The sequence below is a fragment of the Somniosus microcephalus genome, chromosome 33 (assembly GCF_052327205.1).
Source record: "Somniosus microcephalus isolate GS21.2 chromosome 33, FLI_Smic_1.0, whole genome shotgun sequence".
NCBI lineage: Eukaryota > Metazoa > Chordata > Chondrichthyes > Squaliformes > Somniosidae > Somniosus > Somniosus microcephalus.
Genome location: NC_141019.1, coordinates 39,527,985 through 39,598,992, shown reverse-complemented (window position 1 = coordinate 39,598,992; position 71,008 = coordinate 39,527,985). Strand labels below are relative to the sequence as shown.

The 71,008-nt window shown below is 52.6% G+C and overlaps 1 protein-coding gene across 1 annotated transcript; it reads right to left on the bottom strand.

Annotated features, from left to right (window-relative positions):
- Positions 1-25,607: 25,607 nt before the first annotated feature.
- Positions 25,608-65,500, bottom strand: LOC147097216 (retinoic acid receptor gamma). Its single transcript, XM_085973105.1, has 7 exons — positions 65,334-65,500; positions 48,883-49,024; positions 44,864-45,021; positions 43,247-43,423; positions 40,287-40,491; positions 28,024-28,182; positions 25,608-26,305 (listed from the first exon to the last, which is right to left on the bottom strand). Exons 1-7 carry the CDS (start codon positions 65,448-65,450, stop codon positions 26,151-26,153), a joined length of 1,113 nt encoding a protein of 370 aa, XP_085829231.1. The 5' UTR covers positions 65,451-65,500; the 3' UTR covers positions 25,608-26,150.
- Between the last annotated feature and the right edge of the window lie 5,508 nt (positions 65,501-71,008).

Sequence of the window (71,008 nt, the reverse complement as noted above, 5' to 3'; positions counted from 1 at the left end):
CGGTCGCCTGAGGAAGAGAGTGTTTGAAGACCAGGACCTCAAACCCGGCACAAAGCTTATGGTCTACAGGGCAGCAGTGATACCCGCCCTGCTGTATGCCTCAGAGACATGGACCATGTACAGCAGGCACCTCAAAGCACTGGAGAGGTACCACCAACGCTGCCTCCGCAAGATCCTGCAAATCCATTGGTAGGATAGGTGCACCAACGTCAGTGTTCTCGCTCAGGCCAACATCCCCAGCATCGAAGCTTTGACCACGCTCAATCAGCTCTGATGGACGGGTCACATTGTCCGCATGCCCGATACGAGACTCCCCAAATAAGCGCTCTACTCGGAGCTCTGGCACAGCATGAGAGCCCCAGGTGGGCAGAGGAAACGCTTCAAGGACACCCTCAAAGCCTCCTTGGAAAAGTGTAACATCCCCACCGACACCTGGGAAGCCCTGGCCCAAGACCGCACAAAGTGGAGGAGAAGCACCCGGAAAGGCGCCGAACGCCTCGAGTCTCTTCGCCGGGAGCAAGCGGAAGCCAAGCGCAGGCAGCGCAAGGAGCGCACGTCAACCCAAGCACCCCACCCACCCGCCCCTTCAACCACCGTCTGCCCCACCTGTGACAGAGACTGTAGGTCCCACATTGGACTCATCAGTCACCTGAGAACTCATTTGTAATGTGGAAGCAAGTCATCCTCGGTTCCCGAGGGACTGCCTAAGAGAGAGAAGACACTACTCTATGTCGCGAGGGTCCCACCGAGGTGTGCGTGTCTGCGCTGGTGCTGGGTGCGCTGAATTCTGCTGATGCTGCGCCCTCAGAGGTTGCAGGTTCCTCTGAGGAGTCTTCATGGTCGCCTTCTTCCTCCGGGACACTGGTGAGGGGGGGGGATGTCAATGGTCCTGTGTTGGAGTGAAAGCATGAGTTAGACAACTGATATTAACGTAGCATGCACATGGAGTTGTGCAGATCATCATAAGTCAATCAGTATGAACGTCAACAGCCATTTCAGTCACTGGTTCAGTGTAAATGAGAGAGAGGCAAAACTATTCTGTCACTCCTCTGTGCCCGTCTGTCCGTCCCCCAATTCCAGGTCCAGGCTAGCACCAACGATCTCCGGGGCCGCCTCCTCGGCATTGGTGAGATGGGCTACTGAGGGTGGGGCCCTCCTCCAGTCCTCGCCCTTTCCCTATGTTGTGAGCTCTCTTTTCCTGCAGGGAGACAAGTGGAGTTTGATTGAGAACGATGGAGTGAGTGTAGAGACTCCAGAGCATAGGTGCTTGGAAGGAGACGGGGATGGAGTGAGGTGCAGATATCAAGGGCCCCCCCCCTGCCTTGTGTGCTGGTAGTTGTTGTCAGTGAATAACTGTGATAGGGAGTGTGAGGGCAGCACAGTCGAATAGTGAAGTGCTTGTGTACATAGAGAGAGAAGGAATGGATAGAAACAAAGAAGATAGGAGCAGGAGTAGGCCATTCGGCCCCTCGAGCCTGCTCCACCATTCAATGAGATCATGGCTGATCATCCAAATTCAGTACCCTGGCCCTGCCTTCTCCCCATATCCCTTGATCCCTTTAGCCTTAAGAAATATATCCAACTCCTTCTTGAATATATTTAATGAATTGGCCTCAGCTGCCTTGTGTGGTAGAGAATTCCACAGGTTCACCACTCTCTGGGTGAAGAAATTCCTCCTCATCTCTGTCCTAAATTGCTTACACCTTATCCTTAGACTGTGACCCCTGGTTCTGGACTCCCCCGCCATCGGGAACATCCTTCCTGCATCTAGCCTGTCTAGTCCTGTTAGAATTTTATAAGTTTCAATGAGATCCCCTCTCATTCTTCTAAACTCCAGCGAGTACAAGCCCAATCGTCCCAATCTCTCCTCATACGTCATTCCTGCCATCCCAGGTATCAGCCTGGTGAATCTTCGCTGAACTCCCTCCATGGCAAGAACATCCTTCCTCAGATAAGGCGACCAAAACTGCACACAATACTCAAGGTGTGGTCTCACCAAGGCCCTGTACAACTGCAGCAAGACATCCTTGTTCCTGTACTCGAATCCTCTCGCTACGAAGGCCAACATACCATTTGCCTTCTTAACCGCCTGCTGCACCTGCATGCTTACCTTCAGTGACTGGTGCACAAGGACACCCAGGTCTCGTTGCACTTCCCCTTCTCCCAATCTATTGCCATTCAGATAATAATCTGCCTTCCTGTTTTTGCCACCGAAGTGGATAACTTCGCATTTATCCACATTATACTGCATCTGCCATACATCTGCCCAATCACCCAACCTGTCCAAATCATACTGGAGTTTCTCGGCATCCTCCTCACAGCACACACGCCCACCCAGCTTTGTGTCGTCTGCAAACTTGGAGATATTACATCTAGTTCCCTCGTCTAGATCATTAATATATATTGTGAATAGCTGGGGTCTGAGCACCGATCCCTGTGGTACCCCAGTAGTCACCGCCTGCCACTTGGAAAAAGAGCCGTTTATTCCAACTCTTTGCTTCCTGTCTGCCAACCAGTTCTCTATCGAAGTCAGTACCTTACCCCCAATCCCATGTGCTTTAACTTTACACGGTAATCTCTTATGCGGGACCTTATCGAAAGCCTTCTGAAAGTCCAAATACACCACATCCACTGGTTCTCCCTTATCTATTCTACCAGTTACATCCTCAAAAAATTCCAGTAGATTAGTCGAGCACGATTTATCTTTTGTAAATCCATGTTGACTTTGTCCGATCCTGTCACTGTTTTCCAAGTGCTCTGCTATTACATCTTTTATAATGGACTCTAGCATTTTCCCTACTATCGATGTCAGGCTTACCGGTCTATAATATTGGTCTCCTTATTTAAGGAAGGGTGTAAATGCATTGGAAGCAGTTCAGAGAAGGTTTACTAGACTAATACCTGGAATGGGCGGGCTGACTTATGAGGAAAGGTTGGGCTAGGCTGGGCTTGTATCCGCTGGAGTTTAGAAGAGTAAGAGGTGACTTGATTGAAACATATAAGATCCTGAGGTTGTCTGGACAGGGTGGATGTGGAGAGGATGTTTCCTCTTGTGGGAGAATCTAGAACTAGGGGGGTCACTGTTTAAAAATAAGGGAGGAAAATTCAGTCGTTTGCGCCTCCCGTTGGTGTCTTAAGAGGGCGCTAATGGGGCGCAAAGCAACTTAGCGCCCGGGCGCGGCGATGTCTGCGCCGCTCGCGAAATTGACGAGACATTTTGCGGCGGCGCTAAACACTACCGCCACCATCTCCCGCGCCGGCAGATCGTGACGTCGGTCGAGTGTGCAACGCCCCCCGGTAGCGCCCCGGACCGGAAATTGAGTGGCGCCCCCCTGCCTTTACCGCCTGCCGCTAGCAACGACAGGTTGAGGGGAGCGTTTTGCAGTCGGGAAAGGGACTGTGGGGGAGCGCTATTTAAAGGCGGCCGCTTCCTGCCTTTTTTTGCTGGTGACATTTTTGCACCACGCATTCTGAGAGAGAGAGAGACTTCTGGAGAGATTCAACGCTGTGTGAAGGAGTTTTGGGTACTGAGCAGCACTTTGCAGGTTCATTTTGATCTGACCTTCCTTGTATCGATTTAGAAGAGACTGTGGGGGCTGCACTCTGAGCTCTTTCCCCGGGCCTCTCCATTGTTCTTTCCAGCAGATTTGATGTACAGGTCTCTCCAGGCCGAGATTCAAGGCTGCAATGAGCAGGATGTGGATGGAGAGCAAGATCGACCCTCCCCTTTAAGAACTGGCCGGCGCCAGTGTGTCTGTGTTCCATTGCTGACTGACATCACATGAGCTTCGCCAGCGCTCTGAGGTAGCGCCTCGCTCCTCGGCCTTTGCGCCTTAAGGCAGGTGTGAAGTGTAATGATATCAGCAAATAGAGATGGTATTTGCCTATTCGATTATGATGCCTTAATAGCATGTTTGCAGGTATTGATTGCTTGTGCCTGACCAGCAGAGGTCATGTGACCGAGACAAGCAAGGCAGTGCAGTTTAGTTTCAGTTTCGTTCTAGATGCATCACAGCATCGTGTCTCCTGTAAAAGCTGTATAAAAGAGTTGAACAGACTTTAGATTAAAAGACATTGGCCTAGATTTTCAGTATAGACAGTTTTGGGGCGCTAACCTTAGCGCCCGCCCGAAGTTAGCGCCCGCCCCAAAGTAGCGCCCCGTTGCCGGAAATTCAGTGGCTTCGCCCTAAGAGGTTGGTGGAGCGCTAAAAGAGGCGTTCCACTACTATCTTTAGGCGCTAAGCCGGCGGTGCAGAGCGCTGCACACGGCAGACACTCTGGTGCCAGTGAGCTCTTAAAGGGGAAGGGTGCATGTGTTTTTTGCAAAGGCAGAGTCTGGGGGGGAAAAGACGAAGGAGGAGGAGGAGGAGGAGGAGGAGGAGGAGGACATAAATACACCATTCACAACACACTGGTTCCTTCCATTATAGTGCAGGAGGAGGGCCCTTTAATTTGCGCTCCCCAGGGTGTGTTGCGTTCCATTTTACAAACGCACTGGACGCCAGCCGCACAATCGGGCGGTCCGACTGAAGTTTGGATTCGGGGCGGCCAAAGGGCGTTGCACGAGGATGTGACGTCATTTTCTGCGCGCGCATCCGGGCGGCCGCTAAACTTTGCGCCGGCGCTAACGGGCAACTTAATTTGGGGCGGGGCGCAAACTGCGCTGCGCCCGGGCGCTACACGCATAGCGCCCGAAAATCACTTCTCTTAAGGCGCTAACTGCTGGCGCAAGCAACTGAAAATCTAGCCCATTCTCTTTCATAAATGTCTCGTCATTGAACCCACAAAGAAATCAATACATGGTGTCAGAAGTGATTGAAAGAGATGAAGAGAAGAAATCAAAAGTTAAATCAGCTCTCCACAGATTAGCAAGCCAAAAGAGAAAATCGTTACTGTGATAAAAATAATAACTTCCGGGAAGTTATGTCATCACTTCCTGTGAACTGTGAACTGTGAACTATGAACTATGAACTGTGTACATACCTCACTTCCTGTCATGTGTCACTTCCTGTTGGACTGGTATAAATACTGGTCTGTTCAGTATTGTAAGAGGCTTCTACCAGAGGCATGGTAAAGACCTCTCTTGTATATAGTGTGTTTATAAGTTACTTAAAGCTTACTTTAAAGTTACTTGATGGTAAGCCTCCTTTTTCTTACATCAATTTAAGTAACTTAGTATTTACACTCACAAATACTAGACCTTCGGACAAACTCGGAATTAAGGATCCAGGGAACCACCCATCATGGAGAAAATCCTTAGACCTATTCGTCTGGACTTGGACCCGAATGCACCAGCAGCTGGCAGGGTATGGAAGCATTGGTACCGTACTTTTGAGAATTTTCTGGATGAATGTGAAGCGGATGCTCCTGCTAGATTGAAGATACTTATCAATTATGTGACCCCAAAAGTGTTCGAATATGTTGATGAATGGGATAATTACGATGAGGTGATTCGGGCACTTAAGAAACTGTATGCCAAGACCCCAAATGAGGTCTATGCTAGACATCTACTGGCCACAGCCCGACAAGGGCCAGGGGAATCAATTGACGAATTCCTGCAAGAACTTCGCAGGCTCAGCGTAGATTGTAACTTTCAGGCAGCCTCAGCTGAGCTGTACCGCCAAGAAATGATTCGTGATGGGGATTGCCTCTCCATTTATATGCCAGCGTCTACTAGAAAGTAAAACACTTGAGCTACAAAAAGCTTTTGACCTAGCTTGTTCACTGGATTTGGCAAAGAGAAATGCAGACCTCTATCAGCTGCCCAGATCTCGATCTGCTGCTGTAGCTGCAACCAGACAATTCAAGCGGTCTCAGGTGAACCCTATCATGGGGGAATCTAATTCTGATCATTCTGATGAAGAAGAGGAGGACGACCCCACTTTAGCAGCCTCTTGGCAATCTAGGAAGGAATGCTTCTTTTGTGGAGATGCTTTTCACCCTAGGAAAACCTGCCCAGCTCGCAATGCAATCTGCAGTTATTGCGGGAAAAAAGGACACTTTGCTAAAGTTTGCCTATCAAGGGCCTCTACGAGGGCCAATCCAGCTAAGGCCTACCGAACTGCCCCAATTAGGGCCTATCAAGATGCTCCAGCTAGGACCTATCAAGCTTCCTCTCGAGCTCTCTCCCGAAGAAGCACACCGAGAGTTTTAGCCACTCTCTGTGCAACGACACCAATTACAGCTGCTTGCCCACAGAACCTGTCTCATGCAGCCACAAAAATTTCAATTAAAGGGCATACCTTAGATGCCTTAATTGACTCAGGAAGTACTGATAGTTTCATTAAGGAACAGATTGTTGCGAAATTGAAACTACATGTCTTCCCATCGGACCAGGCAATTGCGATGGCCCAGTCATCACTTAATACCAGAATCTCTGGCTTTTGTGTTGTTGATATGACACTTCATGGTCGTATGTATCCCTCCACCCGACTTTCGGTGCTCAAAGACTTATGTAGTGATCTCCTCTTAGGGCTGGACTTCCAAAAACAGCATAAGAAACTCATAAGAAATTGCCTGGGGCCCTTACGCCGCGGTAGACCGGTAGCGCTGCGCCGGCACCGATGACGTCATCGGTGTGCGCAGCGTCCCGGTTGCCATGCCGACGGGCCCCAGCGCCGAAATTCAGTTGCGGCCGCCTCGCCCGTGACAGCCGCAACTAAGACTCTGGCAACAGAGTCTTACGAGTCTTTGCGCCGGCGCATTAAAGGCCCCGCGGCGGCCGGCCGCTTTCCCGCCGGCCGCCTGGCCGCAGCTCCCTCCCCGGACTTCCCCCCCCCCCCCCCCGGAACAGAAGCAAGCCCGGCACTTGTCCGAGGTGCCGGGCTCATTTTTTAAAAGATTTTCGCGGGCCGCGATCGGGTGCAGGCAGCTCCTCCTTAAGGGAAGGAGGAGGCCTGCACTTCCCGAGCCTGCCGCACCGCATCGGGTGCCGCAGCGCCGGAATTGCGGCGCGAAACGGCAGTTAGCGCCGATTTACCGCCGCAAAGATCTTCAGTAGCGCCGGCAGCCGTTTGGGCGCGGCCCTGCTGAATTTTTGGCGCGCGCAGGGGGACTTAGCGCCGGCACTAACTTCCGGCGCTAAAGCCCTGGCTAAGCCAAAACTCAATTTCTAGGCCATTGTGTATTCCCTTGCCTTGTTAGTCCCTCCAAAATGCATCACCTCACACTTTTCAGGGTTAAATTCCATTTGCCACTGTTCTGCCCATCTGACCAACCCATCTATATCGTCCTGCAGACTGAGGCTACCCTCCTCGCTATTTACCACCCCACCAATTTTCGTGTCATCTGCGAACTTACTGATCATACCTTTTACATTCACATCCAAATCATTAATGTAGACCACAAACAGCAAGGGACCCAGCACCGATCCCTGTGGTACCCCACTGGACACGGGCTTCCAGTCACAAAAACAACCTTCGACCATCACCCTCTGCCTTCTGCCACGAAGCCAGTTTTGGATCCAATGTGCCAAGGCACCCTGGATCCCATGGGCTCTTACCTTCTTGATCAGTCTCCTATGCGGGACTTTATCGAAAGCCTTACTGAAATCCATGTATACCACATCCACTGCACTACCCTCATCCACACACCTAGTCACCCCCTCGAAAAATTCAATCAAATTGGTCAGACATGATCTTCCCTTGACAAAGCCATGCTGACTATCCCTGATTTATCCCTGCCTCTCCAAGTGGAGACTAATTCTGTCCCTCAGAATTTTTTCCAATAATCCGCTCCACGGAGGTAGCCACCCTTTCCGTGGTGGTGCGTTCATGCGCCGATGACTCCAAAACGGCTCTGCTCATGTTAGCGATGGACTCCTCCATCAGCTCTACACTCGCAGCGACCCTGGAGACAAAACCTGCCAGAGACTCCTGCACCTGTTCCTGGAGTTCCAGCACCGCTCTCCTTCTGGATGGACCCGGAGGCACAGGGTCCACATGCAGCCGAGCCGAGCTGGGAGCACCCTGCGACCTCCGACGAGGACTCTCCGCTGTTGTCCCTGTCTCCACCGTCTGCTGATGCTCACCTGTGAGCGGTGATACACCAGGTGACAACACTACACTCTGGGCCTTACACTAAACATCCGTAAGACAAAGGTCCTCTACCAACCTGCCCCCGCCACACAGTACTGCCCCCCGATTATCAAAATCCACGACAAGGCCTTGGGCAACGTGGACCACTTTCCATACCTCGGGAGCCGACTGTCAACAAGGGCGGACGTCGACGACAAAGTCCAACACTGCCTTCAGTGTGCCAGTGCAGCCTTCGGTCGCCTGAGGAAGAGAGTGTTTGAAGACCAGGACCTCAAACCCGGCACAAAGCTCATGGTCTACAGAGCATCAGTGATACCCGCCCTGCTGTATGCCTCAGAGACATGGACCATGTACAGCAGGCACCTCAAAGCACTGGAGAGGTACCACCAACGCTGCCTCCGCAAGATCCTGCAAATCCATTGGTAGGATAGGTGCACCAACGTCAGTGTTCTCGCTCAGGCCAACATCCCCAGCATCGAAGCTTTGACCACGCTCAATCAGCTCTGATGGACGGGTCACATTGTCCGCATGCCCGATACGAGACTCCCCAAATAAGCGCTCTACTCGGAGCTCTGGCACAGCATGAGAGCCCCAGGTGGGCAGAGGAAACGCTTCAAGGACACCCTCAAAGCTTCCTTGAAAAAGTGTAACATCCCCCACCGACACCTGGGAAGCCCTGGCCCAAGACCGCACAAAGTGGAGGAGAAGCACCCGGAAAGGCGCCGAACACCTCGAGTCTCTTCGCCGGGAGCAAGCGGAAGCCAAGCGCAGGCAGCGCAAGGAGCGCACGTCAACCCAAGCACCCCACCCACCCGCCCCTTCAACCACCGTCTGCCCCACCTGTGACAGAGACTGTAGGTCCCGCATTGGACTCATCAGTCACCTGAGAACTCATTTGTAATGTGGAAGCAAGTCATCCTCGGTTCCCGAGGGACTGCCTAAGAGAGAGAAGACACTACTCTATGTCGCGAGGGTCCCACCGAGGTGTGCGTGTCTGCGCTGGTGCTGGGTGCGCTGAATTCTGCTGATGCTGCGCCCTCAGAGGTTGCAGGTTCCTCTGAGGAGTCTTCATGGTCGCCTTCTTCCTCCGGGACACTGGTGAGGGGGGGGGATGTCAATGGTCCTGTGTTGGAGTGAAAGCATGAGTTAGACAACTGATATTAACGTAGCATGCACATGGAGTTGTGCAGATCATCATAAGTCAATCAGTATGAACGTCAACAGCCATTTCAGTCACTGGTGCAGTGTAAATGAGAGAGAGGCAAAACTATTCTGTCACTCCTCTGTGCCCATCTGTCCGTCCCCCAATTCCAGGTCCAGGCTAGCACCAACGATCTCCGGGGCCGCCTCCTCGGCATTGGTGAGATGGGCTACTGAGGGTGGGGCCCTCCTCCAGTCCTCGCCCTTTCCCTATGTTGTGAGCTCTCTTTTCCTGCAGGGAGACAAGTGGAGTTTGATTGAGAACGATGGAGTGAGTGTAGAGACTCCAGAGCATAGGTGCTTGGAAGGAGACGGGGATGGAGTGAGGTGCAGATATCAAGGGCCCCCCCCCTGCCTTGTGTGCTGGTAGTTGTTGTCAGTGAATAACTGTGATAGGGAGTGTGAGGGCAGCACAGTCGAATAGTGAAGTGCTTGTGTACATAGAGAGAGAAGGAATGGATAGAAACAAAGAAGATAGGAGCAGGAGTAGGCCATTCGGCCCCTCGAGCCTGCTCCACCATTCAATGAGATCATGGCTGATCATCCAAATTCAGTACCCTGGCCCTGCCTTCTCCCCATATCCCTTGATCCCTTTAGCCTTAAGAAATATATCTAACTCCTTCTTGAATATATTTAATGAATTGGCCTCAGCTGCCTTGTGTGGTAGAGAATTCCACAGGTTCACCACTCTCTGGGTGAAGAAATTCCTCCTCATCTCTGTCCTAAATTGCTTACACCTTGTCCTTAGACTGTGACCCCTGGTTCTGGACTCCCCCGCCATCGGGAACATCCTTCCTGCATCTAGCCTGTCTAGTCCTGTTAGAATTTTATAAGTTTCAATGAGATCCCCTCTCATTCTTCTAAACTCCAGCGAGTACAAGCCCAATCGTCCCAATCTCTCCTCATACGTCATTCCTGCCATCCCAGGTATCAGCCTGGTGAATCTTCGCTGAACTCCCTCCATGGCAAGAACATCCTTCCTCAGATAAGGCGACCAAAACTGCACACAATACTCAAGGTGTGGTCTCACCAAGGCCCTGTACAACTGCAGCAAGACATCATTGTTCCTGTACTCGAATCCTCTCGCTACGAAGGCCAACATACCATTTGCCTTCTTAACCGCCTGCTGCACCTGCATGCTTACCTTCAGTGACTGGTGCACAAGGACACCCAGGTCTCGTTGCACTTCCCCTTCTCCCAATCTATTGCCATTCAGATAATAATCTGCCTTCCTGTTTTTGCCACCGAAGTGGATAACTTCGCATTTATCCACATTATACTGCATCTGCCATACATCTGCCCAATCACCCAACCTGTCCAAATCATACTGGAGTTTCTCGGCATCCTCCTCACAGCACACACGCCCACCCAGCTTTGTGTCGTCTGCAAACTTGGAGATATTACATCTAGTTCCCTCGTCTAGATCATTAATATATATTGTGAATAGCTGGGGTCTGAGCACCGATCCCTGCGGTACCCCAGTAGTCACTGCCTGCCACTTGGAAAAAGAGCCGTTTATTCCAACTCTTTGCTTCCTGTCTGCCAACCAGTTCTCTATCGAAGTCAGTACCTTACCCCCAATCCCATGTGCTTTAACTTTACACGGTAATCTCTTATGCGGGACCTTATCGAAAGCCTTCTGAAAGTCCAAATACACCACATCCACTGGTTCTCCCTTATCTATTCTACCAGTTACATCCTCAAAAAATTCCAGTAGATTAGTCGAGCACGATTTATCTTTTGTAAATCCATGTTGACTTTGTCCGATCCTGTCACTGTTTTCCAAGTGCTCTGCTATTACATCTTTTATAATGGACTCTAGCATTTTCCCTACTATCGATGTCAGGCTTACCGGTCTATAATATTGGTCTCCTTATTTAAGGAAGGGTGTAAATGCATTGGAAGCAGTTCAGAGAAGGTTTACTAGACTAATCCCTGGAATGGGCGGGCTGACTTATGAGGAAAGGTTGGGCTAGGCTGGGCTTGTATCCGCTGGAGTTTAGAAGAGTAAGAGGTGACTTGATTGAAACATATAAGATCCTGAGGTTGTCTGGACAGGGTGGATGTGGAGAGGATGTTTCCTCTTGTGGGAGAATCTAGAACTAGGGGGGTCACTGTTTAAAAATAAGGGAGGAAAATTCAGTCGTTTGCGCCTCCCGTTGGTGTCTTAAGAGGGCGCTAATGGGGCGCAAAGCAACTTAGCGCCCGGGCGCGGCGATGTCTGCGCCGCTCGCGAAATTGACGAGACATTTTGCGGCGGCGCTAAACACTACCGCCACCATCTCCCGCGCCGGCAGATCGTGACGTCGGTCGAGTGTGCAACGCCCCCCGGTAGCGCCCCGGACCGGAAATTGAGTGGCGCCCCCCTGCCTTTACCGCCTGCCGCTAGCAACGACAGGTTGAGGGGAGCGTTTTGCAGTCGGGAAAGGGACTGTGGGGGAGCGCTATTTAAAGGCGGCCGCTTCCTGCCTTTTTTTGCTGGTGACATTTTTGCACCACGCATTCTGAGAGAGAGAGAGACTTCTGGAGAGATTCAACGCTGTGTGAAGGAGTTTTGGGTACTGAGCAGCACTTTGCAGGTTCATTTTGATCTGACCTTCCTTGTATCGATTTAGAAGAGACTGTGGGGGCTGCACTCTGAGCTCTTTCCCCGGGCCTCTCCATTGTTCTTTCCAGCAGATTTGATGTACAGGTCTCTCCAGGCCGAGATTCAAGGCTGCAATGAGCAGGATGTGGATGGAGAGCAAGATCGACCCTCCCCTTTAAGAACTGGCCGGCGCCAGTGTGTCTGTGTTCCATTGCTGACTGACATCACATGAGCTTCGCCAGCGCTCTGAGGTAGCGCCTCGCTCCTCGGCCTTTGCGCCTTAAGGCAGGTGTGAAGTGTAATGATATCAGCAAATAGAGATGGTATTTGCCTATTCGATTATGATGCCTTAATAGCATGTTTGCAGGTATTGATTGCTTGTGCCTGACCAGCAGAGGTCATGTGACCGAGACAAGCAAGGCAGTGCAGTTTAGTTTCAGTTTCGTTCTAGATGCATCACAGCATCGTGTCTCCTGTAAAAGCTGTATAAAAGAGTTGAACAGACTTTAGATTAAAAGACATTGGCCTAGATTTTCAGTATAGACAGTTTTGGGGCGCTAACCTTAGCGCCCGCCCGAAGTTAGCGCCCGCCCCAAAGTAGCGCCCCGTTGCCGGAAATTCAGTGGCTTCGCCCTAAGAGGTTGGTGGAGCGCTAAAAGAGGCGTTCCACTACTATCTTTAGGCGCTAAGCCGGCGGTGCAGAGCGCTGCACACGGCAGACACTCTGGTGCCAGTGAGCTCTTAAAGGGGAAGGGTGCATGTGTTTTTTGCAAAGGCAGAGTCTGGGGGGGAAAAGACGAAGGAGGAGGAGGAGGAGGAGGAGGAGGAGGAGGACATAAATACACCATTCACAACACACTGGTTCCTTCCATTATAGTGCAGGAGGAGGGCCCTTTAATTTGCGCTCCCCAGGGTGTGTTGCGTTCCATTTTACAAACGCACTGGACGCCAGCCGCACAATCGGGCGGTCCGACTGAAGTTTGGATTCGGGGCGGCCAAAGGGCGTTGCACGAGGATGTGACGTCATTTTCTGCGCGCGCATCCGGGCGGCCGCTAAACTTTGCGCCGGCGCTAACGGGCAACTTAATTTGGGGCGGGGCGCAAACTGCGCTGCGCCCGGGCGCTACACGCATAGCGCCCGAAAATCACTTCTCTTAAGGCGCTAACTGCTGGCGCAAGCAACTGAAAATCTAGCCCATTCTCTTTCATAAATGTCTCGTCATTGAACCCACAAAGAAATCAATACATGGTGTCAGAAGTGATTGAAAGAGATGAAGAGAAGAAATCAAAAGTTAAATCAGCTCTCCACAGATTAGCAAGCCAAAAGAGAAAATCGTTACTGTGATAAAAATAATAACTTCCGGGAAGTTATGTCATCACTTCCTGTGAACTGTGAACTGTGAACTATGAACTATGAACTGTGTACATACCTCACTTCCTGTCATGTGTCACTTCCTGTTGGACTGGTATAAATACTGGTCTGTTCAGTATTGTAAGAGGCTTCTACCAGAGGCATGGTAAAGACCTCTCTTGTATATAGTGTGTTTATAAGTTACTTAAAGCTTACTTTAAAGTTACTTGATGGTAAGCCTCCTTTTTCTTACATCAATTTAAGTAACTTAGTATTTACACTCACAAATACTAGACCTTCGGACAAACTCGGAATTAAGGATCCAGGGAACCACCCATCATGGAGAAAATCCTTAGACCTATTCGTCTGGACTTGGACCCGAATGCACCAGCAGCTGGCAGGGTATGGAAGCATTGGTACCGTACTTTTGAGAATTTTCTGGATGAATGTGAAGCGGATGCTCCTGCTAGATTGAAGATACTTATCAATTATGTGACCCCAAAAGTGTTCGAATATGTTGATGAATGGGATAATTACGATGAGGTGATTCGGGCACTTAAGAAACTGTATGCCAAGACCCCAAATGAGGTCTATGCTAGACATCTACTGGCCACAGCCCGACAAGGGCCAGGGGAATCAATTGACGAATTCCTGCAAGAACTTCGCAGGCTCAGCGTAGATTGTAACTTTCAGGCAGCCTCAGCTGAGCTGTACCGCCAAGAAATGATTCGTGATGGGGATTGCCTCTCCATTTATATGCCAGCGTCTACTAGAAAGTAAAACACTTGAGCTACAAAAAGCTTTTGACCTAGCTTGTTCACTGGATTTGGCAAAGAGAAATGCAGACCTCTATCAGCTGCCCAGATCTCGATCTGCTGCTGTAGCTGCAACCAGACAATTCAAGCGGTCTCAGGTGAACCCTATCATGGGGGAATCTAATTCTGATCATTCTGATGAAGAAGAGGAGGACGACCCCACTTTAGCAGCCTCTTGGCAATCTAGGAAGGAATGCTTCTTTTGTGGAGATGCTTTTCACCCTAGGAAAACCTGCCCAGCTCGCAATGCAATCTGCAGTTATTGCGGGAAAAAAGGACACTTTGCTAAAGTTTGCCTATCAAGGGCCTCTACGAGGGCCAATCCAGCTAAGGCCTACCGAACTGCCCCAATTAGGGCCTATCAAGATGCTCCAGCTAGGACCTATCAAGCTTCCTCTCGAGCTCTCTCCCGAAGAAGCACACCGAGAGTTTTAGCCACTCTCTGTGCAACGACACCAATTACAGCTGCTTGCCCACAGAACCTGTCTCATGCAGCCACAAAAATTTCAATTAAAGGGCATACCTTAGATGCCTTAATTGACTCAGGAAGTACTGATAGTTTCATTAAGGAACAGATTGTTGCGAAATTGAAACTACATGTCTTCCCATCGGACCAGGCAATTGCGATGGCCCAGTCATCACTTAATACCAGAATCTCTGGCTTTTGTGTTGTTGATATGACACTTCATGGTCGTATGTATCCCTCCACCCGACTTTCGGTGCTCAAAGACTTATGTAGTGATCTCCTCTTAGGGCTGGACTTCCAAAAACAGCATAAGAAACTCACCATTGAGTTTGGTGGATCCAAACCCGGACTTACTATTTCTAATATACCGTCTAAATTACCATTTTGTGCATTATCAGCAGCTTCACTTGATGAACCCTCATTATTTGCCAGTATTCCGCCTCAATGCCAACCGATAATAACGAAATCGCGGCGCTTTAATCAGGAAGACCAATCTTTTATTGCGGCTGAAATCTCTCGACTTCTAGCAGAGGATATCATTGAACCATGTTCGTCGCCCTGGCGGGCTCAAGTCGTCATTGTCAAGAACCCTCTAAAACCTCACAAACAGCGACTATGCATCGATTATTCGCAAACCATCAATCAATATACCGACTTGGACGCCTACCCATTGCCACGCATTGATGATATGGTTAATAAACTGGCCGAATACAAAGTGTTCTCAACTTACGATTTAAAAAGTGCCTATCATCAGTTACCCTTGAAGGTCTCAGATAAGCAGTACACAGCCTTTGAGGCTAATGGACGGCTGTACCAATTTCGTCGCCTCCCATTCGGGGTTACTAATGGAGTGGCTGTCTTTCAACGGGCAATGGATGGCCTGGTTAAGCAGGAAAACCTAAGGGACACTTTTCCCTATCTTGATAACATTACCATTGCAGGTCACGATCAACAGGAACACGACTCCAACCTCCAAAAATTTCGGGATGCCCTCCATCGCCGTAATTTGACCCTGAATGAATCCAAATCTGTTGAGTCGCAACCGACCATCAACATCCTTGGCTACTGCGTAGGCAATGGTATCATTAAGCCAGACCCAGAAAGACTTCGCCCGCTCCAAGAGCTCCCGTCACCTAAGAATCCGGCTTCTTTACGTCGGGCTCTCGGTCTGTTTGCATACTACGCTAAATGGATTCCTCATTTTTCGGACAAAATCCAACCCTTGCTGCATGCTAGATCATTTCCACTGGGAACAGCGGCTGTTGCAGCCTTTAACCTTCTCAAAAAACAGTTGGAGAAAGCGGCTCTTCACTCCATTGATGAGAATCTCCCTTTCGTGGTTGAATGTGATGCCTCGGAGGTGGCGATCTCGGCTACTCTGAATCAGGAAGGTCGTCCTGTAGCATTTATGTCCAGGACCTTACAAGGTGCCGAGCTACATTATCCTCCGGTTGAGAAAGAAGCCACAGCCATCATAGAGGCAGTACGGAAGTGGAACCATTTTCTAGCTCGCCAGCACTTTACATTGATCACGGACCAACGATCAGTCGCCTTCATGCTCGATAATCGAAAATGAACCAAAATTAAGAATAAAATACAACTTTGGAGGATGGAACTGGCCTCTTTTGGTTATACCATTCTCTATCGGCCTGGCAAGGAGAATGTGGCCCCGGACACCCTCACACGGGCATTCTGCTCCGCTATGTCATCCTCCACCCTCATGGATGTCAAAGAACAACAGAAAGAAAAGCAAAAGTACTACTATGACAGAGGAACACAAAACGTACCTGAACTCCACACTGGTGGCCAAGTAAGGTTCAAAGACAAAACAAACACATGGACTCAGAAGGGAACTGTCCTGAGTGAAGTTCAACCAAGATCATACACCATTCAGACAGATGAGGGTGCTGTTCTGAGAAGAAATCGTCGAGATCTTCTCATGGGACCAGCCACAGCAGGTCAAGAGACTGATACTGTTGAACAACCTGATCACACAGCTGAGAACACATCATCTGAGGCAACAACTCAGATTCAAGGACAATCAATCAGAAAATCCTCAAGACACGTGAAGCCTCCTGAGAGACTCATTGAGCAAATTTAAGGACTATTGTTGTAGAAGGAAGTAATGTTATCTTATTCTTTCTTCAAGTTCTAGTGTATTGACATATTTCATGTGAACACACAAAGCAAGGTTAAAAAACCTTGATCATGATAATGATAATGTAAGTTCATTAAGTGTTACAGTTAAAATGCAGATTAATACAAAGAAAACATGTTGTTAGTTAAAAGTAAAATACTTCTGTTTTAAGGAAAGGAGATGTAATGATATCAGCAAATAGAGATGGTATTTGCCTATTCGATTATGATGCCTTAATAGCATGTTTGCAGGTATTGATTGCTTGTGCCTGACCAGCAGAGGTCATGTGACCGAGACAAGCAAGGCAGTGCAGTTTAGTTTCAGTTTCGTTCTAGATGCATCACAGCATCGTGTCTCCTGTAAAAGCTGTATAAAAGAGTTGAACAGACTTTAGATTAAAAGACATTCTCTTTCATAAATGTCTCGTCATTGAACCCACAAAGAAACCAATACATGAAGCACCTGATTTTGCGCTCCAATCACCTCCAGGGACGACAAAAGCCAAGTTTGCCGTCGGAGGCGATAATTAGCGCCAGGCGCTAAACTTTGCGCACGGCCGATAATGGCGCCCCAAACGGGGCGATACTGAATTTTCCCTCCAAGGGGTGGCCCATTTAAGACAATGATGAGGAGCAATATTTTCTCACAGAGGGTCGTGAGTCTTTGGAACTCTCTTCCTCGGAGGGCGGTGGAAGCAGAGTCTTTCGAGTGCAGGAGCAAGGATGTCTTGCTGCAGTTGTACAGGGCCTTGGTGAGACCACACCTTGAGTATTGTGTGCAGTTCTGGTCGCCTTACCTGAGGAAGGATGTTCTTGCCATGGAGGGAGTGCAGCGAAGATTCACCAGGCTGATACCTGGGATGGCAGGAATGACTTATGAGGAGAGATTGGCTCGATTGGGCTTATACTCACTGGAGTTTAGAAGAATGAGAGAGGATCTCATTGAAACTTATAAAATTCTAACAGGACTAGACAGACTAGGTGCAGGAAGGATGTTCCCGATGGCCGGGGAGTCCAGAACCAGGGGTCACAGTCTAAGGATAAGGGGTAAGCCATTTAGGACTGAGATGAGGAGGAATTTCTTCACCCAGAGAGTGGTGAACCTGTGGAATTCTCTGCCACAGAGGGCGGTGGAGGCCAGTTCATTAAATATATTCCAGAAGGAGTTAGATATATTTCTTAAGGCTAAAGGGATCAAGGGATATGGGGAGAAGGCAGGGACAGGGTACTGAATTTGGATGATCAGCCATGATCTCATTGAATGGCGGAGCGGGCTCAAGGGGCCGAATGGCCGACTCCTGCTCCTATATTTCTATGTTTCAACCTGCCTCCAAGATGAAAATCCAGCCCAGAGTGTCAGAGAGAGAGAGAGAGAGAGAGAGAGAGAGAGAGTGAGAGTACGGAAAGAAGCCCTCTGCTGGAGTTACAGGGAACACCACCCCTGCTGGTTGTCAGTCGTGCCACAGTCTGACTCAGAAGGTGGTGGGTTTAAGTTCCACTCCAGAAACTTGAGCACAAAAATCCAGGCAAACACTCCAGTGCAGTACTGAGGGAGCGCCGCACTGTCGGAGGGGCAGTACTGAGGGAGCGCCGCACTGTCGGAGGGGCAGTACTGAGGGAGCGCCGCACTGTCGGAGGGGCAGTACTGAGGGAGCGCCGCACTGTCGGAGGGGCAGTACTGAGGGAGCGCCGCACTGTCGGAGGGGCGGTACTGAGGGAGTGCCGCACTGTCGGAGGGGCAGTACTGAGGGAGCGCCGCACTGTCGGAGGGGCAGTACTGAGGGAGCGTCGCACTGTCGCAGGGGCAGTACTGAGGGCGCGCCACACTGTCAGAGGGGCAGTACTGATGGTGCGCCGCACTGTCGGAGGGGCAGTACTGAGGGAGTGCCGCACTGTCGGAGGGGCGGTACTGAGGGAACGCCACACTGTCAGAGGGACAGTGATGAGGGAGCGCCGTACTGTCGGAGGGGCGGTACTGAGGGAGCGCCGCACTGTTGGAGGGGCAGCACTGAGGGAGCGCCGCACTGTCGGAGGGGCGGTACTGAGGGAGCGCCGCACTGTCGAAGGGACGGTACTGAGGGAGCGCCGCACTGTCAGAGGGGCAGTACTGAGGGAGCGCCGCACTGTCGGAGGGGCAGTACTGAGGGAGTGCCGCACTGTCGGAGGGGCGGTACTGAGGGAGCGCCGCACTGTCGGAGAGGCAGTACTGAGGGAGCGCCGCACTGTCGGAGGGGCGGTACTGAGGGAGCGCCGCACTGTCGGAGGGGCAGTACTGAGGGAGCGCCGCACTGTCAGAGGGACAGTACTGAAGGAGCGCCGCACTGTCGGAGGGGCAGTATTGAGGGAGCGCCGCACTGTCAGAGGGGCAGTACTGAAGGAGCGCCGCACTGTCGGAGGGGCAGTACTGATGGAGCGCCACACTGTCGGAGGGGCAGTACTGAGGGAGCGCCGCACTGTCAGAGGGGCAGTACTGAGGGAGCACCGCACTGTCGGAGGGGCGGTACTGAGGGAGCGCCGCTCTATCGAAGGGACGGTACTGAGGGAGCGCCGCACTGTCAGAGGGGCAGTACTGAGGGAGCGCCGCACTGTCGGAGAGGCAGTACTGAGGGAGCGCCGCACTGTCGGAGGGGCAGTACTGAGGGAGCGCCGCACTGTCGGAGGGGCAGTACTGAGGGAGCGCCGCACTGTCGGAGGGGCGGTACTGAGGGAGCGCCGCACTGTCGGAGGGGCGGTACTGAGGGAGCGCCGCACTGTCGGAGGGGCAGTACTGAGGGAGCGCCGCACTGTCAGAGGGACAGTGCTGAGGGAGTGCCGCACTGTCGGAGGGACAGTACTGAGGAAGCGCCGCACTGTCAGAGGGGCAGTACAGAAAAAAGCCCTCTGCTGGAGTTACAGGGAACACCATCCCTCTGCTGGGGTTACAGGGTGTGCTGGTAATTAGTTAATTCACCCCGTGTGTGCTGGTAGTTAGTTAATTGTCCCCGTGTGTGCTGGTAGTTAGTTAATTCTCCCCGGGTGTGCTGGTAGTTAGTTAATTCTCCCCGGGTGTGATGGTAGTTAGTTAATTTGCCCCGAATGTGCTGGTAGTTATTTAATTCTCCTCAGTTTTGCTGGTAGTTAGTTAATTCTCCCCAGGTATGCTGGTAGTTAGTTAATTCTCCCAGGTGTGCAAGTAGTTAGTTACTACAGCCCGAGTGTGCTGCTAGTTAATTAATACTCCCCAGATCTGCTGGTAGTTAGTTAATTCTCCCCGGGTGTTTTGGTAGTTAGTTATTTTTTCCAGGTTGTGTTGGTAGTTAGTTAATTCTCCCCGGGTGTGCTGGTAGTTAGTTGCTACTCCCCGAGTGTGCTGGTAGTTAGTTAATTCTCCCCGTGTGTGCTGGTAGTTAGCTACTATGCCCCGAGTGTGCTGGTAGCCAGTTATTTTTCCCAGGTTGTGCTGGTAGTTATTTAATTATCCCCGGTTGTGCTGGTAGTTAGTTAAATCTCCCAGGGTGCGCTGGTAGATTGTTATTTTTCCCAGGGTGTGCTGGTAGTTATTTAATTCTCCCGAGTGTGATGGTAGTTAGTTATTTCTCCCCGTGTGTGATGGCAGTAACTTAATTCTCCCCGAGTGTGTTGGTAGTTGGTTAATTCTCCCAGGGTGTGCTGGTAGTTAGTTAATTCTCCCTGAGTGTGCTGGTAGTTGGTTAATTCTCCCTGGGTGTGCTGGTAGTTAGTTAATTCTCCCTGGGTGTGCTGGTAGTTTGTTAATTCTCCCTGAGTGTGCTGGTAGTTAGTTAATTCTCCCTGGGTGTGCTGGTAGTTTGTTGCTACTCCCCGAGTGTGCTGGTAGTCAGTTATTTTTCCCAGGTTGTGCCGGTAGTTATTTAATTATCCCCGGTTGTGCTGGTAGTTATTTAATTCTCCCGAGTGTGTTGGTAGTTAGTTATTTCTCCCAGTGTGTGATGGTAGTTACTTAATTCTCCCCGAGTGTGATGGTAGTTAGTTACTACTCCCCGAGTGTGTTGGTAGTTGGTTAATTCTCCCTGTGTGTGCTGGTAGTTAGTTAATTCTACCCGAGTGTGTTGGTAGTTGGTTAATTCTCCCTGTGTGTGCTGGTAGTTAGTTAATTCTACCCGAGTGTGTTGGTAGTTAGTTACTTCTCCCAGGGTGTGCTGGTAGTTAGTTAATTCTCCCTGGGTGTGCTGGTAGTTAGTTAATTCTCCCTGGGTGTTCTGGTAGTTAGTTAATTCTCCCAGGGTGTGCTGGTAGTTAGTTCATTCACCCAGGGTGTGCTGGTAGTTAGTTAATTCTACCCGAGTGTGTTGGTAGTTAGTTAATTCTCCCTGGGTGTGCTGGTAGTTAGTTAATTCTCCCAGGGTGTGCTGGTAGTTAGTTCATTCACCCAGGGTGTGCTGGTAGTTAGTTAATTCTCCCAGGGTGTGCTGGTAGTTAGTTAATTCTCCCTGGGTGTGCTGGTAGTTAGTTAATTCTCCCTGGGTGTTCTGGTCGTTAGTTAATTCTCCCTGGGTGTTCTGGTAGTTAGTTCATTCACCCAGGGTGTGCTGGTAGTTAGTTCATTCTACCCGAGTGTGCTGGTGGTTAGTTAATTCTCTCCGAGTGTGTTGGTAGTTAGTTAATTCTACCCGAGTGTGTTGGTAGTTAGTTAATTCTCCCCGAGTGTGTTGGTAGTTAGTTAATTCTCCCCGAGTGTGTTGGCAGTTAGTTAATTCTACCCATGTGCGCTGGTAGTTAGTTAATTCTCCTCGAGTGTGCCGGTAGTTAGTTAATTCTACCCGAGTGTGCTGGTAGTTAGTTAATTCTCCTCGAGTGTGCCGGTAGTTAGTTAATTCTCCCCGAGTGTGTTGGTAGTTAGTTAATTCTCCCCGAGTGTGCTGGTGGTTAGTTAATTCTCCCCGAGTGTGCTGGTAGTTAGTTAATTCTACCCGAGTGCGCTGGTAGTTAGTTAATTCTCCTCGAGTGTGCCGGTGGTTTGTTAACTCTCCCCGTTGTCTTCTCCTGTCAGGACCCAATGACTGGGTCAGAATTCCAAGAGCCGTTTCTGGTATTCCACTCCCGAACCCCGACCCCTCCCCAACCTGACCCCTGACCCAATTTCCGCAGCGAATCAAAGAACAGACACTCTACGCAGGCAGTGGATTGGACTAACCTGTCGCCACTGGAGACAGGAGACGGGGAGCTGGGGGAGACGGGGAGCGAGGGGGAGACAGGGAGCGAGGGGATCGAGCGGAGACGGGAGCGGGTGGGGGAGCTGGGGGAGACGGGGATCGAGCGGAGACGGGGAGCTGGAGGAGACGGGGAGCTGGGGGAGACGGGGAGCTGGGGGAGACGGGGAGCTGGGGGAGACGGGGAGCGAGGGGGAGGCGGGGAGCGAGGGGGAGGCGGGGAGCGAGGGGGAGACGGGGAGCTGGGGGAGACGGGGAGACGGGGGAGAGGGGGATCGAGCGGAGACGGGGAGCGGGGGGAGACGGGGAGCGGGGGGAGACGGGAGCGGGGGGAGACGGGGAGCGGGGGGGAGAGGGGAGAGGGGGATCGAGCGGAGACGGGGAGCGGGGGGAGACGGGGAGCGGGGGGAGACGGGGAGCGGGGGGGAGACGGGGAGCAGGGGGGAGACGGGGAGCGGGGGGTGAGGGCGAGCGGGGAGGAGACAGGGAGCGGAGGGGGAGACAGGGAGCGGAGGGGGAGACAGGGAGCGAGAGGGAGACGAGGAGCTGGGGGAGACGGGGAGCGAGGGGGAGACGGAGAGCGAGGGGGAGACGGGGAGCGAGTGGAAACGGGAGCGGGGGGAGACGGGGATCGAGCGGAGACGGGGATCGAGCGGAGACGGGGAGCTGGAGGAGACGGGGAGCTGGAGGAGACGGGGAGCCGGGGGAGACGGGGAGCGGGGGGAGACGGGGAGCGAGGGGGAGACGGGGAGCTGGGGGAGACGGGGAGCGAGGGGGAGACAGGGAGCGAGGGGGAGACAGGGAGCGAGGGGGAGACGGGGAGCGAGGGGGAGACGGGGAGCAAGGGGGAGACGGGGATCGAGCGGTGACGGGGAGCGGGAGGAGACGGGGAGCGGAGGGAGACGGGAGCGGGGGGAGACGGGGAGCTGGGGGAGACGGGGAGCTCGGGGAGCTGGGGGAGACGGGGATCGAGCGGTGACGGGGAGCGTGGGGAGCGGAGGGAGACAGGGAGCGAGGGGGAGACAGGGAGCGAGGGGGAGACAGGGAGCGAGGGGGAGACAGGGAGCGAGGGGGAGACGGGGAGCGAGGGGGAGACGGGGAGCGAGGGGGAGACGGGGAGCGAGGGGGAGACGGGGATCGAGCAGTGACGGGGAGCGGGGGGAGACGGGGAGCGGAGGGAGACGGGAGCGGGGGGAGACGGGGAGCGAGGGGAGCTGGGGGAGACGGGGATCGAGCGGTGACGGGGAGCGTGGGGAGACGGGGAGCGGAGGGAGACGGGAGCGGGGGGAGACGGGGAGCTGGGGGAGACGGGGAGCGAGGGGAGCGAGGGGGAGACGGGGAGCTGGGGGAGACGGGGATCGAGCGGTGACGGGGAGCGGGGGGAGACGGGGAGCGGAGGGAGACGGGGAGCGAGGGGAAGACGGGGAGCGGAGGGAGACGGGAAGCTGGGGGAGACGGGGAGCTGGGGGAGACGGGGAGCGGAGGGAGACGGGAAGCTGGGGGAGACGGGGAGCTGGGGAGACGGGGAGCTGGGGGAGACGGGGAGCGAGGGGGAGACGGGGAGCGAGGGGGAGACGGGGAGCGAGGGGAGACGGGGAGCGAGGGGAGACGGGGAGCGAGGGGAGACGGGGAGCGAGGGGAGACGGGGAGCGAGGGGAGACGGGGAGCGAGGGGAGACGGGGAGCGAGGGGAGACGGGGAGCGGGGGGAGACGGGGGGCGGGGGGAGACATGGAGCGGGGGGAGACGGGGAGCAGGAGGGGGAGACGGGGAGCGAGGGGGAGACGGGGAGCTGGGGGAGACGGGGAGCTGGGGGAGACGGGGAGCTGGGGGAGACGGGGAGCTGGGGGAGACGGGGAGCTGGGGGAGACGGGGAGCTGGGGGAGACGGGGAGCGAGGGGGAGACGGGGAGCGAGGGGGAGACGGGGAGCTGGGGGAGACGGGGAGCTGGGGGAGACGGGGAGCTGGGGGAGACGGGGAGCAGGGGGGGGACGGGGAGCTGGGGGACACTGGGAGCGAGGGGGAGACGGGGAGCGAGGGGGAGGCGTGGAGCGGGGGGTGACGGGGAGCGGGGGGAGACGGGGAGCGGGGGGAGACGGGGAGCGGGGGGAGAGACGGGGAGCGGGGGGAGAGACGGGGAGCAGAGGGGGAGATGGGGAGCGGGGGGGAGAGACGGGGAGCGGGGGGAGAGACGGGGAGCGGAGGGGGAGATGGGGAGCGGGGGGGAGAGACGGGGTGTGGGGGGAGAGACGGGGAGCGGAGGGGGAGAGGGGGAGCGGGGGGAGAGAAGGGGAGCGGAGGGGGAGAGGGGGAGCGGGGGGAGACGGGGGCAGGGGGGAGACGGGGAGTGGGGGATAGACATTGAGTGGGGGGGGAGACGGGGAGCGGGGGTAGACGGGGAGTGGGGGGGGAGACATGGAGTGGGGGGAGACGGGGAGCGGAGGGGGAGAGGGGGAGCGGGGGGAGACGGGGGCAGGGGGGAGACGGGGAGTGGGGGGGTAGACATTGAGCGGGGGGGGAGACGGGGAGCGGGGGTAGACGGGGAGTGGGGGGGAGACGGGGAGTGGGGGGAGACGTGGAGCGGGGGGGGAGACATGGAGCAGGGGGAGACGGGGAGCGGGGGGGGAGACATGGAGCAGGGGGAGACGGGGAGCGGGGGGGGAGACATGGAGCAGGGGGAGACGGGGAGCGGGGGGGAGACATGGAGCGGGGGGAGACATGGAGCGGGGGGGAGACACGGAGCGAGCGGAGACAGGGGAGCTGGGGAGACGGGGAGCGGGGGGGAGACATGGAGCGGGGGGAGACACGGAGCGAGTGGAGACAGGGAGCTGGGGAGACGGGGAGCGGGGGGGGAGACATGGAGCGGGGGGAGACATGGAGCGGGGGGGGAGACATGGAGCGGGGGAGACATGGAGCGGGGGGGAGACGGGGAGCGAGCGGAGACGGGGAGCGAGCGGAGACAGGGAGCTGGGGAGACGGGGAGCGGGGGGGGCAAGATGGGGTGTCGGAGATTTAATTTCGCTGCCGTTTCAAGCTGACAATTTTTAAAATTTTATTAACATTTTTCTTGCAAAAATAGAACCTCCGGAAAACAAGCGACATTGGAAAGAGTAACCGAAGCCAATCGGCTTGAGTCGTACACGAAGCCGGTGTCAGAGGGCGCGACCTTGCCCTCTGACCTCTGCTCCCAGACCAGAACGATACGTGTGGAAAATTCATCACTTTATACATTAAAGAAAGAACCGCGTTCTCCCCGTTCCCGTCTGCCCCAAGCATCCCACCGTCTCCCCGTCTGCTCCCGGCATTCGAGCGTCTCCCCGTCTGCTCCCGGCATTCGAGCGTCTCCCCGTCTGCTCCCGGCGTTCGAGCGTCTCCCCGTCTGCTCCCGGGCGTTCGAGCGTCTCCCCGTCTGCTCCCGGCGTTCGAGCGTCTCCCCGTCTGCTCCCGGCGTTCGAGCGTCTCCCCGTCTGCTCCCGGCGTTCGAGCGCCTCCCCGTCTGCTCCCGGCGTTCGAGCGTCTCCCCGTCTGCTCCCGGCGTTCGAGCGTCTCCCCGTCTGCTCCCGGACTTCGAGCGTCTCCCCGTCCCGGACTGCTCGCAGATTCAGAGTCCTTGCTCCTCGCTCCTGAAAATGTCCAGCCAGCCATGGTGGGTGGGTGGGGGAGTTGGTGGGGAGACTGTTAGCCCCTCACCCCCTCACGCCGACGCCCGCTCAGAACCCCCTCACCGTCCCGCCGAGGGGCCGAGTCACACCTTATAGTCAGAACCCCGAAAGATGCGATGGCAGGTGGCGTCGGTCGGACTCCTCCTGTGCGATTCGCCCCCCCCCCGCCAATTCCTTTCCCCCCCCCCCGCACAATTCCTTTCCCCCCCCATTGCAGACTGTGGGGGCGAAGGGGGGAGCGGAGGAGGGACTGGACCTGATAAATAATCCTCGGAGAAAGACTCACACACGGTGGGTAAAGGACAGACCCTCATCATCGCCCCTCGGTGTCCCAGAGACCCCCACCACTCGACCGACCAGGAGAATCAAAGTGTGGGGGTTGGGGGCGAGAATTTGGGGGGGCGCGCTGTGAACCCCACAAATGTCCGGTTATCCGAGACGCCCCCCGCCCCTCTCCCCAACACCCACTCCCAGAAACAGTCTCCCATTAATGGTCCCAGACAAGGGTGGCACCAAACCCCTAATATACAACCACCGGCGCCCCAGACCCCTTCGTGCCGCTGCACCCCCCCCACCAATAGTCCGTATAAACAGCTCATGGTCCTTGTGTTGAGTTGGGGGGGAGAGAGAGTCGGGGGGGTGGTTAAGGGGGTTGGGTTGTCGAGCTGCCTGATTTCGACCCCCCCCGCACCTCGTCTGTCTGTGGGGGGCCCCCCACACTCGGCCCAGAGTTACAGCGTGGGGGCCGGACTGGACTCTCCACTCTCCTCTTCCTTGGCGTCTGTCTCCTCCGCCCCCAGAGCATCCGGATTCTCCAACATCTCCCGGATCAGAGGGGGCATCGGCCCCGGGATCTCCATTTTCAGGGTGATGGCGCGTTCCGCACCTGCAGAGGGGGAGGGGCGGTCAAAATACCCTGAGGTTAAAATTCATCCTCACACAGAGAGAGAGAGAGAGAGAGACAGAGGGAGAGAGTGAGACAGACAGAGAGAGAGAGAGAGACAGACAGAGAGAGACAGAGAGAGACAGAGTGAGAGTCCTTGTGTTCCAGCAAAGATCCAAACATCAGGGACCCAAAATAAATTTCACAGTAGGAACAACCAAAATTGAACAAACCACTAACTACACATACTTAGGCTTAAAAATCAGTTCTACGGGAAACTTCAAACTGGCTGTGAATGAACTGAAAGAGAAAGCAAGAAGGGCTTTCTATGCCATCAAAAAATCAATCCAAATAGAAATCCCAATTAGCATTTGGCTCAAAATTTTCAAATCAGTAATTGAACCAATTGCACTCTATGGCAGTGAGGTGTGGGGACCGCTAACTCAACAAGAATTTGCAAAATGGGACAAACACCCAATTGAGATCCTACATGCAGAATTCTGTAAAGGTATCCTCCGGACTCAAAGGAAAACAGTAAACAATGCATGCAGGGCGGAACTAGGCCAATATCCATTAATAATCACTATCCAAAAAAGAGCCACCAAATTTTGGAATCACCTACAAATGAGCAATCCCCAATGCTATCACTACGACGCCCTGAAATGCCAAGAGCTGACCATAAAGAAGAATACCCTCAGTCAACTAGTCCTGGGACTCAGTGAAGTAACTACTAACAATACTAACAGTAACCAGCCCCAGGACAGTGACAGGGTAACACAAAGAATTCGACCCAACACAATCGTCGCTAAGCAAAAGGAAAAATATCTGACATATTGGGCAGAAACAACAAAAACCCAAAGCAAACTCAATTGCTACTTGGCCCTAAACAGACAATACAACATAGCTGATTACCTGACCATGGTAAAGGATAACAAACTGAGAAGAACCTTGACAAGGTACAGACTTAGCGAACATAGCCTAGCGATCGAAAAAGGCAGACCAGGCTGCCAAGAGAAGACAGGATATGATCTCACTGCAGTCAGGGAGTAGTGGAGACAGAGATGCACTTCCTCACAGCCTGCGGAAAATATCAGGGCATCAGGGAGAATTTCTACCAAACATTCTCACAAATATGCCCTGATTTCAGAAATCTGAATGACAACCAAAAACTCCCATTCCTACTGGGAGAGGAGAGAAGCTGTGTAACACTGGCGGCACACTATGTTACAGCTTGCCATGAACAGAGGGACAACCAGTAAACTAAGAAAAGAATATATATAAACAATGCGAATGTATATTTATACACTCAGGGATATACCTGTTTATACACTGTATGAATAGAACTGCGTTTATGTGCTAAACCATAAATGTATTTTGATGCTTGGGCAACATAAGATGTAACTTATCATGCCAATAAAGCGATTTGAATTGAGAGAGAGCGAGAGAGAGAGACAGAGAGAGACAGACAGAGAGAGAGAGAAAGACAGACAGAGAGACAGAGAGAGAGACACAGAGAGAGAGAGACAGAGACAGAGAGCGACAGAGAGAGAGAGACAGAGAGAGAGACAGAGAGAGAGACAGAGAGACAGACACAGAGAGAGAGAGACAGAGAGAGAGACAGACAGAGAGAGACAGAGACACAGAGAGAGACAGTCCTTCACCACTCCCGCCGTCCCTCCCAGACTCCCGCCGGCTCCACTTCCCGATCTCCGCCCGTTCACCTTTCGCGCTGATGCCCCTCAGGTCTGTGATCTTCATCAACATCCGAGGGAACATGTAGGGTTTCTCTGGCCGCCTTTTCCGGGCGTAAACCTTGAGGGCTTCGAGGAGCGGCTCCTGCAGCTGATCCACCTTCTCTGGTTCTTCCAAATCCATACGGTCTGCGGGGAGAGAGGAGAGTGATCGCTGGTCAGTGTCCCTGTCCCTGTCCCAACCCCCTTAACCACCCCCCTGACTCTCTCCCCCCCAACTCAACGCAAGGACCATGAGCTGTTTATACGGACTATTGGTGGGGGGGTGCAGCGGCACGAAGGGGTCTGGGGCGCCGGTGGTTGTATATTAGGGGTTTGGTGCCACCCTTGTCTGGGACCATTAATGGGAGACTGTTTCTGGGAGTGGGTGTTGGGGAGAGCTTTACTCTGTATCTAACCCCATGCCCTGGGAGTGCTTGATGGGACAGTGTAGAGGGAGCTTTACTCTCTATCTAACCCGTGCTGTACCTGCCCTGGGAGTGTTTGATGGGACAGTGTAGAGGGAGCTTTACTCTGTATCTAACCCCGTGCTGTACCTGCCCTGGGAGTGTTTGATGGGACAGTGTAGAGGGAGCTTCACTCTGTAACTAACCCGTGCTGTACCTGCCCTGGGAGTGTTTGATGGGACAGTGGAGAGGGAGCTTTACTCTGTAACTAACCCGTGCTGTACCTGCCCTGGGAGAGTTTGATGGGACACTAGAGGGAGCTTTACTATGTATCTAACCCGTGCTGTCCCTGCCCTGGGAGTGCTTCATGGGGACAGTGTAGAGGGAGCTTTACTCTGTATCTAACCCCACGCTGTAACTGCCCTGGGAGTGTTTGATGGGACAGTGTAGAGGGAGCTTTACTCTGCAACTAAACTGTGCTGTACCTGCCCTGGGAGTGTTTGATCGGACAGTGTAGAGGGAGCTTTACTCTGTATCTAACCCGTGCTGTACCTGCCCAGTGAGTGTTTGATGGGACAGTGTAGAGGCAGCTTTACTCTGTATCTAACCCCGTGCTGTACCTGCCCAGTTAGTGGTTGATGGGACAGTGTAGAGGGAGCTTTACTCTGTATCTAACCCCATGCCCTGGGAGTGCTTGATGGGACAGTGTAGAGGGAGCTTTACTCTCTATCTAACCCATGCTGTACCTGCCCTGGGAGTGTTTGATTGGACGGTGTAGAGGGAGCTTCACTCTGTATCTAACCCGTGCTGAAGCTGCCCTGGGAGTGTTTGATGGGACAATGTACAGGGAGCTTCAGTCTGTAACTAACCCGTGCTGTACCTGCCTTTGGATTGTTTGATGGGGCAGTGTAAAGGGAGCTTTAGTCTGTATCTAACCCGTGCTGTACCTGCCCTGGGAATGTTTGATGGGGACAGTGAAGAGGGAGCTTTACTCTGTGTCTAACACGTGCTGTCCCTGCCCTGGAAGTGTTTGATGGGACAGTGTAGAGGGAGCTTTACTATGGGCAGCACGGTGGCATAGTGGTTAGCACTGTTGCCTCACAGCGCCAGGGACCCGGGTTCGAATCCGCCCTCGGGCGACTGTCTGTGTGGAGTTTGCACATTCTCTCCGTGTTTGCGTGGGTTTTCTCCGGGTGCTCCGGTTTCCTCCCACAGTCCAAAGATGTGCGAGTTAGGTTGATTGGCTATGATAAATTGACCCTTAGTGTTAGGGGATTAAATACGTGGGGATAGGGTGGATATGTGTTGGTATAGGGGTTACGGGGATCGGGTGGGACATGTGTCGGTGCAGGCTCGATGGGCCGAAATGGCCTCTATCTGCACTGTGGGGTTTCTGTGATTTCTGTGATTCTGTGTATCTAACCCATGCTGCACCTGCCCTTGGAGATTTTGTTGGGACAGCTTAGAGGGTGCTTTACTCTGTATCTAACCCATGCTGTACCTGCCCTGGGAGTGTTTGATGGGACAGTGTAGAGGGAGCTTTACTCTGTATCTAACCCGTGCTGTACCTGCCCTGGGAGTGTTTGATGGGACAGTGTAGAGGGAGCTTTACTCTGTATCTAACCCGTGCTGTACCTGCCCTGGGAGTGTTTGATGGGACAGTGTAGAGGGACCTTTACTCTGTATCTAACCGTGCTGTACCTGCCCTGGGAGTGTTTGATGGGGACAGTGTAGAGGGACCTTTACTCTGTATCTAACCGTGCTGTACCTGCCCTGGGAGTGTTTGATGGCGACAGTGTAGAGGGAGCTTTACTCTGCATCTAACCTGTGTTGTACTTGCCCTGGGAGTGTTTCTCGGACACTAGAGGGAGCTTTACTCTGTATCTAACCCCGTGCTGTACCTACCCTGGGAGAGTTTGACGGGACACTAGAGGGAGCTTTACTATGTATCTAACCCGTGCTGTACCTGCCCTGGGAGTGCTTCATGGGGACAGTGTAGAGGGAGCTTCACTCTGTATCTAAACTGTGCTGTACCTGCCCTGGGTGTGTTTGATCGGACAGTGTAGAGGGAGCTTTACTCTGTATCTAACCCGTGCTGTACCTGCCCTGGGAGTGTTTGATGGGACAGTGTAGCGGGAGCTTTACTCTGTAGTTAACCCGTGCTGTTCCTGCCCTGGGAGTGTTTGATGGGACAGTGCAGAGGGAGCTTTACTCTGTATCTAACCCCGTGCTGTACCTGCCCTGGGAGTATTTGATGGGACAGTGTAGAGGGAGCTTTACTCTGTATCTAACCCCGTGCTGTACCTGCCCTGGGAGTGTTTGATGGGTCAGCGTAGAGGGAGCTTTAATCTGTATCTAACCCCGTGCTGTACCTGCCCTGGGAGTGTTTGATGGGGACAGTGTAGAGGGAGCTTTATTCTATATCTAACCCGTGCTGTACCTGCCCTGGGAGTGTTTGATGGCACAGTGTAGAGGGAGCTTTACTCTGTATCTAACCGCGTGCTGTACCTGTCTCGGAGTGTTTGATGGGACAGTGTAGAGGGAACTTTCCTCTGTATCTAACCCGTGCTGTACCTGCCCTGGAAGTTATTGATGGGACAGTGTAGAGGGAGCTTTACTCTGTATCTAACCGCGTGCTGTACCTGTCTCGGAGTGTTTGATGGGACAGTGTAGAGGGAGCTATACTCTGTATCTGACCCGTGCTGTACCTGCCCTGGGAGTGTTTGATGGGACAGTGTAAAGGGAGTTTTACTCCGTATCTAACCCTGTGGTGTACCTGCCCTGGGAGTTCTTGATGAGGACAGTGTAGAGGGAGCTTTACTCTGTATTTAACCCCGTGCTGTACCCCGCCCTGGGTGTGCTTGATGGGGTCAGTGTAGAGGGAACTTTACTCTGTATCTAACCGTGCTGTACCTGCCCTGGGAGTGTTTGATGGGGACAGTGTAGAGCCAGCTTTCCTCTGTATCTAACCCCGTGCTGTACCTGCCCCGGGAGTGTTTGATGGGACAGTGTAGAGGAAGCTTTACTCTGTATCTCACCCCGTGCTGTACCTGCCCTGCGAGTGTATGATGGGGACAGTCGAGATGGAGCTTTACTCTGTAACTAACACATGCTATACCTGCCCTTGGAGTTTTTGTTGTGACAGCTTAGAGGGTGCTTTACTCTGTATCTAACCCCTGCTGTACCTGCCCTGGGAGTGTTTGATGGGACTGCGTAGAGGGAGCTTTACTCTGTATCTAACCTGTGTTGTACTTGCCCTGGGAGTGTTTCTTCGGGACACAAGAGGGAGCTTTACTCTGTATCTAACCCGTGCTGTCCCTGCCCTGGGAGTGCTTCATGGGGACAGTGTAGAGGGAGCTTTACTCTGTATCTAACCCCACGCTGTAACTGCCCTGGGAGTGTTTGATGGGACAGTGTAGAGGGAGCTTTACTCTGCAACTAAACTGTGCTGTACCTGCCCTGGGAGTGTTTTGATCGGACAGTGTAGAGGGAGCTTTACTCTGTATCTACCCGTGCTGTACCTGCCCAGTGAGTGTTTGATGGGACAGTGTAGAGGCAGCTTTACTCTGTATCTAACCCCGTGCTGTACCTGCCCAGTTAGTGGTTGATGGGACAGTGTAGAGGGAGCTTTACTCTGTATCTAACCCCATGCCCTGGGAGTGCTTGATGGGACAGTGTAGAGGGAGCTTTACTCTCTATCTAACCCATGCTGTACCTGCCCTGGGAGTGTTTGATTGGACGGTGTAGAGGGAGCTTCACTCTGTATCTAACCCGTGCTGAAGCTGCCCTGGGAGTGTTTGATGGGACAATGTACAGGGAGCTTCAGTCTGTAACTAACCCGTGCTGTACCTGCCTTTGGATTGTTTGATGGGGCAGTGTAAAGGGAGCTTTAGTCTGTATCTAACCCGTGCTGTACCTGCCCTGGGAATGTTTGATGGGGACAGTGAAGAGGGAGCTTTACTCTGTGTCTAACACGTGCTGTCCCTGCCCTGGAAGTGTTTGATGGGACAGTGTAGAGGGAGCTTTACTATGGGCAGCACGGTGGCATAGTGGTTAGCACTGTTGCCTCACAGCGCCAGGGACCCGGGTTCGAATCCGCCCTCGGGCGACTGTCTGTGTGGAGTTTGCACATTCTCTCCGTGTTTGCGTGGGTTTTCTCCGGGTGCTCCGGTTTCCTCCCACAGTCCAAAGATGTGCGAGTTAGGTTGATTGGCTATGATAAATTGACCCTTAGTGTTAGGGGATTAAATACGTGGGGATAGGGTGGGATATGTGTTGGTATAGGGGTTACGGGGATCGGGTGGGACATGTGTCGGTGCAGGCTCGATGGGCCGAAATGGCCTCTATCTGCACTGTGGGGTTTCTGTGATTTCTGTGATTCTGTGTATCTAACCCATGCTGCACCTGCCCTTGGAGATTTTGTTGGGACAGCTTAGAGGGTGCTTTACTCTGTATCTAACCCATGCTGTACCTGCCCTGGGAGTGTTTGATGGGACAGTGTAGAGGGAGCTTTACTCTGTATCTAACCCGTGCTGTACCTGCCCTGGGAGTGTTTGATGGGACAGTGTAGAGGGAGCTTTACTCTGTATCTAACCCGTGCTGTACCTGCCCTGGGAGTGTTTGATGGGACAGTGTAGAGGGACCTTTACTCTGTATCTAACCGTGCTGTACCTGCCCTGGGAGTGTTTGATGGGGACAGTGTAGAGGGACCTTTACTCTGTATCTAACCGTGCTGTACCTGCCCTGGGAGTGTTTGATGGCGACAGTGTAGAGGGAGCTTTACTCTGCATCTAACCTGTGTTGTACTTGCCCTGGGAGTGTTTCTCGGGACACTAGAGGGAGCTTTACTCTGTATCTAACCCCGTGCTGTACCTACCCTGGGAGAGTTTGACGGGACACTAGAGGGAGCTTTACTATGTATCTAACCCGTGCTGTACCTGCCCTGGGAGTGCTTCATGGGGACAGTGTAGAGGGAGCTTCACTCTGTATCTAAACTGTGCTGTACCTGCCCTGGGTGTGTTTGATCGGACAGTGTAGAGGGAGCTTTACTCTGTATCTAACCCGTGCTGTACCTGCCCTGGGAGTGTTTGATGGGACAGTGTAGCGGGAGCTTTACTCTGTAGTTAACCCGTGCTGTTCCTGCCCTGGGAGTGTTTGATGGGACAGTGCAGAGGGAGCTTTACTCTGTATCTAACCCCGTGCTGTACCTGCCCTGGGAGTATTTGATGGGACAGTGTAGAGGGAGCTTTACTCTGTATCTAACCCCGTGCTGTACCTGCCCTGGGAGTGTTTGATGGGTCAGCGTAGAGGGAGCTTTAATCTGTATCTAACCCCGTGCTGTACCTGCCCTGGGAGTGTTTGATGGGGACAGTGTAGAGGGAGCTTTATTCTATATCTAACCCGTGCTGTACCTGCCCTGGGAGTGTTTGATGGCACAGTGTAGAGGGAGCTTTACTCTGTATCTAACCGCGTGCTGTACCTGTCTCGGAGTGTTTGATGGGACAGTGTAGAGGGAACTTTCCTCTGTATCTAACCCGTGCTGTACCTGCCCTGGAAGTTATTGATGGGACAGTGTAGAGGGAGCTTTACTCTGTATCTAACCGCGTGCTGTACCTGTCTCGGAGTGTTTGATGGGACAGTGTAGAGGGAGCTATACTCTGTATCTGACCCGTGCTGTACCTGCCCTGGGAGTGTTTGATGGGACAGTGTAAAGGGAGTTTTACTCCGTATCTAACCCTGTGGTGTACCTGCCCTGGGAGTTCTTGATGAGGACAGTGTAGAGGGAGCTTTACTCTGTATTTAACCCCGTGCTGTACCCGCCCTGGGTGTGCTTGATGGGGTCAGTGTAGAGGGAACTTTACTCTGTATCTAACCGTGCTGTACCTGCCCTGGGAGTGTTTGATGGGGACAGTGTAGAGCCAGCTTTCCTCTGTATCTAACCCCGTGCTGTACCTGCCCCGGGAGTGTTTGATGGGACAGTGTAGAGGAAGCTTTACTCTGTATCTCACCCCGTGCTGTACCTGCCCTGCGAGTGTATGATGGGGACAGTCGAGATGGAGCTTTACTCTGTAACTAACACATGCTATACCTGCCCTTGGAGTTTTTGTTGTGACAGCTTAGAGGGTGCTTTACTCTGTATCTAACCCCTGCTGTACCTGCCCTGGGAGTGTTTGATGGGACTGCGTAGAGGGAGCTTTACTCTGTATCTAACCTGTGTTGTACTTGCCCTGGGAGTGTTTTCTTCGGGACACAAGAGGGAGCTTTACTCTGTATCTAACCCCTGCTGTACCTACCCTGGGAGAGTTTGACGGGACACTAGGGGGAGCTTTACTATGTATCTAACCCATGCTGTACCTGACCTGGGAGTGTTTGATGGGACAGTGTAGAGGGAGCTTTACTCTGTATTTAACCCGTGCTGTACCTGACCTGGGAGTGCATGATAGGACAGTGTAGAGGGAGCTTTACTCTGTATCTAACCCGTGCTGTACCTGCCCTGGGAGTGCTTCATGGGACAGTGTAGAGGGAGCTTTACTCTGTATCTAAACTGTGCTGTACCTGCCCTGGGAGTGTTTGATGGGACAGTGTAGTGGGAGCTTTACTCTGTATCTAACCCCGTGCTGTACCTCCCCTGGGAGTGTTGATGGGGACAGTGTAGAGGGAGCTTTATTCTATATCTAATCTGTGCTGTACCTTCCCTGGAAGTTATTGATGGGACACTAGAGGGAGCTATACTCTGTATCTAACCCATGCTGGACCTGCCCTGGGAGTGTTTGATGGGACAGTGTAGAGGGAGCTTTACTCTGTATCTAACCCTGTGGTGTACCTGCCCTGGGAGTTCTTGATGAGGACAGTGTAGAGGGAGCTTTACTCTGTATTTAACCCCATGCTGTACCTGCCCTGGGAGTGTTTGATGGGGCAGTGTAGAGGGAGCTTTACTCTGTATCTAAACATTGCTCTAACTGCCCCTGGTAGTGTTTAATGGGACAGTGTAGAGGGAGCTTTACTCTGTATCTAACCCTGTGCTGTACCTGCCCCGGGAGTGTTTAATGTGACAGTGTAGAGGAAGCTTTACTCTGTATCTAACCCCGTGCTGTACCTGCCCTGCGAGTGTATGATGGGGACAGTGTAGAGGGACCTTTACTCTGTAACTAACACATGCTGTACCTGCCCTTGGAGTTTTTGTTGGGACAGCTTAGAGGTGCTTTACTCTGTATCTAACCATGCTGTACCTGCCCCTGGGAGTGTTTCATGGGACTGCGTAGAGGGAGCTTTACTCTGTATCTAACCTGTGTTGTACTTGCCCTGGGAGTGTTTCTCGGGACACTAGAGGGAGCTTTACTCTGTATCTAACCCTGCTGTACCGACCCTGGGAGAGTTTGACGGGACACTAGAGGGAGCTTTACTATGTATCTAACCCATGCTGTACCTGACCTGGGAGTGTTTGATGGGACAGTGTAGAGGGAGCTTTACTCTGTATCTAACCCTTGCTGCACCTGCCCTGGGAGTGTTTGATGGGACAGTGAAGAGGGAGCTTTACTCTTGTATCTAACCCTTGCTGTACCTGCCCTGGGAGTGTTTGATGGGACAGTGTAGAGGGAGCTTTACTCTGTATCTAACCCCGTGCTTTACCTGCCAAGTTAGTGTTTGATGGGACAGTGTAGAGGGAGCTTTACTCTGTATCTAACCCCGTGCTGTACCTGCCCTGGGAGGTGTTTGATGGGGACAGTGCAGAGGGAGCTTTATTCTATATCTAACCTGTGCTGTACCTTCCCTGGAAGTTATTGATGGGACACTAGAAGGAGCTATACTCTGTATCTAACCCATGCTGTACCTGCCCTGGGAGTGTTTGATGGGACAGTTTAGAGGGAGCTTTACTCTGTATATAACCCGTGCTGTACCTGCCCTGGGAGTGTTTGATGGGACAGTGTAGAGGGAGCTTTACTCTGTATTTAACCCCATGCTGTACCTGCCCTGGGAGTGTTTGATGGGACAGTGTAGAGGGAACTTTACTCTGTATCTAACCCCGTGCTGTACCTGCCCTGGGAGTGTTTGATGGGACAGTGTAGAGGGATCTTTACTCTGTATCTAACCCGTGCTGTACCTGCCCTTGGAGTGTTTGATGGGACAGTGTAGAGGGAGCTTTACTCTGTATCTAACCCCGTGCTGTACCTGCCCTGGGAGTGTTTGATGGGACAGTGTAGAGGGAGCTTTACTCTGTATCTAACCCGTGCTGTACCTGCCCTGGGAGTGTTTGATGGGGACAGTGTAGAGGGAGCTTTACTCTGTATCTAACCCCGTGCTGTACCTGCCCTGGGAGTGTTTGATGGGACAGTGTAGAGGGAGCTTTACTCTGTATCTAACCCGTGCTGTACCTGCCCTGGGAGTGTTGATGGGACAGTGTAGAGGGAGCTTTACTCTGTATCTAACCCGTGCTGTACCTGGCCCTGGGAGTGTTTGATTGGGGACAGTGTAGAGGGAGCTTTACTCTGTATCTAACCCCGTGCTGTACCTGCCCTGGGAGTGTTTGATGGGACAGTGTAGAGGGAGCTTTACTCTGTATCTAACCCGTGCTGTACCTGCCCTGGAGTGTTTGATGGGACAGTGTAGAGGGAGCTTTACTCTGTATCTAACCCGTGCTGTACCTGCCCTGGGAGTGTTTGATGGACAGTGTAGAGGGAGCTTTACTCTGTATCTAACCCCTGCTGTACCTGCCCTGGGAGTGTTTGATGGGACAGTGTAGAGGGAGCTTTACTCTGTATCTAACCCGTGCTGTACCTGCCCTGGGAGTGTTTGATGGGACAGTGTAGAGGGAGCTTTACTCTGTATCTAACCCGTGCTGTACCTGCTCTGGGAGTGTTTGATGGGACAGTGTAGAGGGAGCTTTACTCTGTATCTAACCCGTGCTGTACCTGCCCTGGGAGTGTTTGATGGGGACAGTGTAGAGGGAGCTTTACTCTGTATCTAACCCGTGCTGTACCTGCCCTGGGAGTGTTTGATGGGACAGTGTAGAGGGAGCTTTACTCTGTATCTAACCCCATGCTGTACCTGCCCTGGATGTGTTGATGGGGACAGTGTAGAGGGGAGGCTTTACTCTGTATCTAACCCGTGCTGTACCTGCCCTGGGAGTGTTGATGGGGACAGTGTAGAGGGAGCTTTACTCTGTATCTAACCCGTGGCTGTACCTGCCCTGGGAGTGTTTGATGGGACAGTGTAGAGGGATCTTTACTCTGTATCTAACCCCGTGTTGTACCTGCCCTGGGAGTGTTGACGGGACAGTGTAGAGGAGCTTTACTCTGTATCTAACCCGTGCTGTACCTGCCCTGGGAGTGTTTGATGGGACAGTGTAGAGGGAGCTTTACTCTGTATCTAACCCCGTGCTGTACCTGCCCTGGGAGTGTTTGATGGGACAGTGTAGAGGGATCTTTACTCTGTATCTAACCCCGTGCTGTACCATGCCCTGGGAGTGTTTGGATGGGACAGTGTAGAGGGAGCTTTACTCTGTATCTAACCCGTGCTGTACCTGCCCTGGGAGTGTTTGATAGGACAGTGTAGAGGGAGCTTTACTCTGTATCTAACCCGTGCTGTACCTGCCCTGGGAGTGTTTGATAGGACAGTGTAGAGGGAGCTTTACTCTGTATCTAACCCCGTGCTGTACCTGCCCTGGGAGGTGTTTGATGGGGACAGTGCAGAGGGAGCTTTATTCTATATCTAACCTGTGCTGTACCTTCCCTGGAAGTTATTGATGGGACACTAGAAGGAGCTATACTCTGTATCTAACCCATGCTGTACCTGCCCTGGGAGTGTTTGATGGGACAGTTTAGAGGGAGCTTTACTCTGTATATAACCCGTGCTGTACCTGCCCTGGGAGTGTTTGATGGGACAGTGTAGAGGGAGCTTTACTCTGTATTTAACCCCATGCTGTACCTGCCCTGGGAGTGTTTGATGGGACAGTGTAGAGGGAACTTTACTCTGTATCTAACCCCGTGCTGTACCTGCCCTGGGAGTGTTTGATGGGACAGTGTAGAGGGATCTTTACTCTGTATCTAACCCGTGCTGTACCTGCCCTTGGAGTGTTTGATGGGACAGTGTAGAGGGAGCTTTACTCTGTATCTAACCCCGTGCTGTACCTGCCCTGGGAGTGTTTGATGGGACAGTGTAGAGGGAGCTTTACTCTGTATCTAACCCGTGCTGTACCTGCCCTGGGAGTGTTTGATGGGGACAGTGTAGAGGGAGCTTTACTCTGTATCTAACCCCGTGCTGTACCTGCCCTGGGAGTGTTTGATGGGACAGTGTAGAGGGAGCTTTACTCTGTATCTAACCCGTGCTGTACCTGCCCTGGGAGTGTTTGATGGGACAGTGTAGAGGGAGCTTTACTCTGTATCTAACCCGTGCTGTACCTGCCCTGGGAGTGTTTGATGGGACAGTGTAGAGGGAGCTTTACTCTGTATCTAACCCCGTGCTGTACCTGCCCTGGGAGTGTTTGATGGGACAGTGTAGAGGGAGCTTTACTCTGTATCTAACCCGTGCTGTACCTGCCCTGGGAGTGTTTGATGGGACAGTGTAGAGGGAGCTTTACTCTGTATCTAACCCGTGCTGTACCTGCCCTGGGAGTGTTTGATGGGACAGTGTAGAGGGAGCTTTACTCTGTATCTAACCCCGTGCTGTACCTGCCCTGGGAGTGTTTGATGGGACAGTGTAGAGGGAGCTTTACTCTGTATCTAACCCGTGCTGTACCTGCCCTGGGAGTGTTTGATGGGACAGTGTAGAGGGAGCTTTACTCTGTATCTAACCCGTGCTGTACCTGCTCTGGGAGTGTTTGATGGGACAGTGTAGAGGGAGCTTTACTCTGTATCTAACCCGTGCTGTACCTGCCCTGGGAGTGTTTGATGGGGACAGTGTAGAGGGAGCTTTACTCTGTATCTAACCCGTGCTGTACCTGCCCTGGGAGTGTTTGATGGACAGTGTAGAGGGAGCTTTACTCTGTATCTAACCCCATGCTGTACCTGCCCTGGGAGTGTTTGATGGGGACAGTGTAGAGGGAGCTTTACTCTGTATCTAACCCGTGCTGTACCTGCCCTGGGAGTGTTTGATGGGGACAGTGTAGAGGGAGCTTTACTCTGTATCTAACCCGTGCTGTACCTGCCCTGGGAGTGTTTGATGGGACAGTGTAGAGGGAGCTTTACTCTGTATCTAACCCCGTGTTGTACCTGCCCTGGGAGTGTTTGACGGGACAGTGTAGAGGGAGCTTTACTCTGTATCTAACCCCGTGCTGTACCTGCCCTGGGAGTGTTTGATGGGACAGTGTAGAGGGAGCTTTACTCTGTATCTAACCCGTGCTGTACCTGCCCTGGGAGTGTTTGATGGGACAGTGTAGAGGGATCTTTACTCTGTATCTAACCCCGTGCTGTACCTGCCCTGGGAGTGTTTGATGGGACAGTGTAGAGGGAGCTTTACTCTGTATCTAACCCGTGCTGTACCTGCCCTGGGAGTGTTTGATAGGACAGTGTAGAGGGAGCTTTACTCTGTATCTAACCCGTGCTGTACCTGCCCTGGGAGTGTTTGACGGGACAGTGTAGAGGGAGCTTTACTCTGTATCTAACCCCGTGCTGTACCTGCCCTGGGAGTGTTTGATGAGACAGTGCAGAGGGAGCTTTACTCTGTATCTAACCCGTGCTGTACCTGCCCTGGGAGTGTTTGATGGGACAGTGTAGAGGGAGCTTTACTCTGTATATAACCCGTGCTGTACCTGCCCTGGGAGTGTTTGATGGGACAGTGTAGAGGGAGCTTTACTCTGTATCTAACCCCTGCTCTCCCTACCTCTCCCAGATCCCATCGGAGAGCAGTTACCTCCGCAGATGAGACAGATCGCACTGAGGAGGCCGGTTTCCGTGTCGTCCATCTCGAGGGGCAGTAACCGGTTGGCAAAGGCAAACAGCAGGTCTGTGAGGGGTCCGAAGCCCGCGTTGTGCATTTGCGTCCTGTTGAGGGTCAGTCCATCCGAGAAGGTCATGGTATCCTGCTCCGGAGTGTAGCGTATGCAAATTCGCAGCATCTGCCAATCAGAGAGTCACAAAATGATACGGGCGCAGAAGGAGGCCATTTGGCCCATCGCGTCCGCGCCAGCCCACAAAGAGCGATCCCACCCTAATCCCACTCTCCAGTTCTTGGTCCGTAGCCCTGTAGCTTATGGCACTTCGAGTGCATATCCAAGTACTTTTTAAATGCAATGAGGGTTCCTACCCCTACCACCCTTTCAGGCAGTGAGTTCCAGACCCCCACCGCCCTCTGGGTGAGAAAAGTTCTCCTCAAATCCCCTCTAATCTACCAATTACTTTATATCTATGCCCCCTCGTTATTGATCTCTATGCTAAGGGGAAATAGGTCCTTCCTATCCACTCTGTCTCGGCCTCATAATTTTATACACCTCAATTAAACCTCCCCCTCAACCTCCTGTGGCCTTCATAGCGAGAGCCCCCTACTACCCGCCCTATCTCTGTAACCTCCTCCAGCCCCCTACTACCCGCCCTATCTCTGTAACCTCCTCCAGCCCTCTACAACCCTCCCTATCTCTGTAACCTCCTCCAGCCCCCTACAACCCTCACTATCTCTGTAACCTCCTCCAGCCCCCTACAACCCTCCCTATCTCTGTAACCTCCTCCAGCCCCCTACAACCCTCCCTATCTCTGTAACCTCCTCCAGCCCCCTACAACCCTCCCTATCTCTGTAACATCCTCCAGCCCCTACTACCCTCCCTATCTCTGTAACCTCCTCCAGCCCCCTACTACCCGCCCTATCTCTGTAACCTCCTCCAGCCCCCTACTACCCGCCCTATCTCTGTAACCTCCTCCAGCCCCTACTACCCTCCCTATCTCTGTAACCTCCTCCAGCCCCCTACTACCCGCCCTATCTCTGTAACCTCCTCCAGCCCCTACAACCCTCCCTATCTCTGTAACCTCCTCCAGCCCCCACAACCCTCCCTATCTCTGTAACCTCCTCCAGCCCCCTACAACCCTCCCTATCTCTGTAACCTCCTCCAGCCCCCTACAACCCTCCCTATCTCTGTAACCTCCTCCAGCCCCCTACAACCCTCCCTATCTCCGTAACCTCCTCCAGCCCCCTTCAACCCTCCTTATCTCTGTAACCTCCTCCAGCCCCTACAACCCTCCCTATCTCTGTAATCTCCTCCAGCCCCTACAACCCTCCCTATCTCTGTAACATCCTCCAGCCCCTACAACCCTCCCTATCTCTGTAACCTCCTCCAGCCCCCTACAACCCTCCCTATCTCTGTAACATCCTCCAGCCCCCTACAACCCTCCCTATCTCTGTAACCTCCTCCAGCCCCTACAACCCTCCCTATCTCTGTAACATCCTCCAACCCCCTACAACCCTCCCTATCTCTGTAACCTCCTCCAGCCCCTACAACCCTCCCTATCCCTGTAACATCCTCCAACCCCCTACAACCCTCCCTATCTCTGTAACATCCTCCAGCCCCCTACAACCCTCCCTATCTCTGTAACCTCCTCCAGCCCCTACAACCCTCCCTATCTCTGTAACATCCTCCAACCCCCTACAACCCTCCCTATCTTTGTAACCTCCTCCAGCCACTAAAACCCTCCCTATCTCTGTAACCTCCTCCAGCCCCTACAACCCACCCTATCTCTGTAACCTCCTCCAGCCCCCTACAACCCTCCCTATCTCTGTAACCTCCTCCAGCCCCCTACAACCCTCCCTATCTCTGTAACATCCTCCAGCCCCTACAACCCTCCCTATCTCTGTAACCTCCTCCAGCCCCCTACAACCCTCTCTATCTCTGTAACCTCCTCCAGCCCCCTACAACCCTCCCTATCTCTGTAACCTCCTCCAGCCCCCTACTACCCTCCCTATCTCTGTAACCTCCTCCAGCCACTAAAACCCTCCTTATCTCTGTAACCTCCTCCAGCCCCCTACAACCCTCCCTATCTCTGTAACCTCCTACAGCCCCCTACAACCCTCCCTATCTCTGTAACCTCCTACAGCCCCCTACAACCCTATCTCTGTAACCTCCTCCAGCCCCTACAACCCTCCCTATCTCTGTAACCTCCTCCAGCCCCCTTCAACCCTCCTTATCTCTGTAACCTCCTCCAGCCCCTTACCACCCCCTCCCTCTCACAGAATCATAGAAATCACAGAAACCCCACAGTGCAGATAGAGGCCATTTCGGCCCATCGAGCCTGCACCGACACATATCCCACCCGATCCCCGTAACCCCTACACCAACACATATCCGACCCTATCCCCGTAACCCCACGTATTTAATCCCCCTAACACTAAGGGTCAATTTTATCATAGCCAATCAACCTAACCCGCACATCTTTGGACTAGACCCTCTCTCTGTAACCTCTGCCAGATTCTACAACCCACCGAGATCTCGGCGCTCCTCCAATTCCGGCCTCTTGCCCATCCCCCCGATTTTCATCGCTCCACCATTGGAGGCCGTGCCTTCAGCCGCCTGGACCCCGAGCTCTGAAATTCCCTCGCTAAACCTCTCCGCCTCTCTCCCTCTCCTCCTTTAAGACGCTCCTTAAAACCTCCCTCACCTGTCCTAATATCTCCTGATGTGGCTCGATGTCAAATATTGTTTGATAATCGCTCCTGTGAAGCGCCTTTTACTGTGTTAAAGGCGCGGCATAAATGGGGGGAGTTGGTGGTCTTGTTGCCCCCTCCACTCTGGAAGCCAGTGAATGGTCCGATCCCATGAGGGCCTCTGTGGGACGGAAGGGGGCGGGTTCAGCCTTGCCTGAGGGTGAACATGGACCTCGGATACTCACCAGGATGTCGAGGCAGGCGGCTTTGAGCAGCGTGATCTGGTCAGCGATGGTGAGGGCGGTGAATCCCGGCAGTCGTTTGGCAAACTCCACGATTTTGATGATGCATTTGGTGGATAGCTCGCTGAACTTATCCCAGAGGCCCAGGTCCAGCTGTACTCGGTGATCGGCGCTGGAGTTCTGGGACGGGGAGAGAGAGCAAAGAGGTGTCAGAGAGGGGGAGCGAGGGAGAGGGAGGGAGGGAGAGTGAGAGGGGGAAGCGAGGGGGAGAGTGAGAGGAGGGACAGGGGGGAAAGAGCAAAGGTGTCAGAGAGGGGGAGCGAGGGACAGGGAGAGGGAGGGAGAGAGGGGGGAGAGGAGAGAGAGAGAGAGGAGAGGGAGAGGGAGGGAGAGAGGGGGAGAGAGGGGGAGAGAGGGAGAGAGGGGGAGAGGGAGGGGGAGAGTGGAGGAGAGTGAGAGGAGGAGAGGGGGGAAGAGAGGGAGGGAGAGTGAGAGAGAGGGAGGGAGGCAGAGACATACATGAAGATGTATTGAGTGAGTGAACAACTTGTCTGACTCCTTGTTGTCTGATAGCTGATCTCACTCTCACCCCCAACCTCCGTTGTAACCTGTCTCTCTATCCATCTATTCTCTCTCTCTCTCTCTCTCTCTCTATCTCTGTCTCTCTTTCTATCTCTGTCTCTCTCTCTATCTGTCTCCCTCCTCTCTCTCGCCTCTCTCTCTCTTGCTCCTCCTTCCCTCCCCCCTCTCCCCCACCCCCCGCCTCTCTTCCCCCTCCCTCCCCCACTCTCTCTTCAACCTCTCTCTCCTTGCAGGGCCTTGGTGAGACCACACCTGGAGTACTGTGTACAGTTTGGTCTCCTTATCTAAGGAAGGATATACTTGCCTTGGAGGCGGTGCAACGAAGGTTCACTAGATTGATTCCTGGGATGAGCGGGCTGTCCTATGGGGAGAGATTGAGTAGAATGGGCCGATACTCTCTGGCATTTAGAAGAATGAGAGGTGATCTCATTGAAACATACAAGATTCTGAGGGGGATTGACAGGGTAGATGCTGAGAGGGCTGTTTCCCCCCTGGCTAGAGAGTCTAGAACCAGGGGTCACAGTCTCAGGATAAGGGGTCGGCCATTTAGGACTGAGATGAGGAGGAATTTCTTCACTCAGAGGGTGGTGAATCTTTGGAATTCTCTGCCCCAGAGGGCTGTGGAGGCTCAGTCGTTGAGTATATTCAAGGTTGAGATCGATCGATTTTTGGATTCTAGGGGAATGAAGGGATATGGGGATCGGGCGGGGAAGTGGAGTTCAGATCGAAGATCAGCCATGGTCTCATTGAATGGCGGAGCAGGCTCGAGGAGCTGAATGGCCGACTCCTGCTCCTAATTATGTTTTTATGTTCTCCCTCTCTCCCCATGTCTCTTTCTCTCCCCTCTCTGTCTCTCTCTCTCCCTCTCTCTTTCTCTCCCTCGCTCTCTCTCCTTCTCGCCCTCGCTCTCCCTCTCTCCCTCCCTCGCTCTCTCTTTCCCCTCCCTCCCTCTCTCTCTCTCTCTCCCTCTCCCTCCCTCCCTCCCTCCCTCTCTCTCTCCCTCTCTCTCTCCCTCTCTCTCTCTCTCCCTCGCCTCACCGTCGTGTACTTTCCCAGTTGACAGAGGGACGGGCAAGTTTCCTGATGGGCACGGCACACTTTGTGAATGAGCTCCTCCACCTCCGGGGTCATCGCGTAACTCTCGGCCGCCTCCTCCTTCACTTCCTTCTTCTTCTTGTTCCGGTCATTCCTGACAGCTGTAAACAGAGGAGATCACAGTGAGGCTTCTGGAAAACCAGCTATGGGGGGAAGAGAGAGAGAGAAAGAGAGTGAGAAACAGCGAGCGAGAGAGAGAGAAAGAGAGTGAGAAACAGCGAGAGAGAGAGAGAGAGAGCGAGAAAGATAGAAAGAAAAAGAAAGAGGCGGAGAGGTTTAGGGAGGGAATTCCAGAGCTCGGGGCCCAGGCGGCTGAAGGCACGGCCGCCAATGGTGGAGTGATGGAAATCGGGGGGGGATGCTCAAGAGGGCAGAATTGGAGGAGCGCAGAGATCTCGGAGGGTTGTAGGGGGCAGGAGGAGGTTACAGAGATAGGGAGGGTTGTAGGGGGCTGGAGGAGGTTACAGAGAAAGGGAGGGTTGTAAGGGGCTGGAGGAGGTTACAGAGATGGGGAGGGTTGTAGGGGCTGGAGGAGGTTACAGAGATAGGGAGGGTTGTAGGGGCTGAAGGAGGTTACAGAGCTAGGAAGGGTTGTAGGGGGCTGGAGGAGGTTACAGAGATAGGGAGGGTTGTAGGGGCTGGAGGAGATTACAGAGATAGGGAGGGTTGTAGGGGCTGGAGGAGGTTACAGAGATAGGGAGGGTTGTAGGAGCTGGAGGAGGTTACAGAGATAGGGAGGGTTGTAGGGGCTGGAGGAGGTTACAGAGATAGGGAAGGTTGTAGGGGCTGGAGGGGGTTACAGAGATAGGGAGGATTGTAGGGGCTGGAGGAGGTTACAGAATAGGGAGTGTTGTAGGGGGCTGGAGGAGGTTACAGAGATAGGGAGGGGAGTAGGGGCTGGAGGAGGTTGCAGAGACAGGGAGGGTTGTAGGGGCTGGAGGAGGTTACAGAGATAGGGAGGGTTGTAGGGGCTGGAGGAAGTTACAGAGATAGGGAGGGGTGTAGGGGCTGGAGGAAGTTACAGAGATAGGGAGGGTTGTTGCAGCTGGAGGAGGTTACAGAGATAGGGAGGGGGGTCGAGGAGGCAACGGAGACATTTGAAAAGGAGGATGAGAATTTTAAAATTGAGATGTTAAAGTCTCTGTAACTCTCTCTCTGTCTCTCTCTCTCTGTCTCTGTCTCTCTCTCTGTCTCTCTGTGTGTGTCTCTCTCTCTGTCTCTCTCTCTGTTTCTATCTCTCTCTCTGTATCTCTCTCTCAATTCAATTCAAATTGCTTTATTGGCATGACAAGGTACATCTTATGTTGCCAAAGCACCGAAAAAACATTTATGGTTGAACACATAAACGCAGATCTATCCATATAGTGTATAAACACATATATCCCTGTGTGTATAAATATACACTCATATAATATGTATATACTCTTTTCTTAGATTTAATGGTTGTCCCTCTGTTTATGGCAAGCTGTAACATAGTTTGCCGCTAGTGTTACACAATTTCTCTCTTCCCCTAATAGGTATGGGAGTTTTTGGTCGTCATTCAAATTTTTGAACTCAGGGCATATTTGTGTGAATTTTGGGTAGAAATTCCCCCTTATGCCCTGATAGTTTCCACAAGCTGTGAGGAAGTGCATCTTTGTCTCCACCACTCCCTGACTGCAGTGAGAGCATATCCTGTCCTCTCTTGGCAGACAGGTCTGTCTGTGTCTGCCTTTTTCGATGGCCAGGCTATGCTCACTAAGTCTGTACATTCTCAAGGTTCTTCTCAATTTGCTATCTTTTACCGTGGTCAGGTATTCAGCCATGTTGTATTGTCTGTTTAGGGCCAAGTAGCATTCGAGTTTGTTTTGTGTTTTTGCTGTTTCTGTCCAATATGTCAGATATTTTTCCTTTTGTTTAGTGACAATTGTGTTGGGTCGAATTCTCTGTGCTACGATGTCACTGTCCTGGGGCTGGTTATTATTAGTAGTGTTAGTAGTTACTTCACTGAGTCCCAGGACTAGTTGACTGAGGGTATTCTTCTTTATGATCCTCTCTTGGCATTTCAGGGCTTCGTAATGATAGCAGTGGGGGTTGCTCATTTTTATGTGTTTCCAAAATTTGGTGGCTCTTTTTTGGATATTAATTAGTAGTGGATATTGGCCTAGTTCTGCCCTGCATGCATTGTTTGCGGTTTTCCTCTGAGTCCAGAGGATACTTTTACAGAATTCTGCATGTAGGATCTCAATTGGGTGTTTGTCCCATTTTGCAAATTCTTGTTGTGTTAGCGGACCCCACACCTCACTGCCATAGAGTGCAATTGGTTCAATTACTGATTTAAAAATTTTGAGCCAAATGCCAATTGGGATTTCTATTTGGATTGACTTTTTAATAGCATAGAAAGCCCTTCTTGCTTTCTCTTTCAGTTCATTCACAGCCAGATGAAAATTTCCCGTAGAACTGATTTTTAAGCCTAAGTATGTGTAGTTTGTAGTTTGTTCAATTTTAGTTGTTCCTGGTGTGAAATTTATTTTGGGTCTCTGATGTCTGGATCTTTGCTGGAACACAAGAACTTTGGTTTTTTGGGGGGTTATTGTCAGGGCCCAGGTCTGACAGAATGACTCCAGCAGATCCAGGTTCTGCTGCAGACCCTCCTTAGTTGGTGAGAGCAGAACCAGGTCATCTGCATAGAGGAGAAATTTAACCTTGGAATCATATAGGGCGAGGCCAGGTGCTGTAGATTGTTCAAGTAGTTTTGCCAATTCATTTATGTAAATATTAAAGAGTGTCAGTGAGATGGGCGAGCCCTGCGCCACACCACGCCCCTGTGAGAAGTATTTTGTTTGTTTGTCTCCAATTTTAACTGCACATTTATTGTTTGTATACATTGATTTAATTACATCATATGTTTTTCCCCCTACACCACTCTCTCTCTCTCTGTCTCTCACTCTCTCTCTCTCTCTGTCTCTCTCTCTGTCTGTCTGTCTCTCTCTCTGTCTGCCTCTCTCTCTCTCTGTGTGTCTCTCTCTCTCCCTCTGTCTGCCTCTCTCTGTCTCTCCCTCGCTGTCTCTCTCTCTCTCTCTCTCTGTCTCTCTCTCTCTGACTCGCTCTCTCTCTCTCTCTCTCTCTCTCTCTGTTTCTCTCTCTCTCTCTCTCTCTCTCTCCCTCTCTCTCTCTGTTTCTCTCTCTCTCTCCCTCTCTCTCTCGCTGGTGAAGTTACTCCGGTGTCTGTGTGTGAAGTGTAAGCAGTCTGAGCTGAGGAGACTATGATTGATGATGTCCCAGTGACTGGGGTGGGAGGGTCATGTCCCAGAGACAGGAGGAGTGAGCCGGACTGACAGCGGAAAGCATGGACCACTGAGGGTCTATAACTCACCAGCACAGGCCCACTGTCAGCCAGTGTCTGTGGGAAGTGAAGCCTTTAAACAACAGGGGGGCAGCCTTCTCACAGCACCCAGAGTCTCACATCACTGTCTGGCACTTTCATTTACCTGACAGAGACGGAGAGAGACAGAGAGACGGAGAGAGACGGAGAGACGGAGCGAGACGGAGAGAGAGAGAGAGACAGAGAGAGAGAGAGAGAGACAGAGACAGTGAGAGACAGAGAGAGACAGAGAGGGAGAGAGACAGAAAGAGAGAGACAGAGACACAGAGAGAGAGAGTGACAGAGACAGAGAGAGAGAGACAGAGAGGGAGAGAGACAGAGACAGAGAGACAGAGAAAGAGACAGAGAGGGAGAGAGACAGAGAGCAAGAGACAGAGAGAGAGAGTGAGACAGAGAGAGAGACAGAGAGAGTGAGACAGAGAGAGAGAGACAGAAAGAGACAGAGACATAGAGAGAGACACAGAGAGAGAGAGACAGAGAGAGACAGAGACATAGAGAGAGACAGAGTGAGAGAGACAGAGAGAGACAGAGAGAGAAACACCGGGGTTCAGTGCACGAGTCACCCCACTAATCGCGAGGGTAGCTGAGCTGTTCTTACACTCCTTCGACATTCCGACCTCGAAGCACTTCTGGAGCCGGCAGTACTGGCAGCGGTTCCTCGTCACCTTGTTGATGGCGCAGTTCTTATCACGGTGGCAGGTGTAGACCATATTCTTCTGGATGCTGCGCCGGAAGAAACCCTGCATCACACGAGTGGGAAATATAACACGCGTCATCGGGCGCTATTCGCACCTGGGAGACCTCACGGGACAAAACACGCCAGGCCAATCCCTGAGCTGAGATGGTGCCCGCCCCGCAGTTAATGAGGACCCTGTGGCGGGGAGGGGCGTGGGCAGAGGCCAGAGAGATTCACACTCAGATAACGAGAAAGGATTAATTAGCAATCTTGTTGTACGAGGCCCCTTGGGTCGGAGTGATCATAATATGATCGATTTCTTCATTAAGATGGAGAATGAAGTAATTGACTCAGAGACTAGGGTCCTAAATTTAAATAAAGGAAACTACGATGGTCTGAGGAGCGAGTTGGGTAGGATTGATTGGGGAATGTCACTCAAAGGGTTGACGGTGGATAGGCAATGGCAAACATTCAAAGACCGAATGGATGAACTACAGAATTTGTTCATCCCAGTTTGGCATAAAAATAAAACAAAAAAGGTGACTCAACCGTGGTTAACAAGGGAAATTAGGGATAGCATAAGATCCAAGGAGAGGACATATAAATTGGCCAGAAAAAGCAATAATCCTGAGGATTGGGAGCAGTTTAGGATTCAACAAAGGAGGACAAAGGGATTAATTAAGAAGGGGAAAATAGAATATGAGAGTAAGCTTGCAGGGAACATAAAAACTGACTGTAAAAGCTTTTATAGATATGTGAAGAGAAAAAGATTGGTGAAGTCAAGCGTAGGTCCCTTGCAGTCAGAATCAGGGGAATTTATAATGGGGAACAAAGAAATGGCAGACCAACTAAATACATATTTTGGTTCTGTCTTCACAAAGCAGGACACAAATAACCTCCCAGAGATGCCGGGAAACATAGGGTCTGATGAAAGGGTGGAACTGAAAGAAATCAGTATTTGTAGGGAAATGGTGTTAGGAAAATTGATGGGACTGAAGTCCGATAAATCCCCATGGCCTGATAATCTACATCCTAGGGTACTTAAGGAAGTGGCCCTAGAAATAGTAGATGCATTGCTGGTCATCTTCCAGAACTCGATAGACTGGAACAGTACCCATGGATTGGAGGGTGGCTAATGTTACCCCACTATTCAAAAAAGGTGGTAGAGAAAAAGCGGGGAATTATAGACTGGTAAGCTTGACATCAGTAGTGGGGAAAATGCTAGAGTCCATTATAAAAGATGTAATAGCAGAGCACTTGGAAATCAGTGACAGGATCGGACAAAGTCAACATGGATTTACAAAAGGTAAATCATGCTTGACTAATCTACTGTAATTTTTTGAGGATGTAACTGGTAAAATAGATAAGGGAGAACCAGTGGATGTGGTGTATTTGGACTTTCAGAAGGCTTTCGATAAGGTCCCACATAAGAGATTAGCGTGCAAAATTAAGGCACATGGGATTGGGGGCAAGGTATTGACTTGGATAGAGAACTGGTTGGCGGACAGAAGCCAGAGAGTTGGAATAAATGGGTCGTTTTCCGAGTGGCAGGCAGTGACTAGTGGGGTACCGCAAGGATCGGTCCTCGGACCCCAGCTGTTCACAATATACATTAATGATCTGGACGAGGGAATTGGATGTAATATCTCCAAATTTGCAGACGACACAAAGCTGGGCGGGAGGGTAAGCTGTGAGGAGGATGTCGTGAAACTCCAGTACAATTTGGACAGGTTGAGTGATTGGGCAGAAACATGGCAAATGCACTATACTGTGGATAAATGTGAGGTTATCCACTTTGGTGGCAAAAACAGGAAGGCAGATTATTATTTGAATGGCAATAGATTGGGAGAAGGGGAAGTGCAAAGAGACCTGGGTGTTCTTGTGCACCAGTCGCTGAAGGTAAGCATGCAGGTGCAGCAGGCGGTTAAGAAGGCAAATGGTATGTTGGCCTTCGTAGCAAGAGGGTTCGAGTACAAGAACAAGGATATCTTGCTACAGTTGTACAGGGCCTTGGTGAGACCACACCTTGAGTATTGTGTGCAGTTTTGGTCGCCTTATCTGAGGAAGGACGTTCTTGCCATGGAGGGAGTGCAGCGAAGATTCACCAGGCTGATACCTGGGATGGCAGGAATGACGTATGAGGAGAGATTGTGTCGATTGGGCTTATACTCACTGGAGTTTAGAAGATTGAGAGGGGATCTCATCGAAACCTATAAAATTCTGTCAGGCCTGGACAGACTAGATGCAGGAAGGATGTTTCCGATGGCCGGGGAGTCCAGAACCAGGGGTCATAGTCTAAGGATAAGGGGTAAGCCATTTAGGACTGAGATGAGGAGGAATTTCTTCACCCAGAGAGTGGTGAACCTGTGTAATTATCTGCCACAGAGGGCGGTGGAGGCCAGTTCATTAAATATATTCAAGAAGGAGTTGGATATAAAGGGATCAAGGGGTATGGGGAGAAAGCAGGGACCGGGTACTGAATTTGGATGATCAGCCATGATCTCATTGAATGGCGGAGCAGGCTCGAGGGGCCGAATGGCCGACTCCTGCTCCTATCTTCTATGTTTCTATATTTCTATGTGCTGCCGCATCAGTGTGGCACTGAGCCCCAGACACACACACACAGAGCAGGAAGATCCCAGGCTCCATCTCTTGCCTGTGCTGGGGGAGCTGATCTCACAACAACAACTTGTATTTATACAGCGCCTATAACGTCCCGAGGCGCTTCACAGGAGCGTAAATCAGACACCGAGCCAGATGAGGAGATATTAGGACAGGTGACAAAAAGCTTGGTCAAAGAGGTAGGTTTTAAGGAGCGTCTTAAAGGAGGAGAGAGAGAGAGAGAGAGGCGGAGAGGTTTAGGGAGGGATTTCCAGAGCTTGGGGCCCAGGCGGCTGAAGGTACAGCCACTAATGGTAGAGCGATGGATGCGCAAGAGGCCAGAATTGGAGGAGCGCAGAGATCTCGGAGGGTTGTAGGGACTGGAGGAGGTTACAGAGATAGGGAGGGTTGTAGGGGCTGGAGGAGGTTACAGAGATAGGGAGGGTGGTGGGGGCTGGAGGAGGTTACAGAGATAGGGAAGGTTGTAGGGGGCTGGAGGAGGTTACAGAGACAGGGAGGGTGGTAGGGGGCTGGAGGAGGTTACAGAGATAGGGAGGGTTGTAGGGGGCTGGAGGAGGGTACAGAGATAGGGAGGGTTGTAGGGACTGGAGGAGGTTACAGAGATAGGGAGGGTTGTAGGGGCTGGAGGAGGTTACAGAGATAGGGAGGGTGGTAGGGGGCTGGAGGAGGTTACAGAGATAGGGAGGGTTGTAGGGGGCTGGAGGAGGTTACAGAGACAGGGAGGGTGGTAGGGGGCTGGAGGAGGTTACAGAGATAGGGAGGGTTGTAGGGGGCTGGAGGAGGGTACAGAGATAGGGAGGGTTGTAGGGAGCTGGAGGAGGTTACAGAGATAGGGAGGAATGTAGGGGGCTGGAGGAGGTTACAGAGATAGGGAGGGTTGTCAGGGGCTGGAGGAGGTTACAGAGATAGGGAGAGGTGTAGGGGCTGGAGGAGGTTACAGAGATAGGGAGGGTTGTAGGGGTTGGAGGAGGTTACAGAGATAGGGAGAGGTGTAGGGGGGCTGGAGGAGGTTACAGAGATAGGGAGGGTTGTAAGGGTTGGAGGAGGTTACAGAGATAGGGAGGGTTGTAGGGGGCTGGAGGTGGTTACAGAGATAGGGAGGGTTGTAGGGGGCTGGAGGAGGTTACAGAGATAGGGAGAGGTGTAGGGGCTGGAGGAGGTTACAGAGATAGGGCGGGGTGTCGGGGGCTGGAGGAGGTTACAGAGGTAGGAAGGGTTGTAGCGGGTTGGAGGAGATTACAGAGATAGGGAGGGGTAGGGTCTGGAGGAGGTTACAGAGATAGGAAGAGGTGTAGGGGCTGGAGGAGGTTACAGAGATGGGGAGTGTTGTAGGAGCCAGGAGGAGGTTACAGAGATAGGGAAGATTGTAGGGGGCTGGAGGAGGTTACAGAGACAGGGAGGATTGTAGAGGCTGGAGGAGGTTACAGAGATAGGGAGGGTTGTAGCGGGCTGGAGGAGGTTACAGAGATAGGGAGGGTTGTAGGGGGCTGGAGGAGGTTACAGAGATAGGGAGGGTTGTAGGGGGCGGGAGGAGGTTACAGAGATAGAGAGTGTTGTAGGGGCTGGAGGAGGTTACAGAGATAGGGAGGGTTGTAGGGGCTGGAGGAGGTTACAGAGATAAGGAGGATTGTAGGGGGCTGGAGGAGGTTACAGAGATAGGGAGTGTTGTAGGGGCTGGAGGAGGTTACAGAGATAGGGTGGGGTGTCGGGGGCTGGAGGAGATTACAGAAATAGGGAGGGAGGGGCTTTAGGAGGTTACAGAGATAGGGAGGGAGGGGCGAGGAGTCCATGGAGGGATTTGAAAACAAGGATGAGAATTTTAAAATTAACCAGAAGCCAGTGTAGGTCAGCAAGCTCAGGGTGGGGTGATGAGTGAACGGGACTCGGTGTGAGTTAGGACACGGGGCAGTGAGCACAGGGGGTGATGGGTGAACGGGACTGGGTGCGAGTTAGGACACGGGGCAGTGAGCACAGGGGGTGATGGGTGAACGGGACTGGGTGCGAGTTAGGACACGGGGCAGTGAGCACAGGGGGTGATGGGTGAACGGGACTGGGTGTGAGTTAGGACACGGGGCAGTGAGCACAGGGGGTGATGGGTGAACGGGACTGGGTGCGAGTTAGGACACGGGGCAGTGAGCACAGGGGGTGATGGGTGAACGGGACTGGGTGTGAGTTAGGACACGGGGCAGTGAGCACAGGGGGTGATGAGTGAACGGGACTGGGTGTGAGTTAGGACACGGGGCAGTGAGCACAGGGGGTGATGGGTGAACGGGACTCGGTGTGAGTTAGGACACGGGGCAGTGAGCACAGGGGGTGATGAGTGAATGGGACTGGGTGTGAGTTAGGACACGGGGCAGTGAGCCCAGGGGGTGATGGGTGAACGGGACTGGGTGTGAGTTAGGACACGGGGCAGTGAGCACAGTGGGTGATGGGTGAATGGGACTGCGTGCGAGTTAGGACACGGGGCAGTGAGCACAGGGGGTGATGGGTGAACGGGACTGGGTGTGAGTTAGGACACGGGGCAGTGAGCACAGGGGGTGATGAGTGAACGGGACTGGGTGTGAGTTAGGACACGGGGCAGTGAGCACAGGGGGTGATGGGTGAACGGGACTCGGTGTGAGTTAGGACACGGGGCAGTGAGCACAGGGGGTGATGAGTGAATGGGACTGGGTGAGAGTTAGGACACGGGGCAGTGAGCCCAGGGGGTGATGGGTGAACGGGACTGGGTGTGAGTTAGGACACGGGGCAGTGAGCACAGGGGGTGATGGGTGAACGGGACTGGGTGTGAGTTAGGACACGGGGCAGTGAGCACAGTGGGTGATGGGTGAATGGGACTGCGTGCGAGTTAGGACACGGGGCAGTGAGCACAGGGGGTGATGGGTGAACGGGACTGGGTGTGAGTTAGGACACGGGGCAGTGAGCACAGGGGGTGATGGGTGAACGGGACTCAGTGTGAGTTAGGACACGGGGCAGTGAGCACAGGGGGTGATGAGTGAATGGGACTGGGCGTGAGTTAGGACACGGGGCAGTGAGCACAGGGGGTGATGGGTGAACGGGACTGGGTGTGAGTTAGGACACGGGGCAGTGAGCACAGGGGGTGATGAGTGAACGGGACTGGGTGTGAGTTAGGACACGGGGCAGTGAGCACAGGGGGTGATGGGTGAACGGGACTGGGTGCGAGTTAGGACACGGGGCAGTGAGCACAGGGGGTGATGGGTGAACGGGACTGGGTGTGAGTTAGGACACGGGGCAGTGAGCACGGGGTGATGGGTGAACGGGACTGGGTGCGAGTTAGGACACGGGGCAGTGAGCACAGGGGGTGATGGGTGAACGGGACTCGGTGTGAGTTAGGACACGGGGCAGTGAGCACAGGGGGTGATGGGTGAACGGGACTGGGTGTGAGTTAGGACACGGGGCAGTGAGCACAGGGGGTGATGGGTGAACGGGAGTGGGTGTGAGTTAGGACACGGGGCAGTGAGCATAGGGGTGATGGGTGAACGGGACTGGGTGTGAGTTAGGACACGGGGCAGTGAGCACAGGGGGTGATGGGTGAACGGGACTGGGCGTGAGTTAGGACACGGGGCAGTGAGCACAGGGGGTGATGAGTGAACGGGACTGGGTGTGAGTTAGGACACGGGGCAGTGAGCACAGGGGGTGGTGAGTGAACGGAACTGGGTGCGAGTTAGGACACGGGGCAGTGAGCACAGGGGGTGATGGGTGAATGGGACTGGGTGTGAGTTAGGACGCGGGGCAGTGAGCACAGGGGGTGATGGGTGAACGGGACTGGGTGTGAGTTAGGACACGGGGCAGTGAGCACGGGGTGATGGGTGAATGGGACTGGGTGTGAGTTAGGACATGGGGCAGTGAGCACGGGGTGATGGGTGAACGGGACTGGGTGCAAGTTAGGACACGGGGCAGTGAGCACAGAGGGTGATGGGTGAACGGGACTCGGTGTGAGTTAGGACACGGGGCAGTGAGCACAGGGGGTGATGGGTGAACGGGACTGGGTGCGAGTTAGGACACGGGGCAGTGAGCACAGGGGGTGATGGGTGAACGGGACTGGGTGTGAGTTAGGACACGGGGGGTGATGAGTGAATGGGACTCGGTGCGAGTTAGGACACGGGGCAGTGAGCACAGGGGGTGATGAGTGAATGGGACTCGGTGCGAGTTAGGACACGGGGCAGTGAGCACAGGGGGTGATGAGTGAACGGGACTCGGTGCGAGTTAGGACACGGGGCAGTGAGCACAGGGGGTGATGAGTGAACGGGACTCGGTGCGAGTTAGGACACGGGGTGCAGTGTTTTGGATGAGCTGAAGTTTTCGGAGGGTGAAAGAAGGGACTCTGACCAGGAGTGCGTTGGAATAGTCGGGTCTGGAGGTAACAAAGGCAGGGATGAGGGTTTCAGCAGCAGATTAACTGAGGCAGGGGCGGGAGATGGTCGAGGTTACGGAGGGTGGGTGTAGGCGCTCTTCGTTATGATGCCGATATGTGGTCAGAAGCTCATTTGAGGGTCAAATATGACACCAAGGTTGTGTGGTACTGAGCCCCACACACACACACACACACACACACACACACACACACACACACACACACGGAGCAGTAAGATCCCAGCCTCCATCCCCGGCATGTGCTGAGTTAGCCGGTCTCTTCTGGAGGTGGTGGGGGCAGAGGGGGGGGGGGCGCGGGGGAGTTGGGGGAGTTGCAATTTCCCTCAGTGGTTTGAGGGCTGGGGTGAAATCAGCCAGGGCTCCTGTTCCTGATCACTGTGCTGTGAAGTCTTGCTGAATGTCAGGCTCAGCTGTGATGCCTCCTGTGGGTGAATATCCTGCTATCTGGCATCACTGATGGAGTTCCAGAAGGCAGCTTCGTGCTCGTGGAACCTGTATCTTTAGCCAGGTGTCGGAGATTAGCGGGGTGGCAGGGGGTCTGGGCGGGGGGCAACTGGCGGAATGTGAACACTGTCTGAACTTCACATCACACGCTACTCAAGAATGGAGCGGGTGCAGAGGACTAACTATCGCAATAAGCCAAGCAGATCGCACCTTGTGTAACACCACTCCGGGTTTTGTGATTGATCCACTCCAGGTTTGGGGATGTAGCTGGTCCATGGTTTGTGACTGATCCACTCCAGGTTTGGGGATGTATCCGGTCCATGGTTTGTGACTGATACACTCCATGGTTGGGGATGGATCCGGTCCATGGTTTGTGACTGATCCACACCAGGTTTGGCCCTGGACCCAGTCCATGTTTTGTGACTGAACCACTCCAGGTTTGGTGCTGGATCCGGTCCATGTTTTATGACTGATCTGTTCCATGTCTTGTGACTGATCCACTCCAGGTTTGGGTGGATCCGTTCCATGTTTTGTGACTGATCTGTTCCATGTCTTGTGACTGATCCACTCTGGGTTTGAAGATGGATCCTTTCCATGTTCTTTGACTGATCCACTCCAGGCTTGGGGTGGATTTGTTCCATGTTTTGTGACTTATCACACCCAGGTTTGGTAGGAACCGTTCCATGTTTTGTGACTGATCCACACCAGGTTTGAAGATGGATCCTTTCCATGTTTTGTGACTGATCCACTCCAGGTTTGGCCCTGGAACCGTTCCATGTTTTGTGACTGATCCACACCAGGTTTGAAGATGGATCCTTTCCATGTTTTGTGACTGATCCACTCCAGGTTTGAAGCTGGATCCTTTCCATGTTTTGTGACTGATCCACTCCAGGTTTGGTGCTGGATCCGTTCCATGTTTTGTGACTGATCCACCCCAGGTTTGGCCCTGGAAACGTTCCATATTTTGTGATTGAACCTATTCCATGTTTTGTGCTGGCTCCGTTCCAGGGTTTATGATGGATCTCTTCCAGATTTTGTGCTGGATCTATTCCGTGTGTTGCAATCAACCTAGTCCAAGTTTGGCTCCGCTCCGTGTTTTGTGACTGATCCAGTCTGGGTTTGGCGATTGATCTGCTCCAGGTTTTATACTGAACCTATTCCAGGTTTTGTGTCAAACCCCCTCCGAGTTCGAGGAATGACGAGAAATTTAGTATCAGCAGGATATTTGACTGCAAGGGGCATCGCGCCAAGCTCCAATCATGTCCTCACCTGGCACCCCCACACATCCAGCACAGACACGATGGGTCGAATAAACATAGAAACATAGAAACATAGAAGATAGGAGCAGGAGTAGGCCATTCGGCCCCTCGAGCCTGCTCCGCCATTCAATGAGATCATGGCTGATCATCCAAATTCAGTACCCTGTCCCTGCCTTCTCCCCATATCCCTTGATCCCTTTAGCCTTAAGAAATATATCTAACTCCTTCTTGAATATATTTAATGAATTGGCCTCAACTGCCCTGTGTGGTAGAGAATTCCACAGGTTCACCACTCTCTGGGTGAAGAAATTCCTCCTCATCTCTGTCCTAAATGGCTTACCCCTTATCCTTAGACTGTGACCCCTGGTTCTGGACTCCCCCGCCATCGGGAACATCCTTCCTGCATCTAGTCTGTCTAATCCTGTTAGAATTTTATAAGTTTCAATGAGATCCCCTCATTCTTCTAAACTCCAGCGAGTATAAGCCCAATCGACCCAATCTCTCCTCATACGTCATTCCTGCCATCCCAGGTATCAGCCTGGTGAATCTTCGCTGCACTCCTTCCATGACAAGAACATCCTTCTTCAGGTAAGGTGACCAAAACTGCACACAATACTCAAGGTGTGGTCTCACCAAGGCCCTGTACAACTGCAGCAAGACATCCTTGTTCCTGTACTCGAACCCTCTCGCTACGAAGGCCAACATACCATTTGCCTTCTTAACCGCCTGCTGCACCTGCATGCTTACCTTCAGCGACTGGTGCACAAGGACACCCAGGCCTTGTTGCACTTCCCCTTCTCCCAATCTATTGCCATTCAGATAATAATCTGCCTTCCTGTTTTTGCCACCGAAGTGGATAACCTCGCATTTATCCACATTATACTGCATCTGCCATGCTTCTGCCCAATCACCCAACCTGTCCAAATCATCCTGGAGTTTCTCGGCATCCTCCTCACAGCACACACGCCCACCCAGCTTTGTGTCATCTACAAACTTGGAGATATTACATCTAGTTCCCTCGTCTAGATCATTTATATATAGTGAATAGCTGGGGTCCTAGCACCAATCCCTGTGGTACCCCATTAGTCACTGCCTGCCACTCGGAAAAATAGCCTCCTTCTGTGCCATTAATTTCTACGATTCTATGATTGGCTAGCGATCAGGAGCAGGAACCCGGGCTGGTTCCCTCCCTCCATCCTTAACCCAAAGGCACCAAACCCACAGCGCCTGGTCTGCACTCAAGGCCTCCATAATCAGCACCTGTGAAGAGACGCTCGGTCACTTGACCAGGAAACACCAAGACTGGTTCGACGAGAACGACCAGCTAATAAGCCGCAAGCGCAAGGCATTCCTGGACTGGAAACGGCAACACAACTCGAGAGCAAGGCGGCAGCGCTACAGACGCCTGAAGGCCGAGGTCCAACAAAAAACTTGCGACCTGAAGAACAGATGGTGGGTGGAGAAAGCGCAGGAGATCCAGCAGCTAGCCGACAACCACGACGTGCGTGGATTCTTTAGCGCAGTCAAGACCATCTGCGGCCCAAGCACCCAAGGCCCTACCCCACTGCGGGCCAAGAACGGAGAGGTACTCATCAGGGACAGAGAGGCAGTCAGTGCCCATTGGAAGGAGCACTTCGAAGATCTCCTTAACCGAGACTCTGTCTTCGACGCGAGTGTCCTCGACTCCATCCTGCAGCATGCTACCCGCCACCATCTCAGCACAACCCCAGCCCGGCATGAGGTTGAAAAGGCCATCCGACAACTGAAGAACAACAAGGCCTCAGGAGCAGATGGAATCCCTGCTGAGGCGCTAAAGCATGGCGGAGAAGCACTACTGGTGCGAATTCATGAACTCATTTATCTTATCTGGAAGGAGGAGGGCATGCCAGGGGATCTCAGAGATGCTGTAATTGTGACCATCTTCAAGAAAGGTGACAAGTCAGATTGCGGTAATTACAGAGGAGTTTCCCTGCTGTCTGCCACAGGGAAAGTCATCGCAAGAATCCTCCTCAATCGCCTTCTCCCAGTGGCCGAAGAGCTCCTCCCAGAGTCGCAATGCGGATTCCGCCCACTAAGGGGCACAATAGACTTGATCTTCACCGCACATCAATTACAAGAGAAATGCAAGGAACAGCACCAACCACTGTACATGGCCTTCTTTGATCTCACAAAGGCCTTCGACACTGTCAACCGTGGGGGATTATGGAGTGTCCTCCTCAAATTCGGCTGCCCTCAAAAGTTTGTCACCATCCTCTGCCTGCTTCACGACGACATGCAAGCCGTGATCCTGACCAACGGTTCCACCACAGACCCAATTCATGTACGGACCGGGGTCAAGCAAGGCTGTGTCATCGCACCAATGCTCTTCTCGATCTTCCTGGCTGCAATGCTCCATCTCACCCTCAGTAAGCTCCCCGCTGGAGTGGAGCTAATCTACAGAACAAATGGGAAACTGTTCAACCTCCATTGCCTCCAGTCCAGACCCAAGGTCGTCCCATCCTCTGTTGTCGAATTACAGTACGCAGACGACACTTGCATCTGCGCTCACTTGGAGGTCGAACTCTAAACCATCGTCAACACCTTCACCGAAGCGTACGAGAGCATGGGCCTTACACTAAACATCTGTAAGACAAAGGTCCTCTACCAACCTGACCCCGCCACACAGTACTGCCCCACGATTATCAAAATCCATGACAAGGCCTTGGACAACGTGGACCACTTTCCAAACCTCGGGAGCCTATTGTCAACAAGGGCAGACGTCGATGATGAAGTCCAACACTGCCTTCAGTGTGCCAGTGCAGCCTTCGGTCGCCTGAGGAAGAGAGTGTTTGAAGACCAGGACCTCAAACCCGGCACTAAGCTCATGGTCTACAGAGCAACAGTGATACCCGCCCTGCTGTATCCCTCAGAGACATGGACCATGTACAGCAGGCACCTCAAAGCACTGGCGAGGTACCACCAACGCTGCCTCCGCAAGATCCTGCAAATCCATTGGCAGGATAGGCGCACCAACGTCAGTGTTCTTGCTCAGGCCTACATTCCCAGCATCGAAGTTTTGACCACGCTCGATCAACTCCGACGGACGGGTCACATCGTCCACATGCCCGATACGAGACTCCCAAAACAAGCGCTCTACTCGGAGCTCCGGCACGGCAAGAGAGCCCCAGGTGGGCAGAGGAAACACTTCAAGGACACCCTCAAAGCCTCCTTGAAAAAGTGAAATATCCCTCACTGACACCTGGGAATCCCTGGCCCAAGACCGCACAAAGTGGAGGAGAAGCATCCGGGAAGGCGTCAAACACCTCGAGTCTCTTCGCCGGGAGCAAGCGGAAGCCAAGCGCAAGGAGCGCAAGGAGCGCACGTCAACCCAAGCACCCCACCCACCCACCCCTTCAACCACCGTCTGCCCCACCCTGTGACAGAGACTGTAGGTCCCGCATTGGACTCATCAGTCACCTGAGAACTCATTTGTAATGTGGAAGCAAGTCATCCTCGGTTCCGAGGGACGGCCTAAGAAGAAGAAGACTAAGCTCGGGTGTGGAGCCTGGGACTAGTCTGTGTGACTCATTGCCACACTACACCAACAACATTTGTACAGCCCCTTTAATACCGCCCCTTTCACGCAGTACAACGTCCCAAGGCGTTTCACAGGAGCGATTATCAAACAAAATGTGACAACGAGCCACATCAGGAGATATTAGGACAGGCGACCACAAGCTCAGTCAAAGAGGAAGGTTTTACGGAACGTCTTAAAGGAGGAGAGAGCAAGAGAGAGGCGGAGAGGTTTAGGGAGGGAATTCCAAAGCTTAGAGCCCAGGCGGCTGAAGACACGGCCGCCAATGGTGGAGCGATGGAAATCGGGGGGGATGCACAAGAGGCCAGAATTGGAGGACAGCAGAGATCTGGGAGGGTTGTCGGGGCTGGAGGAGGTTACAGAGATAGGGAGGGTTGTAGGGGGCTGGAGGAGGTTACAGAGATAGGGAGGGTTGTAGGGGCTGGAGGAGGTTACAGAGATAGGGAGGGTTGTAGGGGGCTGGAGGAGGTTACAGAGATAGGGAGGGTTGTAGGGGGCTGGAGGAGGTTACAGAGATAGGGAGGGGTGTAGGGGCTGGAGGAGGTTACAGAGATAGGGAGGGTTGTAGGGGGCTGGAGGAGCTTACAGAGATAGGGAGGGTTGTAGGGGGCTGGAGGAGGTTACAGAGATAGGGAGGGCTGTAGGGGGCTGGAGGAGGTAACAGAGATAGGGAGGGGTGTAGGGGGCTGGAGGAGGTTACAGAGATAGGGAGGGTTGTAGGGGGCTGGAGGAGGTTACAGAGATAGGGAGGGTTGTAGGGGGTGGAGGAGGTTACAGAGATAGGGAGGGTTGTAGGGAGCTGGAGGAGGTTACAGAGATAGGGGGGTTGTAGGGGGCTGGAGGAGCTTACAGAGATAGGGAGGGTTGTAGGGGTCTGGAGGAGGTTACAGAGATAGGGAGGCTTGTAGGGGGCTGGAGGAGGTAACAGAGATAGGGAGGGGTGTAGGGGCTGGAGGAGGTTACAGAGATAGGGAGGGTTGTAGGGAGCTGGAGGAGCTTACAGAGATAGGGAGGGTTGTAGGGAGCTGGAGGAGCTTACAGAGAAAGGGAGGGTTGTAGGGGCTGGAGGAGGTTACAGAGATAGGGAGGGTTGTAGGGAGCTGGAGGAGGTTACAGAGATAGGGAGGGTTGTAGGGGGCTGGAGGAGGTTACAGAGATAGGGAGGGTTGTAGGGGCTGGAGGAGGTTACAGAGATAGGGAGGGTTGTAGGGGCTGGAGGAGGTCACAGAGATAGGGAGGGTTGTAGGGGCTGGCGGAGGTTACAGAGATAGGGAGGGTTGTAGGGAGCTGGAGGAGGTTACAGAGATAGGGAGGGTTGTAGGGGGCTGGAGGAGGTTACAGAGATAGGGAGGGTTGTAGGGGCTGGAGGAGGTTACAGAGATAGGGAGGGTTGTCGGGGCTGGGGGAGGTTACAGAGATAGGGAGGGTTGTAGGGGGCTGGAGGAGGTTACAGAGATAGGGAGGGTTGTAGAGGGCTGGAGGAGGTAACAGAGATAGGGAGGGGTGTAGGGGCTGGAGGAGGTTACAGAGAAAGGGAGGGTTGTAGGGGGCTGGAGGAGGTTACAGAGATAGGGAGGGTTGTAGGGGGCTGGAGGAGCTTACAGAGATAGGGAGGGTTGTAGGGGGCTGGAGGAGGTTACAGAGATAGGGAGGGTTGTAGGGGGCTGGAGGAGGTACACCAGGCTGATACTTGGAATGGCGGGAATGACCTACGAAGAGAGATTAAATAGTTTGGGCTTGTACTCACTGGAGTTTAGAAGATTGAGAGGGGATCTCATCGAAACATATAAAATTATGGCAGGCCTGGACAGGCTGAATTCAGAGAGAATGTTTCCAATGGCCGGGGAGCACAGAACCAGGGGCCACAGTCTAAAAATAGCGGGCAAATCATTTAAAACAGAGATGAGGAAGAATTTCTTCACTCAAAGAGTGGTGAGCCTGTGGAATTCCCTGCCACAGAGGGCTGTGAAGGCTAATTCAATAAATATTTTCAAGAGAGAATTGGATATATTTCTGAAGGCTAAGGGGATTAAGGGTTACGGAGAAAAGGCGGGGACGGGGTACTGAACTGGTAAGATCAGCTATGATCTCAGACGAAGATCAGCCATGATCTCATTGAATGGCGGAGCAGGCTCGAAGGGCCGAATGGCCTACTCCTGTTCCTATCTCTATGTTACAGAGATAGGGAGGGTTGTAGGGGGCTGGGGGAAGTTACAGAGATAGGGAGGGTTGCAGGGGGCTGGAGGAGGTTACAGAGATAGGGAGGGTTGTAGGGGCTGGAGGAGGTTACAGAGATAGGGAGGGTTGTAGGTGGCTGGAGGAGGTTACAGAGATAGGGAGGGTTGTAGGGGCTGGAGGAGGTTACAGAGATAGGGAGGGGTGTAGGGGCTGGAGGAGGTTACAGAGAAAGGGAGGGTTGTAGGGGGCTGGAGGAGGTTACAGAGATAGGGAGGGTTGCAGGGGGCTGGAGGAGGTTACAGAGATAGGGAGGGTTGTAGGGGGCTGGAGGAGGTTACAGAGATAGGGAGGGTTGTAGGGGCTGGAGGAGGTTACAGAGATAGGGAGGGGTGTAGGGGACTGGAGGAGGTTACAGAGATAGGGAGGGGTGTAGGGGACTGGAGGAGGTTACAGAGATAGGGAGGGGTGTAGGGGACTGGAGGAGGTTACAGAGTTAGAGTGGGGTGGGGGGCATGGAGGCCATGAAGGGATTTGAAAACAAGAATGATAATTTTGAAATTGAGGCGTTGCTTAACCAGGTCAACGAGCAAAGGGTGGGGAGACGATGGGTGAGCGGGACTCGGTGCGAGTTAGGACACGGGGGCAGCAGAGTTTTGGATGGCCTCAAGTTTACGTAGGGTGGAATGTGGGAGGCCAGCCAGGAGTGCGTTGGAATAGTCGAGTCTAGAGGCAACAAAAGCAGGGATGAGGGTTTCAGCAGCAGGTGAGCTGAGGCAAGGGGCGGAGACGGACGATGTTGCGGAGGGGGAAATAGGCGGTCTTAGTTATGCCGCGGATATGGGGTCGGAAGCTCATTTCAAGGTCAAATATGACGCCAAGGTTGCGAACAGTGTGGTTCAGCCTCAGACAGATGCTAGGAAGTGGGATGGAGCCGGTGGCTCGGGAACGTAGTTTGTGACGGGGACCGAAGACATTGGAGAATCTGTGGACTGGGGCGGGAGCACCCGTTCACAGCTCCTGCTCCCTAATCCTAGGAATGGGTCCGTCCGGGAATGGGACGGTTCATCTGGAAATGGGAAGCAGGTGCTGGGAGCAAGGGGTTCTGTAAGACCCCTTCATTATTTCAACTGACCTGTGACCACCCCCCTTGACTGATCCAGAGAACCCGTGTACCCGTTGGTCCTGTACACGCATGTGCAGTGAACATGTGTGTGTGAGTGTGAGTGTGAATGTGTGAGTGTGAGTGTGTGAACATGTGAGAGAGAGTGAGTGTGCTAGTGTGGTGAGTGTGCGAGTGTGCGTGTCTGAATGTGTGAGTGTGAAGGTGCAAATGTGAATGTGTGAGTGTGAATGTGTGAGCATGCGAGTGTGAATGTGTGAGTGAATGTGTGAGTGTGAATGTGTGAGTGTGAATGTGTGAGTGTGAATGTGTGAGTGTGAATGTGTGAGTGTGTGAACATGCGAGTGTGAATGTGTGAGTGTGAATGTGTGAGCATGCGAGTGTGAATGTGTGAGTGTGAATGTGTGAGTGTGAATGTGTGAACGTGTGAGAGTGTGCTAGTGTGGTGAGTGTGCGAGTGTGAGTGTCTGAATGTGTGAGTGTGAAGGTGCAAATGTGAATGTGTGAGTGTGAATGTGTGAGCATGCGAGTGTGAATGTGTGAGTGAATGTGTGAGTGTGAATGTGTGAGTGTGTGAGTGTGAATTTGAGTGTGTGAGTGTGAATGCGAGAGTGTGTGGGTGTGAATGTGTGAATGTGCGAGTGTGAATGTGCGAGTATGAAAGTGAGTGTGAAAGTGAGTGTGAGTGTGAGAGTGTGTGGGTGTGAGTGTGTGAATCGTCGAGTGTGAATGTGCGAGTGTGAATTTGTGAGTGTGTGAGTGTGAATACGAGGCAGCCACTAACCTTGCAGCCCTCGCACGAGCTGACTCCGTAGTGATACCCTGAGGACTTGTCCTGACACACAAAGCAGGGTTTGTAAATACGAGGGGGAGGCGGGGGCGATGGTGAACTGGGGATCATCTCCTCCGAACTCGTGCTCTGAGTCTCCACAGCTGCAGGACAGGAAAACAGGAGTGTCAGACTCACCAACTTCCCACCGAGTGACGGCTCGAAAACTTTCATCCGCACATCCGTAGCCCCTCCCTCACCTTAAACACCCGCACCCCCAACACACTGTTTGCAGCCTTGGTGTCATATTTGACCCTGAAATGAGCCTCCAGCCACATATCCGTGGCATAACTAAGACCGCCTACACACACTCACACCCACACACTCTCACACATTCCCACATTCACACTCACATTCATACTCACGTTCACACTCACATTCACACTCACATTCACACTCACATTCACATTCACACTCACACATTCACACACTCAGACTCACACATTCACACTCACACATTCACATTTGCACCTTCACACTCACACTCGCACGTTCAGACACTCACCTCCATAACATCGTCCGTCTCCGCCCCTGCCTCAGCTCATCCGCTGCTGAAACCCTCATCCATGCCTTTGTGACCTCCAGACTTGACTATTCCAACGCACTCCTGACTGGCCTCCCACGTTCCATCCTCCGTAAACTGAGGTCATCGTAAATACGGCTGCCCGTGTCCTAACCCGCACCAAGTCCCGTTCACCCATCGCCCTGCCCTGTGCTCGCTGACCTACACTGGCTCCCGGTTAAGCAACGCCTCAATTTCAGGATTCTCATCCTTGTTTTCAAATCACTTCATGGCCTTCCCCCTCCCTATCTCTGTAACCTCCTCCAGCCCCTACAACCCTCCCTATCTCTGTAACCTCCTCCAGCCCTCTACAACCCTCCCTATCTCTGTAACCTCTTCCAGCCCCTACAACCCTCCCTATCTCTGTAACCTCCTCCAGCCCCTACAACACTCCCTATCTCTGTAGCCTCCTCCGGCCCCCTACAGCCCTCCCTATCTCTGTAACCTCCTCCAGCCCCCTACAACCCTCCCTATCTCTGTAACCTCCTCCAGCCCCTACAACACTCCCTATCTCTGTAGCCTCCTCCGGCCCCCTACAACCCTCCCTATCTCTGTAACCTCCTCCAGCCCCTACAACACTCCCTATCTCTGTAGCCTCCTCCGGCCCCCTACAGCCCTCCCTATCTCTGTAACCTCCTCCAGCCCCCTACAACCTTCCCTATCTCTGTAACCTCCTCCAGCCCCCTACAACCCTCCCTATCTCTGTAACCTCCTCCAGCCCCTACAACACTCCCTATCTCTGTAGCCTCCTCCGGCCCCCTACAACCCTCCCTATCTCTGTAACCTCCTCCAGCCCCTACAACACTCCCTATCTCTGTAGCCTCCTCCGGCCCCCTACAGCCCTCCCTATCTCTGTAACCTCCTCCAGCCCCCTACAACCTTCCCTATCTCTGTAACCTCCTCCAGCCCCTACAACCCTCCCTATCTCTGTAACCTCCTCCAGTCCCTACAATCCTCGCTATCTCTGTAACCTCCTCCAGCCCCCTACAACACTCCCTATCTCTGTAACCTCCTCCAGCCCCTACAACCCTCCCTATCTCTGTAACCTCCTCCAGTCCCTACAATCCTCGCTATCTCTGTAACCTCTTTCAGTCCCTACAACCCTCCCTATCTCTGTAACCTCCTCCAGTCCCTACAACCCTCACTATCTCTGTAACCTCCTCCAGCCCCCTACAACCCTCCCTATCTCTGTAACCTCCTCCAGCCCCCTACAACCCTCCCTATCTCTGTAACCTCCTCCAGTCCCCTACAACCCTCCCTATCTCTGTAACCTCCTCCAGCCCCCTACAACCCTCCCTATCTCTGTAACCTCCTCCAGCCCCCTATGTAACATTTGCATACTGAATTATCATTGGCCCGCAGGCATCTGTAAGGAATACCTATTATAGTCACATGTGATCACATGCTGAGTTGTCATTGGCCTGCAGGCATCTGTAAGAACTGCTATTGTTTAGAAGACCCAGGGGCCCTGACTCCATCTTGTCCACACGGTGCTGTACTGTTGTGAGTCAGATCAGACCTGATGCTTCATAAAAGAGTTTAAACTGTAATACTCCGTTGTCCTATAATTTATTATTTTTGTACAAAGTGTGCAAAACAAGACATGGTGTCAGAACAGGGATTTGAAATGGACATCGTTGGAGCTCCCTTACCCGGAATGAATTGGGAATCTTTGAACTTACATAGAGAATGGAGCAAGTTCAAGCAACACGTGGAATTGATGTTCTCGGGTCCGTTGAAAAGCAAAGGGGAGGGAGAAAGATGCAGCTACCTACTCTTGTGGATTGGAGAAAAAGGGAGAGACATTTTTAACACATGCTCTCTCACCGCGGATGAAGCAAAGGTACTGAAAAGTTATTTTGACCGTTTTGAAGCATATGTGATGCCCAAGACAAATACGATATTCGCTAGGTACAAGTTTCAGGAGAAAGTACAAGGAGCTAGTGAGTCGTTTGAACAGTTCGTGACTGAGTTAAAACTGCTGGTAAAAGACTGTGAATATGCCGATAAAGATGAGATGGTCAGAGACCGCATCGTGTTTGGAATACATTCAGCTAAAGTGAGAGAAAAACTTTTGAATGTTGGGTCCGGGCTAACGCTGGACAAAACTATGGACATAGCTAGATCGCACGAGATAGCCCAAGCACAGTTGAAAACCATAACCGGTGCCACGAGCAGCTCGAGTGAACAGACAGTGCACGCAGTTAATAGATACACACCAAAGAACACTGCCCAGAGAGCGTGTTTCAGAACAGAAAGAACAGCGAGAGTTCTAAAAATGGGCGACACAGACATAAAATGCTTCAAAAACTGTGGATATTGTGGAAACAACTGGCATGGAGAAAAGGAGTACTGCCCTGCCAAAGGAAGGCAATGTACTAAATGTGGTAAACGGAACCACTTTGCTAAAGTTTGCAAGACTGTTTTCGGAAAAACAGTACACACAGTGAGTGACAGCCAGATAGAGAGCCAAATGCAGAGGAACTGTTTATTGATTCTGTGTCACAGAAAAAACAGATTTCAGAGACTGAGCAAGCCTATGCCGATATTGAGATAGGAAAACAGGGCACAGAGCTTAAGTTTAAACTAGACACTGGATCTCAGGTTAATGTAATTCCTCTGAGTGAGTATCACAGCTTGAAGGATGAGTGTGAGCTACAGCCCACCTCACGCAGATTGACCGGCTATGGGGGTGAGCAGCTCATTGTAAAAGGCACATGCGTGATGAAATGCAAGTACAAAGAAAGCGACATGATGTTGGACTTTTACATTATTGACACTCCAGCACCTCCAGTGCTAGGTCTAAAGGCATGTTTTGACATGGACCTCGTCAAGCTAGTGCTATCATTGACAGCACCAGTTGAGAAGCAGACAGTCATGGAGGAGTTTGCTGACTTTTTCAAAGGAATCGGACTATTCCCAGGTGAATGCACTATTCACCATGACCCAGCAGCAACCCCTGTGGTTTGCCCACCGAGAAGGATACCCCTTGCTCTACATAGTCGCCTGAAGGAGGAGCTGCAGTGCATGGAGAATACAGAAATCATCGTCCGGGTAACAGAACCGACAGAGTGGGTCAACGCGTTAGTAGTGGTTAAGAAACCACGTACAGGCAAGCTCAGAGTCTGTCTCGACCCCAGAGATTTGAACAAGGCTATCAAACGCCCTCACTACCCTCTACCAACGCTAGATGACATCACACCCAAGCTAGTGGGAGCACGTTACTTCAGTGTAATGGACGCACGATCAGGATACTGGACTGTCAAGCTCACGGAAGAGTCATCTAAGCTAACAACGTTCAACACACCATTTGGACGCTACCGATTTCTGCGTTTACCATTTGGTCTTATCTCAGCTCAGGATGAATTCCAGTGGAAGATCGACGAAACCTATGAAGGCCTCGACGGAGTAGTCGCAATCGTAGACGACATCCTCATCTATGGCAGGAATAGAGAGGAACATGAAAGGAACCTCCGTGCGATGCTACAAAGATCACGGGAGAAAGGTATCCGGCTCAACCCCGAGAAAAGCATAATCGGATCCACCGAGATCAGTTATTTTGGGCATCGCCTCTCAACTGATGGCATTAAGCCGGATCCAGAGAAAATCTCCGCCATCAAGAAGATGGAGCCGCCGAAGAACCGCGCAGAGCTAGAGACAGTACTAGGCATGGTTAACTACTTAGCCAAGTTTGCCCCGAGCCTCTCCGAAATCAACGCACCCATGCGTCAGTTGCTCAAACAATCCAATGTGTTCCTGTGGGACAAACAACACGACACAGCATTTCAGAAAATGAAAGACCTAATCACCAGAGAACCAGGACCGGTTCTTGCCTACTTCGACCCCAACAAAGAACTCAGACTACAAGTGGACGTGTCAAAGTATGGACTAGGTGCAGTATTACTGCAAGAAGGAAAGCCCATCGGCTACGCTTCCAGATCTCTCACAGACAGTGAAATCAACTATGCTCAAATCAAGAAAGAGCTATATGCAATTCTGTTTGGATGTAAGCGTTTCCACCAGTACGTCTATGGCCGACAAGTCATTGTGGAATCTGACCACAAGCCCCTCGAGTCAATCATGAGGAAACCACTAGCCGCAGCCCCACCAAGGCTACAGAGAATGATCCTTCAGCTACAGAAGTACGACTTCACAATCATTCACCGTCCAGGCAAAGACATTCCTGTCGCAGACACGCTCTCCAGAAAGTCTCTTAGCTACCAGAACAGCAGCCTCAGCGAAGGCATGGATGTGCAGGTGCACATGGTGTACAACAGCTTACCTGTGAGTGACTCAAAACTGAAGGAGATCTGAGCAGGAACAGAGAAAGATGCACAACTCACACTGCTGAGCAAAGTCATACACGAAGGATGGCCTGAGGAAAGGAGGAAATGCCCTCAGAGCATATCTGAATTCTGGAATCACAGAGACGAACTGTCACAAATCAACATAATCGTCTTCAAAGGGGAGAAAATCATCATTCCTACCAGTCTCAGAGAAGAGATATTGACAAAAATTCATGCTGGCATGGAAAAATGCAAAGAGCACGTGACATTATGTTTTGGCCCGGAATGTGCAAACACATTGAGGACATTGTCGGAAAATGTTCCATTTGTCTAGAATGCCGCCCATCAAATGTCAAAGAGCCCATGATACCTCACCGTATCCCAGACAGGCCCTGGCAGGTCGTCAGCTGCAAGCAAGTGCAGGCAAAACGTGTACAGAGACAGCAACACCAAAAGAGATACTATGACAGGTCAGCTAGACTACTGCCACCGCTGCACAATAGAGTTATCCTTGATAACAACAGAAAATGCTGGAAAAACTCATCCGTTATCCTTGACTTGTGAACTGTCAAAGGGTGTAGGCGGATCGCTGCCCTAAAAAAAACTGTACATCGTTATTGAAACGTTGAGATGTTTTCAGTGCTAGTTAAATGTTGAGTTTACTTATATGTTGATGCTACTGAGAACATTATGTAGAAGAAAGGTTCAAAAGTAATGCATAACATTTTTCTTTCAAAAGAAAGGGGATGTAATATTTGCATACTGAATTATCATTGGCCCGC

What these genes read in the sequence shown, in the direction of transcription:
- LOC147097216 (XM_085973105.1), bottom strand. Translation starts at nt 65,450, where the DNA reads ATGATCCCCAGTTCACCATCGCCCCCGCCTCCCCCTCGTATTTACAAA. An exon ending in AACTGGGAAAGTACACGACG is followed by an intron (nt 43,424 to 44,863) that starts GTGAGGCGAGGG and finishes TCCCCGTCCCAG; the next exon opens with AACTCCAGCGCCGATCACCG. An exon ending in CCGCCTGCCTCGACATCCTG is followed by an intron (nt 40,492 to 43,246) that starts GTGAGTATCCGA and finishes TCTGATTGGCAG; the next exon opens with ATGCTGCGAATTTGCATACG.